The sequence below is a fragment of the Agelaius tricolor genome, unplaced genomic scaffold (assembly GCF_023055355.1).
Source record: "Agelaius tricolor isolate 1412-34295 unplaced genomic scaffold, bAgeTri1.0.p SCAF_21, whole genome shotgun sequence".
NCBI classification, from domain to species: Eukaryota; Metazoa; Chordata; class Aves; order Passeriformes; family Icteridae; genus Agelaius; species Agelaius tricolor.
Window position 1 is genome coordinate 13,036,826 of NW_027269281.1, and position 72,089 is coordinate 13,108,914.

General features: G+C 43.4%; 1 protein-coding gene across 1 annotated transcript; it reads left to right on the top strand.

Moving 5' to 3' along the window:
* The first annotated feature begins 24,799 nt into the window (after positions 1-24,799).
* Positions 24,800-51,341, top strand: LOC139599005 (transmembrane protein 161B-like). Its single transcript, XM_071445934.1, has 7 exons — positions 24,800-24,851; positions 27,520-27,580; positions 37,564-37,704; positions 43,257-43,370; positions 44,795-44,969; positions 49,846-49,942; positions 51,160-51,341. The coding sequence occupies exons 1-7, from the start codon at positions 24,800-24,802 to the stop codon at positions 51,339-51,341; spliced, it is 822 nt and encodes a 273-aa protein (XP_071302035.1).
* The last annotated feature ends 20,748 nt before the right edge of the window (positions 51,342-72,089 follow it).

The following is a 72,089-nucleotide window of genomic DNA, read 5'->3' on the forward strand; positions in this document are numbered from 1 at the left end:
AAGACTATTTAGTAGAACTAGAAAAGACTAACAATGATGACTAGAAATAAGGCTTCCGCTTAAGGAGAAGTAGGCTAAAATTTACTAGTCCAGGAACTGACTGAGAGACAGTTTTGCTAGAAGTATGTATCCACTTTGCAAGGTGGATAGGGAGTAATAAACTTACCACTCTGTTATATACAAGCAGATGTGGAATTAAATTAAGAGTAGGTTTAAGCACTTTTTAATTGGGGACACAAATTGTGGAACATGCTGCTACAAGATACTTTGAAGGCCAACAGATTTCAGACTGATTTAGAAAGGTATTCAACAAATTCATGTCACTTATTAAAAATGATGGTTTCAGGGTTTGGAATCCCTGGCTCAGGTAGTTCTCAAGTTGCTTAATGCTGGAAGCTAGGCAGGGTTTAGCGGTGTGAGGCTCAACCTTTGCTTGTCTTATTCTTTCCCCTTGTATAAGCAAATAGCAGCACCTAGCCTGATAGGAGTAAATGGATCTTTGTGTGATTCTTTATGAAGCTTCTGTATACTGCTGTCATGCTGTGAAGGAGTGGTTAAAACCTGGAACAAAGCTTTGAACCCTGACTCTGTATCACAGTGTATTTTGTTGCTTTGCCCAAATAGAGCATGCAGGGTTATTACTTTTAAAATTGTAATTTAAATTATAACTAATGCAGTGATACATTTTTGGGCTTATTTTCATAAGCAGGATATGAATTGAAACAAGTTTCCTTTTAGATTAGAAAACTACCTTAGATTTGTCTTTGCCTGATGGCTAGTAGGACAGATCTTTCAAGGATCTAGGTTAGTCCAGCTCAGGTGACACACTTGCTAAGTACCCTATTGTGACAAAAGGACCCAATGCTATTTTGAAAATTTTATATTTTTTGTTTTCTGAACAACTTTTATTATCTTCTGAGATCAATTATTTCTTGTTATTCCTAGTGAATTGTCAATAAATTAACACTCTCAGGTATGTCTGACTCATTTACTTACTTTCAATCCAAAGACTTCAACACTGCTGTCTTTTAGTCAACTGGCCTAGACCTCAACTGAAAAATTCTCAAATTAGCTTTGATTTTCTCTAGTGTATTTCTATGGCAGGGTGGATGTGAAAAACACCAATCACTTGGTTTTAAAATTTTAAAAGTTTAATAGTAATAAAATGGTTATAAAAATAGTAATACAACTAGAGTAATAAAAATTTGGACAATTAGAATTAAGACAATACGAGACAATAAAAATAGTTATAGGCAGTCCAGGTACCTCTTTCTGGGCAAAATAAGCCCGAAAAAGGACACCCGTTAACAAAGGATTAACCCTTAAAAACAGTAGCCTGTTGCATATTCATACACCTCATACATGATGCATAAATTCCATTCAAACAAAGGATTCAGTCTGGTCAGTGTCAACTTCTTCCTCTGAATCCTGACGGCATCTGAGCGAGGCAGGAAGAAGTTAGTTTCTTCTGATAAGGGAACAAAAAATTATTTTTCTCTGAACGATTTAGGTGTCCTGTGGCTGCTATCTCGGTGAAAGTACCTCATTCCTCTCTTAAAAAATATCCCACATACATAGTTTCTATTTTAACTACAAAAGCTACATTTTAACTACAAAACTCCATTTACCATAGTGTTAAAATGTTAATACAGCACTACTAATCTTCACAACATAATACCTATAGTAAATATCTGCGTAGAGCCATATAATATGCACTTTTCACAGTGGATATGTTCTGCATTGTACCTGTAGCCATATCAATAAACTGTTAAGGCTGGGGAACCAATTGGAACACTTGTCACAAATATTCCTTAACTGGCCCATGCCAACTGAGGAGAGAGGCTAGGATGCAAAGTATAGTATTATAAGAGTAAATATTTATTCATGCACATGAAGTGTCCTGGCCAAATTGGGGCACCCTAAATGTGGTTTTACATGGGGTTCTTAGACCTTTCAAGCATTCAGGTAGAACACAATTTGACTAATCACTAACACCCACACTACTGATTACTGATCATAGGCAAACTTTGCAAGGCAACTATATTTCTGCAGGGTTCTTGCTGCTTGTCTATTGATCCAGAGATCCCTGGAGTCAGTCTTGCTATAGTTACTTATCTATGTTGCCAGACGACTGCAAGGGTTTCAAAGACACGTCAGAGGGACTAGGATGCACTGATGCTATCTCAGTTGTCCAGGGATATCCTTTATCCTTCACAAGACAGCTCTGAGCTTCCAAGAAGTAAAGTCCTTATTTCCAGGGCTGGGCTGTCCTTCAGTTTGTTTTACTTAAGCATGAACAATACCAAAGTCTCCAGTAAAATTCCACTACCTTATTACATCTGTCCTGGTTTAGGGCAAATCTGGGAGGAAACCTCTGAAGGAGTGCCTCTAGAAAGCAAATTTGAGCGGCCCCTCTCCCCACCAGTTCGGGAGACATAAATCTCCTTTGAGAGAAGTGGAAAAAACTGTTTATTTAACAAGCAAAGTACTCACAAACATGAAAAAATGAATAATATTAAACAATGAAACCTCTCGTTGTTCTGAAGAGATGGCAAATTTACAAAGTCCTTCTGTGGATCAGAGAGAAAGAGAGAGTCCTTTTCGTGGGTGTGGCCTTGGCTTTCTCTCAGTCTCTCCGGGGCTCGAGTCTCTCTCCTGGGCTTGGGTCCAGTGTTCCAGCCACAGTGCAGCTTGGGGGGCCCCTGGACAATAGTCCTGGTGTTCCCAGACTGAACAATAGCTGAACAGTTCCAAAAAACTTCTGGCCTCAGCTAACTAAAAAACTAATTAAAAGCAAAGGAGAGCTCTCTCCTGCTGTCCGTGCTGCAGACAACACAGTCCATGAGAGGGAATATGGGGGCGCAAGTGCAGTTTCTGCAAACAAACTGTGTGCTTCTGCTTCCCCCCCTCACTCTCGGAACCAGTCTTAAAGGTGCAGAACTCAATATTCAGCATAAACAGAACAGATGATTTGGGTTACAATCATCATAAAGTCACCCTAGGACATCATCACAGTGTATAATGTGATCTAATATATATATATTAACAAAATTAATGTACTTTCATACTATAAAGACTGATTGATATAATAGGAAAGGGAATTTTGTAACACACACTTATTGCTTCCTTCCTCTCTGAACAGCGAATCTTGCTTTCAGAGGAAACTGGTATGTTGGAGTAGATGGTGCCCACCAGATTCTGTCCTAATACATACTCAGGATAGAACATATAGATGACATTTAGACCTATATGTATAATCACAGTAGTATTTAAGAGACTTGCAAAGTAAAGATAATTATTGACATACCTGGTTGTTTCTCAAGATATGTGCTTACTTGAACTGGAATTAATGCTTTTACTTAGGTAGATGAAAACGTCTGTACATGGGGGAAAAATGGTCTGCATACTACTTAAATTTGAAATGTTATTATATAATGAACAAGTTAGTTTTGTTTTATCTGTGTGTGCTTTATTTATTGTTTGTTTGGGTTTTTTTTAACAGAAAATATAATGGTCATATTGAAAACAAGCCCATAACTATTCCAAAAGTTATTGATCTTCATCTGGAAACAAAGTCTGTGACTGAAAGGGACACTATAGGTAAGAATAAGTGGATACAAACAACAGCATATTATATCAAATATATCCTGATGTTGTTTTCTATCAAGTGTTTATTTGCAATAAATTCTGGGAATATTTTTTCAATAGATAATGAAAGAATAACAGTACAACTGATTATAAAGAATGTGAGAAAGAAAAATTTAGGCCTAAATCTCTTTTGTTGTTCCATGGGTGACATCTTAATAGCAGTATTAGAAAAATTATAAGTAGGTGAAATCCAGCATAAAGCACATCTACTGCTGCAATAGGCATCCCTAGCAATATGAGACAACACAAGGATCACATCACTCAGTGTCTTTGAAACAGATGTAAAAATAGCTTTCTACAAGAAAATGGTAACTGGCAGATATTGAAACATACTTTCTGCTCTTCTAAAATAGGAAATACACTGTAGCACTGAAACCTAGTTCTTTCACCCACATCTCTGAAATTTTGAAGTATAATATTTAGAAACCAAAAACACTGCAGAAATGCATAGCATTTGTTTGAAAGTTGAAGCTTTTTTAGAAATGGTGATTTTTGACTCCTTAAACACAACCAATTTTTCTGTTCGTAGTGGGCTGACCTTGGCTGGATGCCAGCTACCCACTAAAACTGGTCTATTGCTCCCCTCCTCAGCTGGACAGGGGAGACAAAGTATAACAAAAGGCTCATGGGTCAAGATAAGAACAGGGAAAGATTACTCACCAATTACCATTATGGGCAAAACAGACTCGACTTGGAGAAATTATTTGGATTTGTTACCAATCAAATCAGAGTAGGATAATGAGAAATAAAATCAAATCTTAAAAACACCTTCCCCCTATGCCTCCCTTCCTCCTGGGCTTAACTTTATTCCCGATTATTTCCCTCCTCCCTCCCAGCTGCATGGGGAGACGGGGAATGGGGGTTACGGTCAGTTCGTTACACATTGTTTCTGCTGCTGCTTCCTCCTCAGGAGGAGGAATCCTCATGCTCTTCTGCTCCAGTGTGGGGTCCTTTCCACAGGAGAAAGTCCTCCATGAACTTCTCCAGTGTGGGTCCCTTCCATAGGGTGCGGTCATTGAGGAACAGACTGCTCCAGCATAGGTACCCTGTGGGGTCACAATTGCAATGCTCCAGTGGGAATTCCTCTTTCCACGGGTCAACAGGTCCTGCCACAAACCTGCTTCAGCATGGACTACCCATGGAGTCAGCCTCCTCTCAGACATTCACCTCCTCTGGTGTGGGTCTCCTCCACAAGCTGCAGGTGGATCTCTGCTCCCCTGTTGACCTCCATGGGCTGCAGGGGCACAGCTGCCTCACCATGGTCTTCACCATGAACTACAGGGGAATCTCAGCTCTGGTGCCTCAAACACCTCCTGCCCCTCCTTCTTCACTGACCTTGGTGTCTGCAGAGTTGTTCCTCTCACGTATTCTCACTCTTCTCTGGCTGCAATGTTTCTGTGCAATAGTTATTATTCCTTCTTAAATATGTTATCAAAGAAGTGTTACTGCCATCACTGATTGTCTTGGCCTTTGTCAGTGGTGAGTCCATCTTGGAGCTGGCTGACATTGGCTCTATTTGTATCGTGGTGCATCCTGCCTGTAGCCCCCTCACTACCAAAACCTGGCCACAAAAACCCAATAGAACATGTAATACATATTCTCTTCCTAGCCACATTTTTATAGGCATGCATTGTGTGCATAAATATATAGAGAGAGACAGAAAGCAAGCAAGCATAGTGCTGAGCAGATGTTGCAGCTTAAATTATCCAGGACAGTGATGAAAAGACCTGTAACAGAAATGCACAGCTTTTTAAAACTGGCATGTAAGCAAAGCATTCAAAATTCTTAATTAGTGTTATTTGCTTCAAGCAATATTTATGCACCTCCCCAAGAATAAAACTAGCATCAGTTTATAGATACTGATATAGTGTAGGTTTTATTTATCATTAAAAGGTTATATATGCAAATATATGTTAACTCTAACCAAATAGGTATTTCAAACTAAATATTAGACTTTCATTGAAATACGTGAGTTCAACCAATTTCACGTTTTTGCCAACAGATACCTTGTAGTCAAAAGACAGATGCTCAGTAATATTCTGTGACTTTTTAACCTCATTGATGTATAATGGTGTTTGAGGTGTGGTGGGCTGACCTTCACTAGCCCCAGGTGCCCACCAAGCCACTCTGTCACTCCCCTCCTCAGCTTGTCACCAAAAACCAGGAAATAAACTCTCCAACCAGTCTGTTGGGTTAGAAAGTCAACATTACTTTATTTAGCACTGAGGTACATGCAGATTGCTCCACCTATCATGTACATGAGTTATTAAAACTTTTAACTATTTATACATTTTAGCAAACAAAGGAATTAGTGTCCAATTGTTACAAGTTACATACTTCTCTTATTAATTAGTATTCTCTCTTCTATTGGTTAATGATTTAGCACTTCTGATGCTTATTAGTCCACATTTTCAGTCTTTTTATTATCTTTTTCCCAGATAGAGAGTTTCTGTACAATTGCTGAATTGTCTTTTTTAGTTTCTTCTTTGTCTCTGGTTTCTGCAAAATGTCCTTGTAGTCTATAATCTGCATTCCTGGTGTTCAGTTCTCAGCAATCTCTCTCTCTCTCTCCTAGGCTTTGTTAACTTTCTCCCCCAGGTCTGAGAGCACTGAAGTATGTCAAGCTCTAAACTTTAATTTGTTTTTCAAACACATGGACATCACCCAGAGCTTGCCTGTCAGCTGCTGTGTTTCACAGATTAAATCTCTCCTCTTGTTGATTTGGTCCCAACATTTTCCTCCACTGCTGCATAGACTCCTTTTTAAAGCAATATAACTTGTTCGGTAACAAGCTGAACAGGGGAGAGAAAAAAAACTAATGAAAGGCTTATGGGTCAAGATAACGACAGGGAGAGATCACTCAGCAATTACCATCATGGGCAAAACAGACTTGACTTGTGAAAATTAATTGGATTTATTGCCAATCAAATCAGAGTAGGATAATGAGAAATAAACCCAAATTTTAAAACATCTTCCCCCCACTCCTTCCCTTCTTCCTGGGCTCAGTTTTGTCTCTTGGAGCTGGCTAGCCCTGGTTCTGTCAAACATGTGGGAATCATCTAGCAGCTTCTCAGGGAAGCCACCCCTGTAGCTCCCCCCATAGCAAATCCTTGTCATGTAAACCCAGTGCAGAGGAGCAGACTGCACTTCATTGTCAATAATTGTTCTTTGCAGTTCCTAGCATCTATGGGAGAAAAGTAAGCTCTCTCTTTTTAAATCACCCAACCTGCATGGAACATAGCATGTTCCCCAGAATGTTTAGGATGGTGTTTACACAATGAGTTACTGGTATACAAGAGATGTTATCAAAATCGGGAAGAACAAACCATCAGTGTTTTAAGTTTGGTTTTTTAAAAGAAAAATAGGAAGCAATTATATGTAGTACATTATATGATTGTCAATGAGCTTTTAGTCTTAAACAGACAATCAAACTTATCTACATTTGTATCTAGACTTCAGTGGATAACTATTTTTTTAATCTTGATTTTGAGATCTAAATTAGCCATGATTTTTTAAGTTAGCCGGTTAATGCACAAAAGCTGAGATGAAAAAAATACTAAAACCCTGTAACCTTTTAAATTGCTGAGTGGTAATCCAGTATCAACTAACAGAGGTGAAGAGTGAAGTTCAGGTTAAAACAAGAGGTTGCTGAGTGAAAAAAAAAGTGTCTCTTAACCTGTATAATCTGGATCTAGACTGAATCTAGGCCTCAATTATTTGAAAATAATCTTTAATTGTCATCCCTTTTTGTATATGTTGGTAATTGCCTTTAAAATATAATTGTAATTTTAAAGATTTGCAAACTTGTATTTTTCAGCATTGCATTATTTTCCTGAATATCAGTGACTGGTGGATTTCACTGTTGCAGCTACAGTTGTGTATGTGGTGACTGAAGCCTATTGCAGTATCATGAAGCCCTCACAAGAAATGAATATCAGTGTAGTATGGTGTCTGCTTGTCTTGGCCTTTGCAATGTATCCTTTACCTGTTTTTAAAAATCATTCTATCTGTTCCAAATAGCTTTCATCTTTCTTCAATTCATATAAATCTTTGTATTGTTGGTTTTCAGGATAAATAAATATGTATTTACCATTGCCTTTGCCTTAGTCTTTACTAGGAAGACCAGCCTTTGGAAATACCAGGCACAAGAGACCAGAAGGAAAGCCTGGAGCAAGGAAGCTCTACCTTTGGTGGAAAAGGATTAGGTCAGGGAATACTTAAGCAAACTGGACATAGCTAAGTCCATGGACCCTGATGGGATGCATCCATGACTGCTGAGGGAGCTGGTAGTTTGTCGGGTCCGGCTGTCTGTCTCTGCCCCGACACGGGTAGAGTGGTTCTTGGGTGGCATGCGATGCAAAGGACGAGTCTGGACTCTTCAGCTTTTCGGTCTTCAGGTTGTTTATTATTTCTTATCTACAAAATTTTCTGTCTGCCCAACAGAGGTCTGATCTGCAAGCAGTCACAGGCACTCTCTGACCACCCACGGGGCGGTCATGTCTTTTTATACTAAAATCTACGTACACAATATTTACCTTTATTTCCCAATGCTTTTCGCCCATGTTAGCAAGTGCACCTTCACCATAAACCAATCCCCAAGTGCCAACATTACCACAGGAGATGGAAGACAAGAAGAAGAAAGAAGGACGAGACACGCCCTGATCCCTCCATCTTGTCTCCATAACCCCCCTGTACCAAAAACCTTAAAGTTTATATTTCACCCTATAAATGTACCCCAAATCTTGGTATGATTTCTTTAAGCATGATTTTTACCATTTCTCTAGCTTTACTGGTGTGACAGGGAAAGGCTTCTGACCATTGGGGAAAAGTGTCTACCAATACCAAAAGATACCTATACCAGTATTGTCTGGGTAATTCAGAGAAATCTATTTGCCAATAATCTCCAGGTGAATTTCCCTGTTTAATTGTTCCAGGAGGTGGCCTCGTCCTATATATGGGATTGTTTTTTAAACAAATTGGACATTTCACTAGGATTGATTTTGCTATTTCAATCATCCCTACCCTGATTACAGAGTTTTGGAGACTAGATATCATGGACTCAATTCCCCAATGGGTTTTGTTGTGTTCTTTTTTCATTATTTTCCTCATTACAGAAGTGGAACTATAACCTGTTGGCTGTCTGTTACCCACCATCCTTCCTGATTCTTAGTGGCTTTTAATGTGTTTGCTAAGCACTGATCTTGTCATAATTAGGCTTCAATTCAGATATGTCAATTTGTCTTTGTGGTACTAACGCTAGGATGCCTTTTTCAGCTACTCAAGCTGCTTTATCTGCTAATTGGTTTCCCACTATAACATTAGTTTGCCCAGGTTGATGTGCTTTGCAATGCATCGCTGCCACCTTCTTTGTATTGCAGCCGGAATAGCTGCTAATAAAGTCCAGGGTAAGGAAGCAAAAAGGGCCTTTGCATAATATCCACAGATGTTTAATTCAGCCGCATGGTAAGATGTTCAGGGTTCCAGGGCATCAGGGGAGTCCAGATTTTTCTGTCCCCAGAGGTCGGGGCTCCACAGTGGTCTCAGGGCAGTTCCAAGATGAGGGCCAGTTGGGGAATAGGGAGGGAGTGGCTCAGGGACATAGGAACAAGGGGAGGAGCCAATGGGGTCCCAAAAGCCCCTGAGGGAAGCCTCCTGTGCCTTTGGTTTTTGAATTTCTTCCAAAAGTTGTAATATTTCTTCTTTGTGTTTAATAGCTGATCCTTGAGCTGATAGGAGTCCCCTTTCCTTACATATAGCTTCGTGGGCATGAAATACACCAAATGCATACCTAGAATCAGTCCAAATATTCACCCTTTTCCCCACTGCCAAATTCAATGCCTGTTTTAATGCTATTATTTCTGTCTTTTGTGCTGACGTCTTAACTGGTAAAGATGGAGCTTCCAGTACTTCACTAGTAGTTACCACTGCATATCCTGCCATCTGTTTTCCATCCTTCATGAAACTGCTGCCATCTGTGAATAATTCTAACTCAGGATTCTCTACTGGATCATCTCACAAATCACTTCTGCTGGAATATATCTGATCAATAGTTTGGAGACAATCATGTGCCGAGGCTCCCTTATCCACTGCCTTTGGATCAAGGAACACAGCTTGATTCGTGGCTGCTGTCATCTTCAATTCCACATCAACCTCTTCCAAAAGCACAACTTGGTATTTCAGCATCCTGCTGGGGGATTGCCATTGTTCCCCATTTTGCTCTAATATGGATATCACCATGGGAGGGACCAAACCAGTTATATGCTGTCCATTAATGAACTTCCTGGCTTCTTGGATCAGTAGAACAGTTGCAGCAACTGCTCACAAGCATCCCAGGCGTCCTTTGCTCACATTGTCCAGCTGTTTGGAGAAATAGCCCACAGGTCTCCTTTAGGTTCCCAGCTTCTATGTCAGGACCCCCGGGCTAAATGTTGCCTCTCATGTACAAACAGTTCAAAGGGCTTGGTAAAGTCAGGAAGCCCTAATGCAGGTGTGTCGCAGACATCTTTTTATGAAAATCCTTTCCTTAGGATTTTTTCCTCCTGAGAAGCTGACAGGCCTCAGGAACAAAATGTAAACATTGATTATCTGCTGCTGTGGAATGCAACAGGTGCATCTGTGATTGGCCCATCTTGGATGTTTATGATTAATGGCCAATCACAGTCCAGCTAGCTTGGCTCTCTGTCCGAGCCACAGACCTTTGTTATTCATTCCTTTCTATTCTTAGCTTAGCTAGCCTTCTGAGGAGAACCTTTTCTTCTATTCTTTTAGTAGAGTTTTAATGTAATATATATATCATAAAATAATAAATCAAGCCTTCTGAAATATGGAGTCAGATCTTCGTCTCTTCCCTCATCCTAAGACCCCTGTGACCACCGTCACACAGGTGCTGTGATTAATGCCTTTTTCAGTTCTCAGAAGCCAGTTCAGCACTCAGGAGTTCACACCAATTGTCCTTCCTTTGTTTCTTCTAACGTTTCATAGACAGGCTTCACTAAAAGTCCATAGTTTGATATCCACAACTGGCACCACCTAACCACTTCCAGAAAGCCTCATAATTCTCAGATTTTCCATGGTTCTGGAGTTTGGCGGATTGCTTCCTTTCTGTCAAAGCCAAGAATTCTCTGCCTTTAAATGATCTTGAAGCCCAAATAAATCACAGCTGCCTTTCCTATTTGAGCTTTTCTTTTAGTTACTCTGTAACCATTCTGTCCCAGTAAGTTCAACAGATTTATGGTCATTTGTAGGCATTGGTTTTGGGTCCCCACTGCCAGCAGAATGTCATCCATATACTGCAAAACTGCTCCTTTGGTGTTATTTTTCTTCCATTGTTCTAATTCTTTTCCTAGTTGATTTCCAAATATTGTTGGACTATTTTTAAATTCCTGCAGCAGGATGGTCCAGGTTAACTGAACTTTGCATCCAGAGGTGTGACTTTCTGTCCTGGTTTAGGGCAAATGTGGGAGAAAACCTCCAAAGGGGGCCCCTCCAGAAAGCAAACCCACATGGCCCCTCCCTCCAACCGGTTCGGGAAGGATTCCTCAGAGACAAGTGGAAAGACCCTGTTTATTTAACAGGCAAAGCACCCCCCAGCACACAAAATGAACAATACTGGATGACAACACTCTTTCACCGCTCTGAAAAAGATGACAAATTCAGAAAGTCTCTCCTGGGAGTGGTCGCTCTGTTATCTGTCCCTCTGGTGCTGGGAATAGCTGCTGCAGGCCACAAGGTGCAAACTCATGGTGTTTCCCAGGTCCCAGTCTGGAGCAGGCTCGAGTGGTTCCAAGAAAGGGAAAGGAAAAACAGTCCAGGGAAAATTTGGACTGCCTAGCTAAACTAACTAACAAGCAGAAGCAAAAGCAAGAGCAAAGCAGGAGCAAAGCAGGAGCAAGAGCAAAGCAAAAGCAAGAGCCAAAAGCAAAAGCAGCACTATGTACTGCCCCCATCTCTCTGTCCCGCCAACCATTGGGGGAGTGAACAGGCTGATAACAAAACAAAACAAAACTTCGCTCTTCAGAGCCAGTCTTGAAGGCACAGAACATAATATCCAGCATAAACAGAACACACGACTGGGGATACAAGCATCACCCTAGGACACTTTCCCATTCAAAATCAAATTATTGCTTGACTATTTTCCTCCAAGGGTATGCAGAAAAAGGCATCCTTAAGACCAATCACTGTAAAACATTTATAGTCCTGTTTTAGTGCTGTCAAAAGTGTGTAGGGATTAGCTACTACTGGATTATAATCTGGTGCTATTTTATTAATGGCCCTTAAATCTTGCACTAACCTATATTCCCCATTTTGCTTTTTAATTGGTAATAATGGTGTGTCACACTCCTTCAATAACCCATAGTCTAAAAATTTTTCTATGAGCTTTTCCAGCCCTTTCCTTGTTTTCCAATTAATAGGATATTAGTTTTGCCTTACCAGTTTAGCTTCAGGTTTTAGAATAATCTTCACTGGTTTGGCCGCTTTTGATCGTCCAGGCATTTCAGGTGCCCATACCAATGGGGTAACAGTGTTCTCTACCTCCTCTGGGATTTCTTCCAATTCATTTGAGTCCTTGTCATGGTTTTGTAGCATAAAAATCTTTGCCTCGATGGCTTTCAATTCTGGTATTTGCATTTGTATTTCCCTATCCTGAAAAATTATTTGAGCATGCAGTTTTCCCAATAAATCTCTCCCCAGGAAGGGGACTGGGAATTTGGGCATATAAAGAAACTGGTGAGTAATCCAATTCTTTCCTAATTTAAATTTCATGGGTTGTAAAAAGGACCGATTTTCACTTTTTGGTATAGCTACCAAACGTAGAGACGAAGTCCTTTGGTCCAGTCCGGTTGAGGATCCGCCTGTTACGTCGGGGAGATCTCGAAATCTCTAGCTAACTCAGAGGTTTTTATTATGATAACTCTATTGGAAATTGTGAGGGTGGGGAAACAGATACAATAAGGAATAGATGTAACAGGTAGTCCATGTTCGCAGCAGTAAACAAGAGCCATTGTCTTCTTGGTCCAGTGGTCACAACCTGAAGGCAAACATCTTGGTTTAGTTAGCTTGCCTCCCCCACACACCTCCCCTGGGTTAGGGGTTTCAGTCCCAGTCCTTGGAAGGAGGAGAGGGGCCTTTTCACATAGGGGTTTCATGTCTCAGTCCTTGATGGAGAGGCTTCTTCCATCTCAGTTTGTCTGTCACAGTAGTTGCAAACGAGTGAGAGGGGTCTTCTGCAGGGGACCACCCAGAACTCAGGAGAAGTCCAGCCAGGCCAAGAGGTAGGATAGCTTCCAAGGCTATTGTTGCAAAAAGGGCACAGTGCCCCCTTCTTCTTCTCATTGGGCTCAGTGTAGGATATAGTAAATGCACCTGTGAAAACAGTAACTTAGCAATGCTCTCAGGTCTCAGGGCCTCATTGGCATGTGACTTTCTGCTATGGAGCCAGGAATTTTAGACGAGGGGGGTCTTTACTTCAGTGGTCCCCCAAATGACGATTCTGAGACATATGAGGGAAAATTCAGACAGACTCTCACAGCATTCTCGCTTCCAATGCCCATTTTCTTTGCAGATTGCATAATGGTGTTGCCCTAACTGTTGTTGGGGAAATGGTGGAAGCCTCCTGCCTCCCCTTCCCCTTGTTCCTCCCTCCTGACCTCCCCTATTGGCTGGTCCCTTAGTACCCTCCACAGGTTCCCTAGCCACCCCCAAAGTCACAAGCAGTTTGTCATGTCGCTTGTTTTCACTTCTAGTCCTGCCATAGTTCCTTTTCCCTATCCTTGTTTTGATATGCTTTCCACGCTTCATCTAACAACTTTCCTAAGTCACGTGATGTCGCAGACATCTTTTCACTAAAAATCCTTACTTTAGGATTTTTCTTTCTGAGAAGCTAAGAGGCCTCAGAGACAGAATGTAAACAATGGTTATCTGCTGCTGTGGAATGCAACAGGTCCACCTGTGATTGGCCCATCTTGGATGTTAATAATTAATGGCCAATCAAGACGGAGCTATCTCGGACAGAGTCCGAGAGAGCTGCCTTTTGCTATCATTCTTTTCTTTTCTTTTCTTTTCTTTTCTTTTCTTTTCTTTTCTTTTCTTTTCTTTTCTATTCTTAGCTAGCTTGCTGAGGAAACCTTTCCCTTCTTTTTCTTTTTAGTATAGTTATAATGCAATATATATATCATAAAATAATAAATCAAGCCTTCTGAACATGGAGTCAACATTCTCGTCTCTTGCCTCATCCAAGAACCCCTGTGAACACAGTAACTGTTGGCGACCCCGAGTGACCGAAGAGGAAAATCATCACTTGGTGAGACACCAGAGGAGCATTGCTACATTTGGGTAAACCCCCGGGAATGTGGCGTTGATGGTTGAGATGAGGGATTACATTTTGTTTGTCACGAAAAAGAGACCAGTGTGTTACAAGAGTTGTCTGCTGACTATTTCTGTACTACTTCATGAGATATGAGCTACAAGGATACCAGGGAAGGGGTTGCAGGAGCCCACACATAGTCCCACCCAGCAAATGGTACAAACAGATAACTCACAGAAATAACGACCAGGGAAAGGCTGGGGAAAGGGCAGGGGCAGATTAACACCCAGCAGGGAAACCTTTCCCGCTGACAAATGGTACAAGCAGATAACTCACAGAGATAACGACCAGGGAAAAGCTGGGGAAGGGGCAGGGGCAGATAAACAGTCTGCAAGGCAGGATATTTGCTTGCTTAAGCTTGATAGGGCACAGTTTGCAAGGCAGGACATTTGCTTGCTTAAGCTTGATAGGGCACATATTGCGTTAATCATAAGATTTTGGTAATTTTCCACGGAGAAGTCACCAAATAAAGACATAGGGTGAAGAAGACGCAGCTGAGGAAGACTCCGCAGCCTTTTATCACCGACCACCAGGAGACAGAAGGATGACCCTCTAGCAACAACCAGCGCAGGCGCAGAGAACTCCGAGATAACATGGACTCCTGAAGGATGGAGAGGATAAAAGGACTGAATCAGAAACTAGTTGGCGCGGCAGTAGGTGGAGCTGAGACTCCCCTGTCGCCCAGCGCTGAGCCTTTGCTTACGTAGTATAACTGCTTCAATAATTAATAAATTCTTTGATTGGAAATTACTCGTTTTGAGTCAATTTTATAACAATGGTCACCTCACAAGTGACAACAGAAGTGGATTCTAGCCAGGAGCTGAAGAACTGAACATCCTGATTTGGACAGAGTTCACAGCAAGGCTGACCACAGAGAGAACCTTCTGAAAAGCCTCCAGGAAGATGTCCGTAAAGCTCAGCAGCACCATGCAGCTGGCCAGAGAGTGCTGGACACTGTCACAAGGTACTGTTAGCTTTTCCCCTCCTGAAAATGCTGCCCTTCGCGGATTGTGGCTGCTCATGTGGAGGACCCCTCCCACAGAGGCAGAGGTTCCTTTCTCCTCTTCAGAGGAGAGACTTATTGCCCTCTGGCAAAAATGGGGTGAAGAGGACAGAATTCTCCTGTTGGAGAGATATTTCTATGAGGTTTCTTGATGGGCAAAGCTCTTTGGGTTTTTTACGAATGTACTCTATGCCCTTGATATGTTCGTGTGGGAGTGCATGGAATCCATTTTCCAAGTCGTTTTGAACAGTGGATTCGGGTACCCCCGGATTTACCCGGTGTTCAGCGCACTGTTTCCGGTTTTGAAACAGAGAGCAGCTGTTTTACCCTGGATTGCTAACTGCACAAGGCAAGCCCCATTCCCCCCAATTCCCATGGGAGAAGACCCTTTGGAGGGGGACGATCTGCTGCTTCCCATGCCCCCATAATTGCAGCAGGGGGGCAAAGTTTCGCCCGCAACTGAAGAAGTTTTTTCCCCTGCGTTTTCGGAGCATGCTCAGACGGAGCCGTCTTTTTCCCCCCCCCTCGTCTCTCTCCAGGGGATGATGAGTGGGCGGTGCCGCCCCTGGCAGCCCTGCAGGCCCCGCCCCAGCCGGGCCCCTGGACCCCGCCCCGCTCAGAGCTGGGGGCGGCATCGGTGCCCGAGGTCCCGCCTCCGGGGCCCGCGGGGCCACCTCCCATGCCTGGGGGGCCACTCCAGCTCTCCCCGCGGCCGCCTCTCTGGGCAGCTTCACCGGCTTCTGCGCCTGCGCGGCTGACCTCCGAAACACAGCTTCCTGCGGCTGCGCCATTGTTGCTAGGCAACGGAGATCCGGCGTTGCTTCCGCCGCTTCCCACGGCTGCGCCGGTGTTGCTAGGCGATGACGATGCGGCTGCTGTTTCCGGCCCAGCAGGGGGTGCATTCTCTTCAGCCTCGTCGCCCCCGCCGGCCCCCCGGCAGCTTTTCCGCCTTCTGCCAAACCAGTCCCAGTTCAGGATGCTGCTGAAAACGACGCCGAGCCCGCGGGACCCTCGGAGCTGCCCACGGTCCTGCCACCCCCGGCAGCAGCTGCTGCAGCGGCTCCTGCACCCAGCGTGACTTCCCCCCGAGTTTTTCGGGCTGTCCCGGGGCTGCCCCTGCGGGGGGAGCTGGGACAGGGGAAGAGGGCATCAGCCTCTCCTTCTGTGGAGAAGACATGGCCCGACAGCTGAGTGCGCGTGCAGCCCGGCTGCCTGCTTTCAAGCTCAGCGTTCTTCGCAGGTTGGGGGGTGTTTGGTCGGTTGTTCCTCCCTGGGGGTTCCAGAAATCCCTGCCGCCCCTCGAGCACCCCAGCGGTGAGGGGGTGGTGGGTCCCAAAAGTTCTGCCTTTGGACCCCAGCCCAGAGGGGGTGGGGGTGGTACCGGGAGGCAGATGGGAGGAACACCTTTTGCATTTGCATTGCAGAGGCAGAGGGAACAGCGGAAAACCATCATGGCTTGTTTGCTGTGGGGAACAAACATTCCCAGACCCGAGACAAAGATCCTCAGGGCAGTTTCAATTCCCCCACTGCCGGCATGCATCGGTGATTTTGGGGAGAAGAAGCGTTTGGTCACCCGTTCTGCCATTGTACTGGCAGCAGGGTGCAGGTCTGTGACAATGCAGAGCCTGCCTTGTGGGCTGGACCAGGGCCACCTCCCTCCTGGCCTCCTGCTGGGTTTGGGGGCTTTGCTTCCCCCTTCAGGTCCTGGGCCACCGTTTTGTGGGCCAGGTCTGGGGAAAAAAAAAAAAAAAAAAAAAAAAAAAAAAGAAGAAAAGAAAAGAAATTTTTGAATTAAATAAAAAGAGTTGAAATAGCTGGCAGCAGCTCAGAAGCCCTGAAGGGCCAAAAATTAGCTTCAGCCCAAGTTGTTCAATAAAGGGCTGTGGCAAGACATTCCAGAAATTTTCTCAGAATTGTTTGAAATTGTCTGATGACTGTCAATGGATTTTTGATAACTATTGATGGATTTTTCTGTAGCAAGCCTGTTTCAGGACCAAAAGGAACTTTCAGAGAGGGCAAAGAGGAACATCTTCAGTCCATTGACTTTTCCTGAAACTCAGCTGCTTGGACTTGAACTTTCTTTGCATTGTTTTTGCATTTTTTTATATTGTAAGATTGTTTTGGTGATATGATAGAATTTTATGTTTTACAGGTGAAGAAATGCCCTGTTCATTCCACAGGGGCACTTGAGTGAAGTTTGATTGGCAACAGATAACCTGTCAAGTGTTTGTCCTTTCCTCTGCATGAGCCCAGCAGAGAGAATTACAAACACTTTTCTTTTTAATTTAACTAAATAAAAAAAGGTGACATGTCACAGACATCTTTTCACTAAAAATCCTTACTTTAGGATTTTTCTTTCTGAGAAGCTAAGAGGCCTCAGAGACAGAATGTAAACAATGGTTATCTGCTGCTGTGGAATGCAACAGGTCCACCTGTGATTGGCCCATCTTGGATGTTAATAATTAATGGCCAATCAAGACGGAGCTATCTCGGACAGAGTCCGAGAGAGCTGCCTTTTGCTATCATTTTTTTCTTTTCTTTTCTATTCTTAGCTAGCTTGCTGAGGAAACCTTTCCCTTCTTTTTCTTTTTAGTATAGTTATAATGCAATATATATATCATAAAATAATAAATCAAGCCTTCTGAACATGGAGTCAACATTCTCGTCTCTTGCCTCATCCAAGAACCCCTGTGAACACAGTCACAACGTGACTCCACTCCTTCCAGTTTCTAGTTTCCTTCTAATATCCAGGGCCGACTGCCCTATAAAGAGAGTTGCTAACTGTACAGCCTCCTCTGGATTCTCAGAATCCAGATTAGTATATTTTCTGGCAGTCACCTTCACTTGTTCTATGAAAGCCATGGGGGGTTCAGTACTATCCTTCTTTACTTCATACAGTTTTGACTGTTGTCATTACATTACAAAGGTTCTATTGTCATTATATTGCAAAGGTTCCATATTGCTAGAGTTTCGTACCTCCTTGATGTTTCTCATAGGCACCTCCTCTAAGCACTGACTCTTCCTTCTTCTCGCAGTAGCCAACTGACTCTAGTTTCCCTTAACCAACCTGTCCTGGTTTAGGGCAAATTTGGTAGAGAATCTCCAAAGGGGGGCCCCTCCAGTAAGCACCCCACATGGCCCCTCCCCCCAACCGGTTCGGGAAGAATTCCTCAGAGAGAAGTGGAAAGAACCTGTTTATTTAACAGGCAAAACACCCCCAAGCACACAAAATGAACAATACCGGATGACACCACTCTGAAAAAGATGACAAATTCAGAAAGTCTCTCTTGGGGGTGGTCGCTCTGTTCTCAGTCCCTCCGCTGCTGGGGCAGCTGCTGCAGGCCACAAAGTGCAAACTCTCGGTGTTTCCAGGTCCCAGTCCAGAGCAGGTTCAAGTTGGTTCAAAAAAAGGAAAGGAGAAACAGTCCAGGAAGAAATTTGGACTGTTTAGCTAAACTAGCTAATGAGTGGAAGCAAGAGCAAGCAGAAGAAAAGCAGAAGCAAGAGCGAGAGAGCAAAGCGAAAAGCAAAAAAGCAAAAGCAGCACTATGTACTGCCCTGTCTCTGAGTGCTGCTAGGCTGATAAGAAAACCCAAACAAAACTTTCACTCTTCAGAGCCAGTCTTGAAGGCACAGAACATAATGTCCAGCATAAACAAAACACATGAATGGGGATACAAGCATCATAACATCACCCTAGGACACAACCAATCCACTCTTTTATAACACTCTTCTTATTGGCTACAGCTGTGGCCTGTTAAAGTCAGGCCTGTTCCCAATCTCTAATAATTGTCTCAGCTGCAACTCCTTAAGGGGTAAGATTATTTTCTATACTACCTTTATTTTCTTATATTGTATCCCCCTACATTTGACCAGTTCATGGCTTTCAGTACAGCATGCTTTCCATCAAAAAATATCCATCTCTGATATCTTGTTAAATGATCTCAGGGCCCCAGTAAATTAGGGTTCCACCTTGGATGTGTTGAAGGAAAATTCTGATCTACAGTTCTTTCTAAGTGTCCATGAGCATGTGCCCCTTCCACCTGCTTTCTGGCCATGGTCAACACCATCCTTTCTTCTGTGCTATCCAACAACATATCTAACATCACTTGTATATCATTCCAGTCAGTGTCCTGAGTCCTAATTATGGTTTAAAATACTTAATCCACTCTATCTGGATCCTCTCTATAAACTCCCGCTGCCTTTCTCCATGACATTAAAACCACAAATGAAAATAGGGTCTTTACTGTTACTGGACCATGATTCCAGATCGCCTGCTGGAGGGGAGCCATCTGAATATCCCCTGCATTCCTGTTATGAATAGAGACAAGAGCTTAGACAAGTCCTGCCTTTTACTCAGATTTCTGGCAGTAGCTCTGTTTGGAGTGGCCTGCACCCCAGATTGCTCTCGTTCGCAAGTTCTTAAGAACGGCCGATTAGGTCTATTACAAAATGAATTATTTATTGAAAAGACACAAAATTAACAGACATAAGACTTTAAACAGACTACTTACTACACAGGATAAAAATAACTACTAGTGGATAAAAAATACAGTGCATTATATAAAGGTACCTATATTACAGCTAGCAAAGAAACAGTATAGATTAGGATTCAGTGTGACTTACCACCAGATTGATGATGGAATACACATACAATTCCTTCACTCAGTTCCTGGGAAAGTATCCACATAATTTGCATCCAAACTCCAGGGAGAAGTCCTACACATTTTCAGGGTGTGTGTAGGAGACTTGTGCCTCCATGAAAGTTTGTGTAGCTTTTATAGTTTGTAAAGTAAAGTGTCTCTCAGTCAGGAATTCCAGCTTATCTCCCCACATCTTGTTCTCAAGGCAAGTTGTTTATTGGGAATTCCACTCCTGGTACCAGAGAGAGAAATAACTCACTAGCCAGCAATGACTCACTAGTCAGACAAGCTGACCTGGGTTATCTCATCAATTCATGTGAGGGGGAGAATGTCCAGAGCAATCTCACCACCTCATGGACAGAACAGATATGCTCTTCTGTGGTAGGGGGATGTCCTGCCACAATTCCCCCCAACACCTTCTTGCCACCTTCTAGTGTGTCCTGGAATCAGGCTAAAATCCTCTGATCCCCTAAAGCATTCTCTCTGTTTCAGTCCACTCTCCCATGACCTACTTATGTGTCTAGCCGCATTCATCATTCACCCCACCTGCTCTTTGCCATGGAGCAACTATCAGCTCTAAATCATCTTCATCTTGTCTTCCACACTTTAAGTACCTCTGTCCCATGCTGCATGCAGAACACCACCTTTTCGACCCTTTGCTTTTCTTTTCCTTTTCAAGTGCTAAAATTAATGGGTCTTGCAGGGTCTCCCACATTCCTTTTGCCAGTCTGGATGATTTCTTAGGGTGAAAAACAAGTCAGCATAAGGAACTTCATCCACTTATTTTCCCTTCCACCACAACATTAATTGCAATATGGGGTTATACTGTAAGATTCCATCCTTAGGCCACTTCTCTTGATCTTACAGTGTGTAAAGTGGCCACCATTGATTACAAAATTTTATACATTTTTTACATGTGAAGGGATCACCCCCAAGTTTTTTCCAGTGTTTCAAGATACATCCCAATGGTGACACCTGTGATACCCCTTTTGAGGTTTTGTTTTCCATTATAATGAATTACTGTTTAGGAGCTCCTTAGAAGGGACTCTAACCCTTCCCTTTTCCCACCTTAGGTATCTTTAAACCAAACCCTGTGTAGCTTTTGCTGTGTCTTACAGGTAGGTAAACAGTTAACACCTTTAGAGTAAAGTAAAGAATGCCTTTATCTTACCTGAGGTCTTGCTCCAATTTCCTTTGGACCAGGGATTGAAGGTTCTCCCCGAGAATCCCTTGGTGCCACCTGGAGGTCCTGCGATCCCTTGGATCCATTGAAATTCAGGAGTTTGTTCCATCTGGGTTGCCAAAATTGTTACCAAAAATTTGGTAAAATAAAAAACTCAACACCAATGTAGCATTAAGAAGCAGGCATTTTATTCGGCCGGATACATGGGGGCGGGGAATAGCTCCTCCCAAAGCTGTGCATACTAGGTACAGGAAAGTTTGTTTATATACTGTAGAGTGCACTCTATCACTTTGTCTATGTCATTAATGAAGATATTAAACAGCACTGATCCCAATACAGACTCCCGAGGGACACCACTTGTCACTGATGTCCACTGGGTCTCTGAGCCATTGACCACTACCTTTTGGATGCGACTGTCTGATCAATTCCTTATCCACTGAACAGTCCACTCATTGCATCCATCTCTCTCTGATTTAGAGAGAAGGATGTTGTGGCAGACCATGTCAAAGGCTTTACAGAAGTCCAGATGACATCTGTAGCTCTTCCCTTGTCCACTGATGTAGTCACTCCATCATAGAAGGCCACTAGGTTGGTCAGGAACGACTTGCCCTTGGCAAAGCTGTACTGATTGTCCCAAATTGCATCCCTGTCCTCCATGTGCCTTAGCATAGCTTCTAGGAGAATCTGTTCTGGGATCTTCCCAGGCACAGAGGTGAGGCTGACAGGTCAGTAGTTCCCAGGGTCCTCCATTCTACCCTTTTTAAAAACGGGTACAATGTTTCTCTTTTTCCAGTCACCTGGGACTTCCCCTGACTGGCATGACTTTTCAAATATCATGGAGACTGGCTTGGCAGCTACATCAGACAATTCCCTCAGGACTCTGGGATGCATCTCATCAGGTCCCATAGACTTATGTACGTTCAGGTTCCTCAGGTGGTCATAAACTTGATATTTACTTATAGTGGGAAGGACTTTGCTCCCCCAGTCCGTCTTGCAGTCCATCCACTCAAGACATGTGCGAAGAGAGGTTTCCAGTGAAGACTGAGGCAAAAAAATTTGTTGAGTACCACAGCCTTCTCATCATCCATTGCTACCAGCTTTCCAGCATTGCTTATCTGTAGAGAGCTTTTTGGATAATTGGTTAGCTGAGAAAGGACATTTCGATGTGATACTGATGGATAAGGATAGGGGAAACAAGCTGGGGATTATGTAACCGGTGTCCAATCACTGACAAAGGTCATAGTGACCTTCGCTGAAACGGGAAGACGGGGAGAAAAATCGCTTGCCAGAAAATGTAGCTATCCTAGGTAGAGAAGCTAGAAGAATGCAAACATAGAAACAAAATAATTGTTAGAGCATAGAAGTAGGTGTGGTTGATCTAAGTGTGCTTTAACCAATAATGAGCTCAGCTTTTGCAATATGTATAAGCTTCATTAACACCAATATAAATATGTGTGAGCTTTCAATAAACTTGGGGATTTGCCATTCACGCATATTGTGTGCTGCAATTCCTCCGCCGTTCACGACACTTATCTAGGTATTCCTTCTTTGACCTTCCTTTTTTGTTTGACATTCCTGTAGAAACGCTTCCTGTTATTCTTTGCATCCTTTGCCAAATTCAGTTCCAGCTTTGCCTTGGCCTTTCTCACCCCATCCCTACATGGTCATACTTCTTCTCTATACTCTTCCCAGGTCACCTGTCCTTGTTTCCACTGCCTGTGCATTTGCTTCTTTAGTTTGACAAGCAAGTTCTGACTCAGCCATGCCGGTCTCTTGCTTTCCTTGCCCAATTTCTTGCTCCTGGGGATCGTTAGCTCTTGTGGTCTATGGAAGACTTCCTTAAAGATCTACCAGCTCAGTTCCACTCCCTTGTCTCCAAGGGCAGTTTCCCAGGGGATCCTATTGACTAGCTCCTGGAAGAGCTGGAAGTTTGCTTTCCTTACATTCAGGGGCCTTACTTTACTCCTTACCTATGTCCCTCCCGATGGCAAACTCCACCAGTGCATGATCACTGCAGTCCAGGCTGCCTCCAATCTTGATGACCCCAATAGAGTTCGCTTATGCTGGTGACCATCAGATCCAGTATCTCATACTCTCTGGTAGGGCTGTCTATTACCTGCCTCAAGAAGCCCACAGAGTTTCAGTAATGGCAACAAGGTCGTAATTTTCTAGCAGCTCAGTGTCTTCAAATTCCTCCTGTTTGTTGCCCATGCTGGGTGCATTGGTGTAAAGGCACCTCAGCTGGACTGTTGGCTGTGTCACCTTCCTAGAGGAACACCCCTTAATTCTTTTGAGATATTTCCCTGGTGTTTTCCTCTAGATATAAGTGAAAAAATAGCTTACTAGCATGTGAAACAGCCACAAACAAAAAATAACAGTAAATAATCACTAGATACAAAATTGCTAAATCTCACAAACCCCACAGGAACAAAGAGACACCCAAAATGGCTGGGTATAGCTCCCTTCCAAGATAGTGGCCCCCACTGCTGATCACATGTAGGGAGTCAAAGGGAAAATGGTGTCAGGACAATCCCATTATTCATAGAAGTGCTTCTTGGGGCATCCCATTCCCTGCTGTTGTATGCATACCCTGTGTTTTCTGGTCTCCCACACCAAATCCAGCACAAAGTTACTTAATCTGATGCTTGAATATTTTTAGGCGTCAGAGAAAATATTTTGGTGTTTTTAGAGAAAAAATCAATTTTGTCTTTTCTGACAACTTTTATATATATGTAGATTCTTACAGCTTCTCTGCTCTTATGTGAAGAGTTACGTTTTTGTTCCTTCCATTAATCACGATGTCCTGAAAATTAAGAAAAGGAAATCTAATTGAAAGGGTACAGATTTTGTAGAGCTACCTGGAAACTTTTGTAAGTTTACTTAGGAAAGCTCAACAGACATTTGAGAGAACAGCTTTTGCATTAAATGCTTATTGTGTGGGCTTTTTTGTTTCTAAAGGACAACAAATCTGCCCTTACTTAATGTCTTCTAAAACATCTTGACTTTCATCAAGGAGAGAATAGAAAAATCAGTGTCTGTGTTTTTCTTCAGAAAAAAAAAAGAGAGAATTATGTGAGGAGGAGCACCTTTTCTACCTTTTCAACATTCTTTGCCCCAAAAGAACAAAAAGCCATTAATGTTATATACACTGTATACATATCTATGCACTATATATATCTCTGTATATGTATTTGTGTGTATGGATGTATGCATGTGTACAAACATGCATTCACATATAGTTAAGACAAGACTGAGGAAATATTTTAACCAAGATTATTTCAGCAGCAAACATAAAGTGACTTGAAACGTGCTATATTTCTGCCTTTGAACTCTGTATTTTTGTAGTGAAGAATCTTGAATACACCCACTTGGGGTTGTGCATTCTAACAGAACATATATAACTTCACTTCTGCATTTGCTGCTGTGTAGTTTGATGGAATATTTTTCATCTATCTTGATAATTTACATTGAAGATACAGTTGTTTTATATTTGGTTTGATATAACTTCTGTAAACTCTTAAAAGTATGTAAAATTTACATTTAAACCTTGGTTTAATTATTCTCAGTTGATAATGAATACCATTGCATTTGGCTATCAGTAAGCCTAAATGAAAACAAAATTGTATTCCAGAATAGTGTATTCCTAGCTACCCATTATGTGATTGTGTGCCTTTGTTTATTCAGCTCCTACAATACTGTAAAGCATAATTCACCTCATAATTGGCCAAACACTTACTACTTTTTAAAGCATTTGCACATCTTAAAACAGTCTTCGTGTAGATGACCAAAATACAGGTTTATAATTCATAAATATAGTTATTTTGCAAACTTGATTTTCCTTGACATTTTTCTTGACTAGTAAGATACTGTTTTCATTGACCACCCATTATTTCATAGTAAAGGATGGAGGTGAAAGATCAGTCTGTGTCACCTTTAGCTTCTTCTTTTTTGTGAAAGCAATGGCAATCCTGATTGTGACAGAAAGCTATCTAGAGTTTGGACTCGAATCAGGTGACTCCTTTCTTCAGGGTTTGCAATAGCTGTAGTGATTACATTTCATGAAAAGTTAATTTTAAGCAGCTTAGATAGTCTTGAGAATAGCTATATTCAAATAAATTCTATATGTAATACACTTGTAGGAAATATTGCTTTGGAATACCAGTTCTGAAGGATAGCCTGTATATTTTCCTTGTTTTGTTTTAAATGATGTCATCTTTACCTGGGTTGTTTGCTTTGCTAATTATATTTACTTTCTAGTTTTATCTTTAATCCATTTTTCCTTTGTCATGGGTTGACACTGGTGGGATGCCAGGCACCCACCCATGCCGTTCACTCACTCCCCTCTGCAGCTGGACAGAGGAAAGAAAATTTAACAAAGGTTGAGATAAGGACCAGGAGAGATTGCTCGTCAAATACCATCACAGGCAAAACAGACTCAACTTAGAGATATGAAGTAAATTTATTACTAACAAAATCTGACCGGGATAATGAGAAGTAAAATAAAACCCTTATAAACACCTTCCCCCCACCCCTCCCTCCTTCCAGCTCTGCCCTCTACCCCAGTGGCACAAGGAGACAGGGAATGGGGGTTATGGTCAGTTCATCACCCATGGCTTCTCCCGCTGCTCAGGGAGAGGAGTCGTTCCCCTGCTGCACTGTGGGGTCCCTCCCACAGGAGACAGTTCTCTATGAACTTCTCCAACACGAGCCCAGCTCATGAGCAATAATTCTCTGCAAACTGCTGCAACGCAAGTCCATCCCACAAGCAACAGTACCCCACAAACTGCTACAGCATGGGACACTCTTCCATGGGGTGCAGTCCTTCAATGTTGTTCTTCTATTATTTCTAGAGTCCCATATTGTTGTTATTAGATTTCTAAAGTCCATACCTCTTTGGCGTATTCTCATGGCTGCAGATCTTCACTGACTCCTTCTGCTGCATGCTGTTCTCTCTCAGGTCAGGGCTCCTCCAAGGCTCTCTCTGACTGGCTAACCCGCCCCCTTTTATCCCAGTCATCTTCATTGGTTACAGCTGCAGCCCATCAAGGGCAACCAGGACCTCTGGGGCAAAGCCTCTATACAGATATTTAAATACATTTCCTCTACTATATTTCCCCCTTTTCTTTTACATAAGTTAACAGTTGTACAGATGTTTAAATACAATTCATACATTTTTTCATGACTCACAGGCCATGTACAACTCACATAGCTCTTTGCTCAAAGGCCATACTCTTTCACAGCTCTCTGACTCAAAGGCTATGTTCTGTCACAGCTCTTGGCCACTACAGCTCTCAGCTGTCTTATCTTGTCGCAGCTCTTGGCCGTCTTATCTTCTGCTAGCTACCACCGCAGCTCTTGGCTGTTCTGTCGCAGCTCTTGGCCGTCTTATCTTCTGCTAGCTACCACCGCAGCTCTTGGCTGTTCTGTCGCAGCTCTTGGCCGTCTTATCTTCTGCTAGCTACCACCGCAGCTCTCGCCTGTCTTATCTTCTGTTAACTATCACGTCGGGGTCATCAATTGTTATCCTTCTGTTGTTCTTCTATTATTTCTAGAGTCCCATATTGTTGTTATTAGATTTCTAAAGTCCATACCTCTTTGGTGGGTTCTCATGGCTGCAGCTCTTCACTGACTCTTTCTTCTGTATACTGTTCTCTCTCAGGTCAGAGCTCCTCCAAGGCTTTCCCTGACTGGCTAACCCACCCTCTTTTATCCCGGTCATCTTCATTGGTTACAGCTGCAGCCCAATTAAGGACATCGCAGCTGCAGCTCATCAAGGGCAACCGGGACCTCTGGGGCAAAGCCTCTATACAGATATTTAAATACATTTCCTCTACTATACTTCAAGGACAGGCTGTTCCAGCATGGGAGTAGGGTCTCTCTCTCCACAGATCTCCCATGGGCTCACAGCCACCTCCAGGCATCCACCTGTTCCAGTGTGGGGCTCCTCCACAGGCTGCAGGTGGATCTCTGCATCCCTGTGGCCCTCCATGGGCTGCAGGAGAACAGCCTGCTTCACCATGATCTTCACCATGGCCTGCAGAGGAATCTCAGCTCTGGCACCTGGAGTACCTCCTCCCCCTCCTTCACTGACCTTGGTGTCTGCATAGTTGTTCTTCTCACATGTTCTCACTCTGCTCTTCTCTGGCCAAAACAAAAACTGCACAACAACCTTTTATTGTTTATATTTCTTCTTAAATATGTTATCACAGAGGCATTACCACCATTTCTTATTGGCCTAGCCTTGACCAGCAGCACATCTGTCTTTGAAGCTGCCAAGGATTTGCTCTGCTGGAAATGGAAGAAGCTTCTAGCAGCTTCTCACAGAAACCACCCCTGTAGCCCCCCTCCACTACCAAAAACCAGGCCATGCAAAATCAATACACATTGCATAGTAAAGTCAAGTTCCTCTACTGAAAAGTTACTTACCTTCTTAAAAATGAGTGTTCTATTCAGATTTATGAAATGTACAAATATCAGAAATGTTTTCAAAGACCCTTAATAACTGAGTTTTATTGCATTGTGACATGCCAGTTAGCACATGAAAAAGCTAGAAATAATTTGTTGTTAATAATAATGCTTGTAAAAAATTTTAACAATATGTCCTGTTACCTATAATTTTTTAAAAAAGAGATTTTATATTTGTACTTTGATATTATACATATGATTTATGTCTCTGCAGGATTCTCAAATTTTTCAGAAAGTGCTATGCAGTTTCTTGAAAACCAGGGTTTGGAATCCCAGTAAGTTTCTGGAAATACACTGGTCTTCATTATGTTGCATTTATAACTGAACCACTTGGATTTTTTTAGCAAGCATTTGTCTTGCATGCTTTGCTCTTATACACAGTTATAAACTCTGTATTAATGTGAAGAGGTGGATTAATGAAAATAATCCATAAATATTTACCAAATAACTTGTTGCATTTGTGTATTTCCTTTTTATTCCAAAATTACTCCAGTCCATAAAACACAATTAAAAACTATAAAGTATTTCTCATTCTGCTTCTTAAACAATCACTTCAGATTTGAAAAGATTGCTTAAAACAAGAGAAAAGTATATTTTGCAGTTACTGTGGTATGAAGGAGGATGAGAGTGCAAAAGCTACCATAAAAATGGAATTAGGAGTAAATTTTTCCTTTTTACTTTCAGTCATGTTTTCAGGCTATATTAGTAATTTCCTCTTGGCAAGCACATCTGCCTGCTACAGTGCATTCAAGTTTTGTATAGACTGACATAGCTTATGATATTGCTTATATATACAATCACTGTCATAGACAGCCTCTATGTTTTGTAAACGGGATTCTGTTACAATCCTTGCCTTAAGGACATGACCTAAAATGCTTGTATATGGTATGTTATCGCTGTGGGAATACAAATTTGAATTTCTTCTTTGGAAATTTTCAAGTATTGTATAAGAATTGTATTTTCTTTATTTGTGAGAAACAGAAGTTTAAAATATATACTTAGATTAATATGCAATTTATAGATATGGATATTTAATGAGAAAGAAACCTTCATCTGAATCTTATGTGTTTCTTAACTATGGAATATTAATCCCAATATTACCGGATTGGACGTGCCTGGGCTCGTCTGACCCTTGCTGCTGGGTCAAAGGCAGCAGCTGTGGTGTTTCACCTCAGAGATACCTTTGGCCAGCTGGATGCTGCAGCTGGGCACTTGGAACAAATCCAGGCATAGTAGAAACTCAGATTACCTCTGGTGGAAAAGGTTCAGGCGACGGTGAAGAGAAACAGGAGACGATTCTATCATAGAGTTTTAATCCAGAGTTTTATTCCAGGATGAGAGACCTGAATCTTGTAACAGCTCCCAACAGAAATCAGACCGCATGGTCCCATCTCCTTTTAAGCCCGGGGACAGGGGGAGGGGAAGGGACGGGTGAGGCACCAACCAGGTGGGAGGAGAGGAAGGCTCAAGGGATAAAGACACTTGGACAGGCCAATGAGCCCGGACCTGAGGGGCATCTTTTGAACTTCTGCCAACCACACGACGACCCTGCTGGAATGTTAAGATTGATGGACAGCTCTCAGCAGGAGGGCAAAGGGGGAGGGGAAAGGAGAGGTTGGCACACCTGGGGGGTTGGGATAGGTGAAACAGGAAATGGTGTCACACTGCAACATCTCCCCCTAGTTTTGTTTAAAAAGAAGAGGACTGGGTTTGTGGTGCAGAATGCTTGCCAAACCATGGTTGGTAAATTGGTTGCTCCTCTACAGGAGGTTCAGTGCTTTCCACTGAGGCTTCCATGTCATTCATTGGAGCACTAAGGGCTTCCAAATGGTAAACTTCAGGAGGGGGAGATGAGCTTGAAATCAACTTGAGAACCATGCGTTTGACTAGTCTAAAAACAATGCTAACAACTACAACAACAATAACTAATATAAACAGTACTAAAAACACAGTTTTCAGAATAGATCCCACCCAGCCCGAGAGTCCCCAGCCTTTGAACAGTCCACTTAGCCAGTCGTCAGTTTCTCTCTTGATGTCCGAGGGCTTTTGCCAAGGTAGTCCATATGTGCTTTGGGCTGAGGGACTATCCAGGAGATTGCTGGTGGAATGATCGCGAGTAGGACGAGGAGCAGGCTTGGTCTCATGGTGTCTCAAAACTACACACAAACCGTGGGATCAAAACTGGTACATGGAACTTAAGACAAACATATATTACAAACTATTCCAGATAGGAGGCTTAAATGGAATTTCCTCCAGAGAATGCGTGCGGCGTTTCCTTCTCCAGGCAGCATTGGCAACCTGGGGCGCTTCTGTCGATTTCTCTGAGACCTTGGGAACATAGGGCCTTACCCTTTTGGAAGGAACCCACTTTAACCCAGAGGGGGTGGACACACAGGCTTATCCACGTCCCCAAGTAACCAATTTGTAAGGTCCCACAGTCTTCCAAGTCTCAGGGTCCTTTACTAAAACCGGAGGCTTTTCTCTCAACATCGTATGACTGCTCCCCCCAAAGTGGCGTAGGATGGGCGGATTCAGGCTGTCAAAGGAACAGTTCAGAAAATTGATTGTGAACAGCGCCCTGGACAACCGGATGTGGGGAGGTTCCACCTTCAGAACCTGTTGTTGCTGGTCCAGGACTCTTTTAATATTGCAGTGAGTCCTTTCTACAATGGCTTGACCTATAGGGGAGTAGGGGATGCCAGTTTTGTGCTCTACTCCCCATTGCTGCAGGAAGCTCCCCAATTCCTTGGATTTGTAGGCAGGGCCATTATCAGTTTTCAACTCCTTGGGGATGCCCATGAAAGAAAAAGCCTGTAAGAGGTGCTTAATGGCATTGATAGATGATTCTCCTGTGTGGGCAGAAGCATAGACCGCTCCAGAAAAGGTATCTACACTAACCTGAACTTATTTCTGCCGTCCAAATGACTGTATGTGTGTAACATCTGTTTGCCACAGTTCACAACTGTTCAACCCCCTAGGGTTTGCTCCTGTACTCGCTGTAGGGAGTGCATGTTGTTGGCAATTTGGGCATGTGTCCACAATCGCTTTGGCCTGTTCTCGAGTGATGTGAAACTGACGAACTAGGCCAGGTGCATTTTGGTGGAAAAGCTGGTGGCTGATTTTTGCCTGTTCAAAAACGTTTGGGAGAGTGGCCATCACTGCAGGTGCAGCAAGAGCATCTGCCCTTCTGTTGCCTTCAGCGATAAACCCTGGCAAGTCAGTGTGTGAACTGACATGCATCACATAAAATGGTTGCTCCCGGCAAGTGACTAACTTTACAAGTTTTGAGAGCAATTTGAAAAGTGTGATGTTAGACACTTCTTGCAGTATTGCTTGATCTGCCCTGGATACTACTCCTGCCACATATGCAGAATCCGTTATCAGATTGAATGGTTCTGAGAACCTTTCAAAAGCCCTAAAAACAGCAGCCAATTCAGCAACCTGAGGTGAACCTTCCACCTCAGCAATGTCCGTCTCCCACTGCTGGGTTTGAGGATCCTTCCAAGTCATGACGGACTTGTGGGACCTCCCGGACGCATCTGTAAAGACAGTCAGAGCCTTTTTTAAAAGTCTCCTACTCAGAGCACTTCTCAATTTCAGAGTAAATTGAACATCTTGTTTGAAAATTTTGTGGGCAGGCCGCTCTACAGAAATTTGTCCTGAGTAGGAATCCAGAGCAAACTGCAACACTTCATTTTCTCGAAACAATTGTTCCAATATTTGCATAGTATTTTGACCCAATTTTAACTCAATTGGAATGTGAATGCACCTAAAGTCACATCCTGCTAACTCCCTGATCCAGGTCCTTGCTTTCCGGATCAGTTCTGCTACCAGCTCCTGAGGCTTTGTCATTCTCTTGGACCTTTTGTGACTGAGGAAAACCCATTCTATGATCAAGAGAGGGTCCCTCTGGTCCTGGCCCTTTTTAGGTGTGTCCTTTGCCTTAGGAGTTTGTTTTTCCTCCCACTGGAAAATGATTCCATGGAGGTGTGGCAACTTACCTAAGGTGATAAATTTGAATGGCAGGTCAGGCCGACATCGGTTGGCCTGTCTTGTGGACATTGCAATCTGAACCTTTTCTAGAGCTTTCCGTGCCTCTGGGGTAATAGACCTAGGAGCACCCGGGTCCTCTCCCCCTTTCAATAAATTGAAAAGAGGGGCAAGGTCTTCGTTAGTCAGACCAAGCCATGGCCTTACCCAATTTAAAGACCCACACAACTTGTGGACATCCGCAAGGGTCTTGATCCTTGGATTGATTTCTAGTTTTTGAGGAACAATGGTCCTATTTCCAATTTCTAAGCCCAAATATTTCTAAGGTGGCATCTTTTGAATTTTCTTTTCCTGGAGCTCTAACCCTGCAACAATCAATGCATCGATCGTTAGGTCAAGCGCATGTGTGAGTAAATCATCATTGGGGGCACACACAAGGATATCATCCATATAATGATAGATGATGGCTTTTTCTGCGGCTGCACGCACTGGGGAAAGCAGGGAAGAGACATACCACTGGCAGATTGCTGGCGAGACCTTTAGTCCCTGAGGAAGAACTGTCCAATGGTACCTTTTCATAGGGGCTTCCATGTTGATGGTGGGGACCGAGAATGCGAAACACGGTGCATCGTCAGGGTGGAGGGGAATATGGAAAACCAATCTTTTATATCAATAACAGCTAATTTCCAATCCTGGGGAAGCATTGTTGGGGATGGCATACCAGGTTGGGGAGAGCCCATATCTTCAATGACATTATTAATTTGTCAGAGGTCGTGGAGGAGCCGCCATCTCTTTTTGTCAGCTTTCTGAATGACAAACACTGGAGAGTTCCATGGGGACGTGGTCTCCACAATGTGACCCTTTTTCAGTTGCTCTTCCACTAGCTCCTCAAGCACCTTTACTGAGCGGCCACTGTTTCACCTCAACTGGTTTGTCTGTTTTCCACTTCAATTTTTGGGTGGGGCGCTGTTGTTCAATGACCGCTGTACAAAAATCCTGTGGAGAGTCTGGAATATCAATTGTGACACCCCACTGGGCCATTAAATCTCTCCCTAACAAAGGTTCCGAATATTCTAACACAAATGGACGGATATTTGCCAATTGTCCGTTTGGTCCCTCGATTTGGATGATGCTTTTGGATTGTCTCGCCAATTGCAGGCCTCCTACACCTTGAACGTGACCAGCAACGTTTTGCAAAGGCCAATGTGCTGGCCAGTCTTGTACTGGGATCACTGTGCAGTCTGCACCTGTGTCTACAAGCATCTCAATGCGTTTTGACTCCCCATCCCCACTGACATTACACCATAATTTGGGTTTGTCTTTCCCAATAACTTGGACCCGGGCAACTGTGGGCCCTTGTTTTTTGGTGCCTTCAGGCAAAAATGGCACAGGGATAGCTTGTGCAACAATTTGTCCTTTGGGAAGAAACAGGGGTGGGTGGAAACAGTGCAGCCCGAGAATGAATTGCTCAGGATCTGATGTTGTCATTCCTGGAGCAATTTCAATCTCATGTGGTGTGTGTTTGGTGTCCCCAGTGACGATGTACTTACAATGAATACGGTGCCAAGTGCCCTTCTGTTCTGGGTTGACAGAGACAAAATGCCAGTCAGTGTCTTTCAGGTGGAGTGATTCTGTCAGCTGCAACCTGTAAGGCTCATTGACAGAAGACATGGTTAACATAGGCTCACCTAAATCATAACATAGGTTATTTTGTTTCACTTTCAACAGTGGACCAGCAGACGTGGTCTTTGAAGCATCTGCTTCACTTACAGAAATAGTAATATTACCGCGTGCTTGGTTTGTTTTGCTTCCCTTATTCCCTTGGCCTGCTCTTTTTGTGTCTGCACGCCTGGCAGGCCGGCGCTCCCCATTCAGTTTTTTTGTTGTTGTTGACCCCCTGGGAGTGCTTGTAATTTTCCTCCCGTGACATTTCTACATTCATCAAATTGCCTTTTCAGGGGGCACTGGTTACTCCAATGTCCAAGGTTTTCACAAAGCAGGCATGGCTTTGTGGGGTCAACCATTGGTGGTCGTCACTGCTGCCCAGGGTACTGCTGTGCTGAGGGAATGGGCGCAGGGCTCACAACGGCGACACGCTGTGGTGGTCTTGGCAGCAGCCTTGGTCTGGTGTCTTCAGCAACACTCATCAGAGGCACTTTCCTGTTACAGACTAGCAGCATATCTTTTAGTGTGGGGGGGGTTCGAGAGGAAGGCTCAAAATTGCCGCTCAACACTGTTCATTTGCATTTGTAAATGCCATTTCCTCTAAAACCTCTTCCCTTGCATTCTCTTTTTTTAACTTGGATTTCAATGGCTCTAGTTAACCTTTCTACAAATTTCAGAAAAGGCTCCGATGGTAGCTGCTTAATCATACTATAGGGATCAAAAGGCCCCTCAGGTTGGAGGGAAAAGAATGCTTTTTCAGCTGCTTCCTTTACTTTCTTGAGTGTTTCTACAGGAATTGCAGTAGCTTGGATTGAGGGTGAAGACCATTGCCCTTCACCGGAGAGATGCTCAATGGTAATTGGCATGCCATTAGCATCTTTCGCTGTGTTTAGATCAGCATGCAAGCCTGGGAGAGCCTCTTTTAGCAGTTGTTTCCATGCTAATTCCCATAATTTGAATTCTGTAGAGGACATGAGGCATGAGAAAAGCTGTTTTAAATCATGTGGGACTACTACAGTCCTACTCAATTCAGAATTTAAAAGGCCACATAAATATGGACTGTGTGGGCCATACTCCCGGTGAGATTTACAGACCTCTTTAATCAATTGTCGTCCAAAAGAGCTCCAATTAGCAGTTGGGGCTGCTCCTCCTTGTGCTGCAGGCTGATATGAAACAGGAGCGAATGACAAAGTGGGACCCTGTATTGGGTTTGCAGCTTCTTGCCCTGTATCCTTTTAATTGGAAGTAATGGGATCACAGATGCAGCTGTGAGGAAGTGCAGTGGGCATGCCCCCACTGTGGGAACCCGGGGAGGGGGTGGGGATGCAATGGGAACAGGGGGCGGGGACAGGGGGCTGGCAAGGGGCAGGGATACCGTGGGAACAGGGGGCGGGGACACCTGGTGATGTCACATTGGCAGACGCCCCCTGGGAGGAGTAGAGGGGCAGAGCTGAGGGTACTGCAGGAAAGGGGGGGAAGGAAGGTGTCACGAGGAACAGGAGGAGAGGGGGGATGGGGAAGGAATTTTGGGATGCTTAAGGGGATCTTGGGAAGAAGATGACCAGGTTTGGGATGGTGCCACGTGGCATTGTCCATCTTGTGTACCCCCTAGGGACTGGGGGCCATTTTGGGCATCACTGCTCTCTGAAAAGCTAACACATGCTCTGGGTTTCAGAGCAGGGGACACAGGGTTTCGGGAAAGTTTCCACGCAGTCTGGCCAGGTCCTTGTGGACAAGGAAAGTCAGGCATTTTAAAGAGCTCAGGGAGTCAGCTTCCCAGAGAATGGGCAGAGTGTGCTCTCTTTAAAATACCAAGTTTTGGGGTAAGAGGTTTAGAGCTGGGAGAGCGAGAAACAGGGAGAGCAGAGGTACATGGCTTGATATTTGGCTTTTTCTCCAATTCCCTTTGTTTGAGCAAGGCTGTTCGAACTTGTAAGCTCCAGAACACAAATTTAGCTGAAGATATATTCCCAGACTGTCCCAAGGTTATCAATTCATGCCCTACTTTTTCCCAAAATTGAATATTGTGGACTTCCTCAGGAGAAGTTTGTGGGAAGTGTAGAAAAAGCCACCTTATAAACTGTTTCAATTTTCCTTTAGAGAACTTTACATTTGCACTGACTAAAATTCCAACAATATGATAATACACTCCTTTTTGTGCTGTGCTTAACTTTGAGCCCATTTTAGATGTAAATGGCACAGAACAAAGTCCCGCCGACCGAATGCAAAGCCAAAATCAGCTACCGATTTCTAAAAAGACCACCGTTAAAAAGCAATAACGATCAGACGAAAGCTTTTACAATGCAGCTGTATATACTGCTTTTAAAACTGCCGCAGCAGCAGCAGCAGGGAATCGGGACCTGCGCCGCCGCGTGGAGAGACAGACAAAGCCTCCCCCGCCCGAGAATGCAGCCCCCCCCGCACCACGTGTAGAGAGCAGCCCCCGGGCACCGCGTGGCAAGCCGAAACTGGGGCCGCCCCACGCCGCGTGTAGGGAGCACCCCCCGCCCCCGCACCGAGAGCCAAGCACGCTGTGCTGCCAAGGCGGGAGGAGAGGCAGGCAGAGCTGTCCCGCTCCTCCAAGCTGGCGCCGCCAAATCTAAAAATGGCAAAAACATGCTGCAGTGGGATAAAGCTTAACAGGGTATTGCTTTCGCTCCGCAGGGCTGCACAGTCTAAATGCAAGAGCAAAAAGGAACAAGTCTCACGGCAGAGACGGAATTTGAGCTTCTACTCCCCCAAGGAGCAGACATACTCACTGAAATCGAAGCTGTTGCTGGCAAAGTCAGGCGGGCTGGTCTCTTCACTGGAATAGTGTAGAGAGCTTTTTGGATAATTAGTTAGCTGAGAAAAGACATTCCGATGTGATACCGATAGATAAGGGTAAGAGAAACAAGCTGAGAACTGAGCAACCGGTGCCTAATTACTGACAAAGGTCACAGTGACCTTCTCTAAAACGGGAAGACGGGGGAGAAAATTGCTTGCCAGAAAATGTAGCTATCCCAAAGTAGAGAAATTAGAAGAATGTACACATAAAAGCAAAATAATTGTTAAGAAATAGAAGTAAGTGTGTTTGATCTAAGTGTGCTTTAACCAATAATGAGCTCAGCTTTTGCAATATGTATAAGCTTCATTAACACTAATATAAATATGTGTAGAGTTTCAATAAACTTCAAGATTTGCTATTCATCGCATATAGTGTGTCGCATTTCTCCCGCCGTATCACGACAAATAGGACCCCACGGGCAGGAGGGGCTCCCCTATTCTCCCCTGGAAAATTCGCTCACCAGAAAGGAGCTGCACTTTCCAGAGGCGGAGAGGATTCCACGAAACTTCTTGTGGGATGAGTCCCAAAGTCTCTCTGGAGAGCTATGCATCCACAGCTCTGCCAGTGGACGCTAAACTGCCTTAACGCTTTTCCAAGGTTCTGCGATTCCTTCTGGGGCTGCAGGTTCGTGCAGCCACACGTTTGGGAGCCAATAGATGGAATATTAGTCCAAATATTACCGGGTGGGACGTGCCTGGGCTCGTCTGACCCTTGCTGCTGGGTCAAAGGCAGCAGCTGTGGTGTTTCACCTCAGAGATACCTTTGGCCAGCTGGATGCTGCAGCTGGGCACTTGGAACAAATCCAGGCATAGTAGAAACTCAGATTACCTCTGGTGGAAAAGGTTCAGGCGACGGTGAAGAGAAACAGGAGACGATTCTATCATAGAGTTTTAATCCAGAGTTTTATTCCAGGATGAGAGACCTCTGAATCTTGTAACAGCTCCCAACAGAAATCAGACCGCATGGTCCCATCTCCTTTTAAGCCCGGGGACAGGGGGAGGGGAAGGGACGGGTGAGGCACCAACCAGGTGGGAGGAGAGGAAGGCTCAAGGGATAAAGACACTTGGACAGGCCAATGAGCCCGGACCTGAGGGGCATCTTTTGAACTTCTGCCAACCACACGACGACCCTGCTGGAATGTTAAGATTGATGGACAGCTCTCAGCAGGAGGGCAAAGGGGGAGGGGAAAGGAGAGGTTGGCACACCTGGGGGGTTGGGATAGGTGAAACAGGAAATGGTGTCACACTGCAACACTTAACCTTTCTTTTCTCTCTTTTTAATAAACTATTCTGAATGTACTAATTTCTGTATTAATTTTTCTGTTTGTGTCCATTTCCTTTTAGACATTCACAATGCTTTTGCTGTTTACAGCAGTGGTTGAATTGATGATGGTGTCTCTTGACAGTTTGAATAGCATAACTTAAAAATAAAAATTTGCCTTTGACCAGTTAAACTTAAAATGTATGTGTTCTTCTATTAAAATTATAAAAATTGAGTTCATTCCACTCTTTATTTTTATTGCATAAATTGTAAATCACAATATAAAATTAGTATTTTGGGGTTTTTTTTTCTCTGATAACAAATTTAATATCTTGTAGGAAAGAGCTTAGGTTTTCGTTTTCTTATACTGAAGAGATTTCTATTCTTTTAGTAAATAAAGAGGTGGCTTGCTTGATTTTTATTTCAATTTGATTAACTGCTAGATACTGTTGAATTGAATGAAGTTTCTGATATCCATCACCCCCCCCCCCCCCCTTCTTATTTCTTTTCTTTTCGGGGTCCTGTGTCTAAACTAACATTCAAATTGTTCCTGGCTGTTCTTTGTTCACTTATTGGTGCTTTTTTGACATTCCCTGGCTTGCGACTGACTCAAATGCATCTTGATGCTCTGAATTTAGCAACAGAAAAAATAACACAGTAAGAGATATATATACATATATATATATACAATATATATGTTACTCAATCTTAAATCTCAGTTTAATGTCTGAAAATGAAAAATCCAAACTATTAAGAAGGTAGTGACTGACTAAGAATTCTGTTGCTGCCTGCTTTTCATATCTCCAGATCTGTGACATGCCACTGTGCTCAACCTGCCCTCTGCCAATCTATTACATTCTTTGCCTCAAAAGTGGAATATGAGTTATTCCTTTTCTTTCCTTGAGTGAGAGATCCACCATGAATGTTATACTTCCTGTTTCCTTTCCCCCCTATCTTTTTGGAAATTTAAATAACTGTCTGGAAGAAGAGGGGCAGCCACAGATTTTTTTTTCTTCTAGATGGGTCTTTGTTAATAAAATTAGGTTAAGATGCAAAGAAAAAACCAGAAAGTGAAGAAATAGCTTCAGAAAGGCAGTCAAGTTGAAACACATTAAAAGGAAACCTCAGTAATCTAAAACTCAGTAAAAACTTCCGTTAATAAATATTGAATTTAGATTAAGATATAAAAAAGCATTCAATTATTAAAGTGTTAAAATAAAAAGTAAATTAAAATTGTCCTTTAAAGTATTTCAGTATTTCTTACATTATGATGACCCAGAATATATATCACAAAGGTTAGTTCAAGTTAAAGGAACATTTTCATTTTCAGCTGTTGTTGAATTTTGAAGTAAAATGTTCTCTTGTATTTAACTATTTATCTTCAGCATTATCTGGTTGAGGAAACAACTCTAAATGTCTTTCATAGATCATAAACTCTGAATATTAAATGGAGAATAATGCCAAATTCTGCAGTATAGGCCATTGTGATCATTTAGGTTGGCCACTTTCATAAGAGAACCATTAGATTTTCTCATATGTAAATTATTTCTCCCCAAACTGAAGTGTATTTTTGCTAAAAAATGCCCTGTTTAAAAAATTTAACTATGTTTGAAATGGACCCTTTACTCTTGGTAAATTGTTATCTAATTACTTTATATTAGATTTGGACTCTCATTCTAGATGAATACATCCAATTACAAGTGCAAGCTATTGACTGTTGTATCTGCTATTAAGCTTCAGTCTGTGTAGATTATCAAGTCACCTCTTAAACACCTGATTTTTTTATTTTTATGATTTTCAGTATTTTAGAATTTCTTGTGCCTTTTCTGTAACTATCCTCTAATTTTCCAACATCTGTCTTGATCTGGGCACATGAGATCTCAGGCAGAAATATCAAATATTTAATATGTTAATAATTAAAGGCAGTGCCCAAATAACATTGGACCATTAAAGGATGAAGTTGGTCATCTCACAAACAGGGACATGGACAAGGCTGAGATCTTTAATGCTTTCTTCGCTTTGGTCTTCAACATTGATGATGGGCTCTGGGACCCCCAGAGCACTGAGCTGGAGGACCATGACTGTGAAAATGATCAACTCCCAGTTGACTCTTGTGTGGGATCTGCTGCTCTTATTTTCTTAAGAAAAAGAGAGGAAAAAAATAACAAAGAGAGAGAAAAATAAAACCCAAGAAAGACAATCCTCAAAGACCCGGCCGATGTTATCAAAAAGCCTCTCTTGATCATTTTTGAGAGGTCTTGGAAATCCAGAGAGGTCTCAGCTGACTGGAAGCTGGGGAATATTGTCCCTATTTTCCAGAAGGAGCCCCCCAGAAATTGCGGGCCTATCAGTCTCACTTCAGTGCCTAGTAAAATCGTGGAAAAGATTATTCTGGGAAGTATTGAAATCACATGGAGGACAACGCAGTCATCAGTCATAGCCAGCACAACTTCATGGTGGGAAAGTCCTGCTTGTAAAACCTGATTTCCTTTTATGACAGGGTAACCCACTTAGTTGATCTAGGAAAGCCAGTAGATGAAATCGTTTTGGACTTGAGGAAAACTTTTGCTGCTGTCTCTCACAGGATGCTTCTGGACAAAATGTCCAGCACACAGCTGAATAACTGTATAACACAATGGGTCAGCAAAAAGAGTTATAGCAAGTGGGGTTACATCAGGCTGGCCCCAGTCACTAGTGGGGTTCTGCAGGGCTCCATCTTCGGCCCAGTTCTTTTCAATATCTTCATCAATGACTTGGTGTCATGATCCGTCCTTACGAACGGGTTTCGTGATGGTTCGTGGATTGATCTCAGAGTGCAAAAAACCGACATGGCACAGGGGATTTGCAGTAATAATCGAAACAAATGCACCTTTATTGAATGACCACAGCAAAATGCGATAGAGGGATTAAGGGAGAGAAAAAGATAGAGAAAAGAGAGAGAGAGAAAGAGGGGGATATAGCTACCAAACATAGAGACGAAGTCCTTTGGCCCAGTCCAGTCGAGGATCCTCCTGTTACGTCAGGGAGATCTCAGAGCTGCAGTCCATCTGGACTCTAATTATACTCTTTTTTGATAGGGGAAGGGGAATAGATCTTGAAACCGAATTAAAGGTAGTCTATTGTATCTTCAGGGGAAAGAATGGTATTTGGAAAGGGTACACACAGTCTATGTTCTCAGTGGTGGGCGAGAGCCATTGTCTTTGTGGTCCAATGCTCACACCTGCAACATCCATCTTCCTTTGGTCAGCTTGCCTCCCCCTGCACACCTCCCCCGGGTTGGGGGTTTCAGTCCCAGTCCTTGGAAAGTATGAGACAGAGCCTTCTCACATAGGGGTTTCATGTCTCGTTTTTTCTCTGTAGAAGAGGCTTCTTACATCTCAGTTTGTCCGTCACGGTGATTGCAAATGAGCGAGAGGGGTCTTCTTTGAAGGACCACCCAAAACTCAGGAGAAGTCCAGCCAGGCCAAGAGGTGAGACAACTTCCAAGGCTATTGTTGCAAAAAGGGCACAGTGCCCCCTTCTTCTTCTCATTAGGCTCAGTGTAGCATACTGCAAACACACCTGTGTACAATAGCTTAGCAATGCTCTCAGGTCTCGGAGCCCTTGGCATGTAACTTTGTCCTACAGAGCCAGAGATTTTAGACAGGGGGGTCTTTTCTTCAGTCGTCCCCAATGACGATCGTGAGGCAGATGAGGGATATTTCGGACAGACTCTCACACTTGGACACAGGACTTGAAAGAATACTAAGTAAGTTTGCTGATGACACTAAACTGGGAGGAGTTGTCGACTCCCTTGAGGGCACAGAAGCCTTGCAGAGAGACCTCAACAAATTAGAGGACTGGGCAATCACCAACTGTATGAATTTTAACAAAAGAAAGTGCCAGAAACTGCACCTGAGATGGGGCAACCCTGGATATGTGTATAGACTGTGGAACAAGACACTGGAGAGCAGCTGCAGAAAGGGACCTGAGGGTCCTGGTTGATGGCAAGTTGAATATAAGTCAGTAGCGTCCTAGCAGCCAGGAGGGCCAACCGTGTCTTGTCCTGGGGTGCATCAAGCACAGCATCACCAGCTGGTCAAGGGAGGTGATTGTCCTGCTCTGCTCTGCACTGGTGTGGTCTTACCTTGAGTCCTGTGTGCAGTTTTGGTCATCACAATATATGAAAGACATTAAGATATTAAGGAGCATCCAAAGGAGGGCCATGAGGGTGGTGAAGGGTCTGTAGGGGAAGTCATATGAGGAGTGGCTGAGCTTCACTTAGTTTGTTCACCCTGGAGGGACTGAGGGGAGACCTCATTGCGGTCTTCAACAACCTCATGAGGGGAAGTGGAGGGGCAGGTGCCAATCTCTTCACTCTCATGACCAGTGACAGGACTCAAGGGAATGGCATGAAGCTGAGTCGAGGACGTTTAGGTTGGCTATTGGAAAAAAATTCTTCACCCAGAGGGTGGTTGAGCACTGGAACAGGGTTCCCAGCAAAGTGGTCACAGCACCAAGCCTGCCAGAGTTCAAGAAGCATTTGGACAATGCTCTCAGGCACATGGTTGGATTCTTGGGGGTGTCCTGTGAAGGGCCAGAAGTTGGACTTGAGAATCCTGATGGGTCCCTTCCAACTCCGCATATTCTATGATTCTATAATTACAGAATGGGAGACTTATAGGGACCAGTGACTTAAAATAATTTGAGATTAGGCAAATGATGAATTGTCACCTCAGTAACATGGTCAAAATTACTAACATGAATCTTGCATATATAAATAGGGAATAAAATTTTGGGTAAAATAGAATTAAGATATTCTAATGTCAATTTTAATTTTGACTGCCTGTTTGGTTTTCCTTTAGCAGCATCCTTTTACATATATATTTTTGAATCCTCTTAATTAATTCATACAATTTTCCTACACATTCACTCAATTTCCAGATCCTGCTTCAAGAATCTTTCAGTCTTTCTACCTTTACTCAAATAAACATCAAGTGGTTCTTGCCACTCTTTGGCACATTCCAGTCTCTTGGGTTGGCTGTAGATATTTGCTGCCCCGAGATGCGCAGGATGTCTCTGCTTCAGCCCGTGCAACGGAAGAACGAGTCTGGACTCCTCACTTTTCAGTCTTGAGGTTGTTTATTAATTCTTATCTATAAAATTCTCTTTCTGCCCAGCCGAGATCTGTTCAGGAAGGCAGCCACAAGCACTCTGACCGCCCCCGAGGCGGTATCGTCTTTTTATACTACAAACTACGTATATCATATTTACTCTTAATTCCCAATACCTATCACCTATGTTAGACAGTGCACTTCTACTCTAAACCAATCCCAAAGTGCCAACATCACAGCAGAAAATGGAGAACAAGAAGAAGAAAGAAGGACTAGACAGACCCTGATTCCTCCATCTTGTCCCCATAACCCCCATACCAAAAATCCTAAAATCTACATTTTCACCCTGTGAATATTTTATTATTACACCATTCAAACCTGTGTGAATTTCACGTCCTCATACAAAGCTGGTAACTTGCTCCGAGGGTCAAAATCAAATCCCCAGGTGTTCTGGGCAGCATGCCAGGGTCTCCGAGCCCCCTGACGGGGTCCTCAGCAACTCTGGACATCCAGAGGGATGTACTGAGTTCCGACACCAGTCCACTAATGCAATAGGCTGTCTTAAATAAGTAGAAGTTTATTTCACAAGTTACTGAAATGCTTCGGATTGCTCCTTAAGCTTCCTAAGTAAAAGTCTTCATTAAACTGGATGATCTGACCTGGGAAAAGTGTTTCTTCTAGTCTGTTTAGATAATTGAAAATAATCTCAGTGCATTTTTAATAAAGCAAAAAAAAGTCACATTATAGCAACATATTTTCCATAATTATCCATCTAAGATACCTACTCAAGACTAAAACAGTAATGGCCTCTGCAGTTCTGTATTATGCCATTGTATGGAAATTTTCAACAACTATCTTTTACTATAGTGTGGTAAAATGCATGTAGTTCCTTTGGTTACTTTGCTTGAATATCTAAAAACCACAACCAGTGTGATTTCGCAGTATGTAATATTACTGTTTTGTTGAGACTTAAGCCATACTTTTAAAAAATGAAGTAATTCTCTTAATTACCTTTTCTCCCCTATTGTAAAACTTGTATTACTCTTCTGTACCACCAGTTTCAACAGTATGGTAACTGTATTTAATAACTCACTTCCTTTTTTTTCCCTCTTCCAGAACATTGCTGCATATAAACTTCTTGTCTCCTTTACTTATGGTTCTACTGTGGGTAAAACCAATCACTAAGGACTATATTATGAACCCACCTTTTGGCAAAGAGAGCGTACCTTTGTAAGATTCTCTTTAAAAATTCTTTCTGGGGTATTGAGGATAAAACCTTAAGTCAAAGTAGTGCCCTGTAAAAGTCATAGCAACATGGAAAACTTAAAACTGTGGCTGTGACTAGCATCTCTCATGAAAGGTATTGTAGAAGTTCCAACTGAGCTGTAAAGGGCTTCTGTTGTTTAGGAAGAATGAGAATTAGTTGCAGAGTATTGAATCCAATGAAGAATGGTAAGGCAGTGGTTTCCAAAGAGCTGCTGTCTTCTGGCATGTCTGTGTCAGAGTTCTGCATTGTTCTTCCTAGGGACAGAACATCATGTCATTGACAGCTTCTAATACCTTGTGTCTTACTTATTGGTCTAAGACAGAAGTAATTTCACTGAAGAGGATTGAGATACATTGGTATGAGAACTGACCTAAGGTCCTTAGTAGTATGAAACTTGTCTTAAAATATGTGTGAAGATGAAGTGCATATGGCATTCACTAGCTAAAATATTTTAAAGAATAAAAATGGAAATAATTTTCAGGAATAATTGTATCTGAAATCAATATTGTGTAAGTAGCATAGGTAATTGTCATTGTCATTTTATTAACATAATTCAAAGTAGTACTCAAATTGAGCTGAAACTGATATAGTTTACTGTCACTTGTATTGCTTTCTAGACTTAAAAGATGCTTCTAAGATAACTGATCACTGAAGTATTGCATAAAACATTGCAAATATATAAATGTTGTTTCCATTTTACTCTTCAGTTAATGAAAGTTGTGCTTTAGCAATGTATCTAAGGCAGTTGGAGATGTTATATAGAACTATATATCACAAAACTTGAAATTATCTGTAAGAGCCTGCTTTTTAGTGTCCTCTTTTTGTTACTCAAAATTCAAGCATTTAAGAGTTGCTTGCAAACAAATGGGTTCTAATTTGGATCTAATGCTGTAATAGGGCTCACCAAGCTGCTCTATCACCCCCTCCTCAACTAGACAGGGGCAGAAAAATATGATGAAAGACTCGTGGGTTGAGATAAGGACAGGGAGATCACTCAGCAATTACCATCATGGGCAAAACAGATTCGACTCAGGGAAATTAATTTAATTTATTGACAATTAAAGAGTAGTATAATGAGATATAAGAATGAATCTAAAACCACCTTCCCTCTGCTGCTCCCTTCTTCTTGGGCTCAACTTCCCTCCCAAAGTCTCTACCTCCTTTCCCAGGAAAGACAGAGGGACATGGAATGAGGGTTGCAGTCAGTTCATAACACTTCCTCTCTACCACTTCTTCCTCCTCACACTCTTCCTCAGCTTCACCGTGGGATACAACACACAGAGACAATCCTTCACAACCTTCTCATTTTCCTTGCAGATGATGCAAACAAATAACTCTGTAGGGGTAGGGGACCTTTAGAAAAAAACATTACCTTTTTTATCCACAGAATGTCAGAAGATACATTTGACACCATGCGGTTGTGGATTATAATCCTTTTGTGTGCTTTAAAGTTGGTTATGATATGCAGTCACTTACAGGCCCATCTGAATTTAGTCCAGAAATGCATGGATCAGATGAAAAAGGAAGCCGGTAGAATAAGTACAATTGATTTACAAAAAATGGTAAGTATAACTGCACTAAGGTTATATATGTTTGAGTGCTCTGTGCAAATGCTCTTCATAGAAAAACATAAATGTCTGGTTTGTTGTCTTCCTTGTTACCAGAACTAAAATTTGAATGAAGCTTCCTAAACTATATCCTTTATAAAAATAGTACCATTACAAAAAAATTCTGCAATGCAAAATATGCAAAGATACATCATCCATATTATTCAGATGCTTTGTCTTAAGTTGTTTCTCCTTTGTTCTAAGAGATCCCACCATGAGGAATTCTTTACAAATATCTTGGCAAGTCTTATGTTTGTCTTGATGAGTGTTTCTGTCCAGCATGAATTGAGTTTGAATTTGTCAGAAGGATGATCCAAGAAACTACAGGCCTGTCAGCCTAAGCTTGATTCCGGGCAAGGTTATGGAAGAGATCATCCTGAGTTCCATTGCATGGCATATGCTGGACAACCAGGGGATCAGACCCAGCCAACATGGATTTATGAAAGGAAGGTCCTGCATGACCAACCTGATCTCCTTCTAGGACAAAGTGACCAGCTTAGTAGGTGAGGGAAAGGCTGTGGATGTTGTCTATCTGTGTCGTGAACGGCGGGAGAAATGCGACACACCATATGCGTGAATAGCAAATCCCGAAGTTTATTGAAAACTCACACATATTTATATTGGTGTTAATGAAGCTTATACATATTGCAAAAGCTGAGCTCATTATTGGTTAAAGCACACTTGGATCAACCACACTTACTTCTATCTTCTAATAATTATTTTGCTTCTATGTTTGCATTCTTCTAGCTTCTCTACCTAAGATATCTACATTTTCTGGCAAGCGATTTTCTCCCCCGTCTTCCCGTTTCAGCGAAGGTCACTATGACCTTTGTCAGTGATTGGACACTGGTTGCTTAGTTCCCAGCTTGTTTCCCCTATCCTTATCCATCAGTATCACATCGAAATGTCCTTTCTCAGCTAACCAATTATCCAAAAAGCTCTCTACATATCTGGACTTCAGTAAAGCATTTGACACCATCTCCCACAGCATCCTCCTAGAAAAACTGTCTGCTTGCATCTTGGATGGGTAGACTTTTTGATGGGTAAAAAACTGGCTGTATGGCTAGGCCCAGAGAGTTGTGGTGAATGGAGCTAAATCTAGTAGTTAGGGCCAATAGCTAGCAATGTTCCCCAGGGCTCAGTTTTGGGGCCAGTCCTATTTAACATCTTTATTGATCATCTGGATGTGGGGATTGAGTGCAGTAAATTTGCAGATGACACCAAGTTAGGTGGGAGTGTTGATCTGCTTGAGGGTAAGACAGACTCAGTCAATGGGCTAAGGGCAACTGCATGAGGTTCAATAAGGCCAAGTGCCAGGTCCTGTACTTGGGTAACAGCAAACCCATGCAGCAGTACAGGCAGGGGGAGAAGTGGTTTGAAGGCTGTTGGGTAGAAAGGGTCTTGGGAATGCTGGTTGACAGCCAGCTCACTATGAGCCAGTGTGTGCCCAGGTGGCCAAGAAAGTCAATGGCATCTTGACCTCTGTAAAGAATAGTGTAGCCAGCAGGACCAGGGAAGTGACTGCCCCCTTGTTCTCGGCACTAGTGAGGCCACAACTTGAGTACTGCACTCAGTTTTGGGCTCCTCGCTTCATAAAGGACATTGAGGTGCTGGGGTCTGTCCAGAGAAGGGCAACAAGGCTTGGGAAGGGTCTAGAAAACGTCTTATGAGGAACAGTGGCTGAGGGAGCTGGGTTTGTTTAGAAAAGGTTCAGGCAGGACCTCATTGCTCTCTACAACTACCTGAAAGGAGGTTGTAGTGAGGTGGGGGCTGGTGTCTTCTACTGTGCCTACAGTGAGAGAACAAGGGGAAATGGCCTTAAGCTGAGACAGGGGAGAGTCAGATTTGACATTAGAAAAAAAATTTCACTGTTAGCATGGTCAGGCATTGGTTGCCCAGGGAGGTGGTGGAGTCACCATCCCTGGAGGTGTTCAAGAGCCATCTGGATCTGGCACTGGGTGATGTGGTTTAGTGGTTTAAGGGTTATAGTGGCAGTGCTGGATGGACAGTTGGACTTGATCTTGAAGGTCTCTTCCAACCTTGATAATTCTATGATTCTATGAAACTTAGGAGTGTATAGGATAAATGGTGCTTTCTTAGCCACAGCATGGAAAAGGAAGTAAAATTTAGAAGGGCAAAGTGTTGTTACCTAATCTAACTGTAATTGCTAAATTTGGGCAAAATTTAAGATACAATAGTTATATGTTGGGATAAAATAAGACATGTTTAGTTCTGAGAGACCACTCTCAAATGCATTAGACTAGATCTGAAACCATCTGCTCATCTTGTTACTGTAGCAAGCGATAAAAGGGAAAGACTTACTTGAGGGGCTTTTTTTAAAGCAAAGTAATAAAGTCAGCAAACAGAGGAAATTGATAGATAGAAAATAGTAAGCTTGATATGGAGTCAAGATGCATTTCCTGCAAAATAAACTTATTTCTAGTGTTGCATGATAGCAGTGCCTGATAATCTTTCTGTGTCAGGGTGTATTCCAGAAGGAATATTGCAGTATGCCATAGGACAAAGCTTCCTCTCGGTTTTTAGATCATCACTACTGTAATCTTATCTTTGTTGTTATGAGTAAAAAAGTTGTCCATATTTTTTAAAGTTGCAAAGTTCACAAGTTAAACCGATTGCTGCCAAGTTGGAGTTCTAACTATTTATTGTTAATAATTTCATGTTGTAATCTCCTGTTGTTAATAGTTTCCTTTTTAGTTGCCCCGAGCCAGCCCACCGCTGTCTTCCCGGCCCCGCGCTGCGGGCGGGGCGGCCCTGGAGTGTCCCAAGAGTGCGGACCCGCCCCGGGAGCGGCGGGGCGTCCCCCCGCTCAGCACGGGTCCCGGCCGTGCCGGGAGAGCCTCTCGGGGACCGGCCAGGATCGCCGTGTCCCGCAGGGGCAGCCGCTGGCCGGCTCCGTTTGCCGGGCGTCGCCCTGCTGCTTCCTGGAAGATGGCACCCGGACGGTGAAGAGGAGGGGACATCGGAGTGGCATGCAAATGACCTTTGAGCCAGCATGCAACGGGAGAAGCCCCTCACCAAACCTAGCAAAAAACCTCTAAAAACAACAAGCCAACACAAAATTGACGGATCGAAGTGATGTCTAGACGTAAGCAACAAAATCCAATATCCACTAAGACCCTTTTTACCCCTCACCCTAACCAGAGGACCTTGAATGTCAAACCGGAAAACCGGGAATCTCCTAATGCCCGCGTGAGGACGGAAGCCCCAGCTCTGCCTGCAAGACCAGTGTACAAAGCTGCACTCTTCCTCCTCCTCCGTGTCATTCCTGGGAGCAGTGGCAGACCCGTCGGTTCTCCCCACCCAAGCTGATCACTTTTAGTAAAGGCATTAAAAAGGAGAAAGATCTCCTGCCCTATTTATTTCATTTGTTATTTCATATATGTAGTAACCTACCAAGTGACTGGCATTGGACTTCAAAAAAAGTTAGGAAGTACAACTATCAGTAATTGTTTATGAGAGAACTGCTCTAGTAGTTGTGAATGCATAGTTTTAGTTTTGGGAGTTTTCATCTCATTGATTAAATGTATGTGTTGTTTCCTAAATCCATTTATCCAGTACTTTGAAAAACTTTAAGAAGCTCAGGGCCACTAAATATAATCTTAGCTGGTTTTACTAGCCACGCCTGCTTTCTTTACTTCTGGTACTTTTGCCAGTAAAGTCTTTCCTACCTGTTTTCCTACAATGATCATTACTTTTTAAAAATTTGCTCTTTTCATCATACACCACCAATTATCTTTGAATATTTTGTCTCATACTTTTTCTTCTGTCGATGTTTTACTGCTTTTTTTTTTGCATTTCAATTTTCTGATGCTTGATCATCTCAAAGCCTTTTGAGGCTTCAAAGCTATTTAAAAAAATTTCAGGTGTGCCTGCATCTTTTTTTGCCACCTTGTATTCTGTTATTTTCTAAAGCCCAGTGAACTTTTACTGCTTGTTTGCTATTTGCTATTTATTTGGGATATGGTTTAGTGGTGAGCACAGTGGTATTGAGTTAACAGTTGGATTCAATGACCTTAGAGGTCTTTTCCAATCTTAATGATTCTATTATTCCATTGATTTAGTTACTTTTTTACCTTCTTAATTTCATCTAGCCTTTTAGGTCAACAGCTTATGTAAAACACATAATGTAGCAATCTTGAGAAAGCTGGAACAGATTGGGAACAGGGAGGGATAAATCTGAGTGGTTCTCAATGAACCTGAAATAAAGATCATTTAAATGCTTTGTTATTGATTAATGCTAATGAAAATTCCTCTTGTCATTGTTTTTAAAGCACTGGTTTTATTCATTTAGAGATCTTGCAAATATCTCACTTTGAAAAGGGACTACAATATTAGCCAAAGTTTCATTTACCTTTGATCAGGCTTTGGACTGTTTCTACAGTCACAGTACTTCATTTTTGAAATGGTATTTAGTTTGTAAATAACTTAGCATAATCATATATTTAGCTTTGAGATGGCTCACAAAATTCTAGTGTATTCAAATATTAATATTTGAATTATAACATTCATTTTGGATAAGCAAAATTGCTCAGGTTTGTGTTAATAGAACCACAACTTTTAATTATTTTCTTTCAGCATTTCCTTTTGGGATTGTGTCCTGAAAATAGAATTCATTATAGGGACCTTCATTAGGTCTTTTGAAGACAGTATATCACATACTAAAACATGCTATAAAACATGTAAAATAGGGGGGAGGTTTGCATAAGAACTGGGTTTTTTTTTAATAAATTCCTTGTTTTTCCTGAACAGATGCATAAATGTTTGTTTTGATGACCCAAAACTTATGGATTACTCTTTTCTATTTTCCCAGGTGGCTCGGGTATTCTGTTATCTTTGTGTAATTGCACTGCAGTATATTTCACCATTGGTAATGGTACTTCATTCAACTCTGCTTTTGAAAACACTAGGTAGGCAACGTTTGATGAACAAAACTGAGTTCTTTTCAATATAGGACATTTATATTTTCAGTCTCCTGAAGAAAATTAGAATCTAGTCTAACCCTCCTGCTCAAGCAGAGTTAGCTACAGGGGGTTGTCCAAGACTGTGTCCAGTTGGGTTTTGAGTATCTCCAAGGAGGGAGAATCTACAACCTCTCTGAGCAACCTGTTCCAGTGTTTGACCACACTCACAGTAAAAAAAGTGTTTTCTTGTGTTCTCATGGAATATCCTATGCTTTAATTTGTGCCTATTGCCTCTTGTCCTGTCAATGGGCAGTAGAAGAGCCTGGTTCCCTCTTCTTCATTCCCTCCCATCAGGTGTTTATATGGTATAAGATTCCCCCCCCCCCCCCCAGAGCCTTCTCTCCTCCAGGCTCAACAGTCCCAGCTCTCTCAACCTCTCCTCATATGAAAGATGCTCCAGTCCCTTCATTATCTTTTTGGCCCTGAGATGGACTGTCTGCAGTATGTCAATGTACTGGGAAACCCAGAACTGGACACAGGATTCCAGGTATGGCCTCACCAGTGCTGAATACACAGGAAGGCTCACCTTGACCTCTTGGCAAACAGCTGATAAACAGCTTTTAAGCTGTGCTCTTCTCTTGCTACTTTTGACATCTTTCAACAATGAGCTGTATAAAGCATTGTTTATTTAACTTTATGGATATCTGAAATTTTTTTTTTCAATACTTCAAACTTTTGTGAACTTTTTGGACAGAATTTGTAAGGTGTGGGGTTTATTTCATTATTGGGAGATCTGATGTCACTGTTTTTTTCTTTCTTTTGAGGGATGTCTTTTACAGCCTACCATGCAATACCAGCATTCATTTTGCCAAATGAGAACAGAAAGACATAAGCATTATTAGTCTGTGATTCATTCCATCATAAAATAGACATCTACATCTGGTGAGATGAGTCACATCCAGCACTGATAAGGTCCCAAGGTAACTAATTCACATGTAAAAATTAAGATGTTAAAAGATAAGGTGATTCCTACCCTGATAGCTTACTAGTATTATCAGGAAGCTATGTGGATGGACACAATTAGTATTTACTAATTTATAAGTAAAATTGTGGCATTTTTTTGTTTGACAAATATATATAAACTAATTATTGAGTTGCTAGAAATAATAGAACTTAAAATCTAATTCAACAAGTTTCTTATATGTTACTCTGTTTTTTAACAGGTAATTATTCTTGGGGCATCTCCCCAGAATCTAATTCTGACACTGCAGTTGAAAACAATCTGCTTCCCAGTTCAATTTTTTCTGAGTCTCCATCTGTTGATGGAAAGACAAAAATAACTGTAGTGCCAGTAACAATGGCTTTGGGAAGCCTAAAGAATATTTTCACTCATCTCCTATTCTGAGGACTCTTGTCTTTCCTCACCTGGTGGATTGCTGCTTGTCTCTTTTCCACAAGCGTCTTTGGGCTTTTCTATTACCAGTACCTGACTGTCGCATAAACTGATCAACTGACACACGAAGTATGAAATCAAATTCTAGATAGAAACCCAAGTATCCAAGAGGAGATGAAGAAAAAACTGTATATTAAGAAAAAACATATCAGCATTTATTCTTAAACACTTATTCTATGTTTTCTGGGTGAATATTGTTTATGTTTAAAATCACAACTAAATTTGTTACTTTTTGTTACTGAAATGGTAGATAACTAATTGAATTATGGTACAGGGATTGACTGACATTATTGTGTGGTGGGTATTAATGGACATGTTGAAAAGATAGCATTTCAGAGTATATTTTCCATAAACAGCAATCCACCCTCAAAATTTTGCATTTTAAGAATCAAGAGTTGGTGATTGAACTATGTCAGTAGGGTACCATATATGCTAATGGTGGCTGCCTAGTAAGCAAATTCATGAAACAGCCATACAGTGAAACACTGGGGTTTTTTTTAAAAAAAAAGTTAGATAGCTCTTAATCACCTTTCTCCATAAAAAATGGAATAATCCAAAAGGACAAGGGAGATACTGTAAATTACAGTAACAAAAGCCGTATAAAATTTAAATTTAACACAGGAATAAAAGTGTGAACCTGGCAGGTATTGCTGCCTAAATGTGTGCATTAATGCCTGTGCAGTAAGAAGGGTGTTATAAATATTATTTCAGTCCCAGCAGTCGTTTTGAAGAAATGGCCATGTGGGACATCTGGGTCTTTTAAATTTCTTCTTTTCAGGTAATGGATAAATTCCATTGAAATAACAAAATAATTGAAGTAGATTAGTGACACCAGTCAATTATTTCAAAATAAAATGGTTTAATGCTGCTGATTGATGTATCTGCATAATGTACATTCAAATATATATTATATATTAAATCTATTAAATATTGAATCTTTATTTTAAATTGCTGAATGTATGTTACAAGGTGGTGGGTCAGGGATATATGAGTATCTAGTAATTTCAACATCCCTTTTAAATTTTTTTGACGATTCATTTCAAAGGGCTATTTCATTTTGATGCCTCTATAAAAGTACTTACCTATATTAAAAAACCTGTTAACCTTGATGTTTCTGCTTTTTCGCATCATCATCTTTTGTCAGCCTAATCTGCGTTAACTTGGCTTTATAGTAATAATTAATAACTTTTGACTTCAGAAATAGATTTTCTGTATAATAAAGCAAATTTAGTAAGGAGGAGTAAAGCATTAACTTTACAAATTTTGTTTAGTTGGAAGGATCGATCTTAAACAAGAATGACATTTTTTCACAATTCATATAATCAGAAAAGAGGAATGTTTTTTCCTATCCACAGCTTTTTGCCTAAGTTAAGAACGAATGTGTTTAAAACTGATCCAGCTAAATTAGTTCAGGCTTAGGGACGGTGGGGGGGGGGTGGGGGGGTGGGATGTAGGGGGGGTATTCACTGATTTGGTTTAAATTCATTTGCCTTTGAATGATTAGTTCCTTTAAATAACTTAGAATTCCAGCTGAAATTTGAACAAACTTGGTATTGGTTGTTTAAGAATTGCACTTTTATTATAGAGGTCTCTTCAGACAAAATATTAGGATAGTGATAAATCTGAGTATTACAGCACAATTCAAGGAAGTCCAAATATATTCCAACTAACTTCAAAGGAAAAATTTAAAATTTTGCACTTTGTCACAATAACTGCAGCTAACTGGTAATAGAGGTCTTGGATTTAATACATAGAAAATATAAAAGTATCAAATTCTGAAACCTATTTAAGTTTCATAGAAATGTTGGAAAGCTCTACAAGATAGGCCTTATAACTATCCATTCTCCAAGCCCCATTTTCCATTTGAACATTAGCTCGTTTTTTCTGATAAGTTTTTGAACCGTTTAGAAATGCTATCCTTCATGTTTTGGCATATGATGCAATTTGTGCATTTATTTGTTTTCCAGAGAAACTGAAATTTAACCTCCAGTTTATTTTGTCCCTATGAATTTACTAGAATGTTCTGCCTGAGATTGAAGAATTAAGTGCACAGTGAAAACAGAAAATGTTGTATGGAAATGAGGCCCCAGAAACTGTGTGCTCTGTTGGGGAAATTTTTCTATTATGGCTGAATGAAATCTTAATAGCAGAAGGCAACAGCAGGTTGCTTATATCCTAAATCAAATATTAAAGTTGAATGCTTGTAGCAGCGTGTGGCCACAGTGATGATCGTGTCCAGGGAGGAGGCCACAACCTGATGGCAGGGGAAACAGACAAGACAAGTCTCTTTGTTGTTAAGCACGAGAGTCCATTTTATTACACACACACACCCGTGCTGGGGGGAGGAGGAGGCGGAGGCCTGGGAGCCCGAGCAAAGCCCAGAGAGCACAGAGCACAGACCCAGGGCCGTGGGGTTTTATCAGGTGTCCCATGGGAGGAGTCCTAAGATCAGATTACAGTCTCCTCAGAAGGGAAGGCTCCACAAATGCTTACCATAATGAGTAAGACTCTTATTTTCAGCATCTGCAGCCTAAATCTTAAATCCCAAATGATAAATTAAATGCAATATTTGGACCTTACTGATTGTGGTGGATTTAAATACTCAGCGGGGAAATTAAAACAACTCAAACTACCCCCTTTCGATAGCATTGGGGAAATACATTAAAAAAAACCCTCAGAGTGATTATATGTTAGAGTCACAATTTACTAAAGAAAATAGCAGTAAACACAACGCTAAAAAGAAAATTGCACAAAAGAGAGAAATGGTTTAACAAACATGTCATGAATAAGTGTGTGACGGTGTTCACAGGGGTCTTATGTTGAGGGAAGAGATGGGGATTTGACTCCGTGTTTCAGAAGGCTTGATTTATTATTTTATGATATATATTACATTAAAACTATACTAAAAGAATAGAAGAAAAGGTTCTCCTCAGAAGGCTAGCTAAGCTAAGAATAGAAAGGAATGAATAACAAAGGTTTGTGGCTTGGACAGAGGGCTGAGCTAGCTGGGCTGTGATTGGCCATTAATTTCAAACATCCTCATGAGACCAATCACAGATGCACCTGTTGCATTCCACAGCAGCAGACAATCATTGTTTACATTTTGTCCCTAAGGCCTCTCAGCTTCTCAGGAGGAAAAAATCCTAAGGAAAGGATTTTCATAAAAAGATGTCTGCGACATAAGTGTTTTAAGATCACTTAAAGAATCACCAGCAAAGATATCAGTAAAAACAGGTTTAATATAAAAGTGACAACAGGACAGAGTTCATTGGAAAGGTTCACTCGGCTACTTACTAGATGGTTAAAGCACCCAGAGGAAAAGCAACAAACAAAAATACAGAGTCAATCAATCCAAATAAAAATAAACCCAAAACTATCGGGGGATGGGGGGGAGGGGAGGGGGACAGAAGGATAGAAAGGGTAAGGATAAAAGGAAATATGGCCTAAAGGAGCAACAACACTTAACAACACTTTACAACACTTTACCACAACTTTAAAGCATTTAAACTTGAGAATTCACTGGCTCTAAAACACTCCACTCAGAGAGGTTGTTGGTTGCAGCCCGCTGTGGTTTAGGAGAGCTCAAAGGGTCTCACTTTGGACTGCTGTTTATAGGGCCACAAGAGAGTGGGCTTTAGTCATAACAGTATTTCATCCTGGTCACACTTCGGTTCACAAACTTTCTTTGAAAGTTTGAGAAGAAAATTATTATCCCACTTGAGTTGTTATTAAGGGGAAAAATGTTTCTAAGGCTGTTCATTAAAAAAAGAGCAGGTGCTCATTAGCCAGCACTAGTTCCTGGGAGCAGACTGTTTCTGATAAGCTCAAGAGGAGCTTAGTCCAGGTGCTGTTAATCAAGCCCAAAGCCTAATGTGCATTTCTGAGCTCAGAGTGTGGCCTAGGTAGGGGAAGGAATGCACCAACAAAGGTAAGATGACGCCTGCTCCCCCCTAGGGCAAAAACAAGTTGGCAAAGGACCCTGGCACTGGACCACGTGAGCTGAGAGAACAAAGAGAAACAATATGACAAATTAATTCCTGTGGTTTAATGCCCTCCCCTGACCAGACAAACCATGGAAAACAGGGGCAAAGCAAAAACTTGGAAGGTTATTTTGTTTGAATCAGGAACTGCACTGCTGGTATGCTGGCTGGTCGTGTTGGGCGGGTGCCAGCATCAGCAGTGGTGTGGGTATTGCAAAATCACTCCTGTGAAAAACACATTTACTCTCTTGTGAAAATTTTAAAAGTTTAATAAAGGACAGTAGGAGACAAGGACCATAGAGCAAAGGTTATTATGGCTGGGTGCATCTTGGCACTCAGCCAAGACTACACATCTTCGGGCATACTCCTTAAATACTTTTTTTTCATTACATCAGCTTGTTGCATATTCATAGACCCGTATGCATAGTAAACTTTTTCCCTAAACTAGTTTACATTTTCCAAGAATTGTTTAGCATGGCTCCTCCTTGGGTCCGCCTTTTTAGAGCATGCATATTTGGTCTACACTGTCTCCAGATGGTGAGTGCTGATAGTTGGCATATCTGTAGCAGGTGTCCTCATCCTATGTTCATTGGATGTTATCCCATCCAAGCAGGCATTTTAATACAAGCATAGCTATTTCACTACTATGTCAAAGCTTAATTAACAACAGAAATAAAAATTATATCCTTATAACAAAGTTACTTTAACATCACACATACAGAATCCATTTTAATATTTGCAAAAAGCCAATATTATAATATATATCTATAACAATCCCCCTCTTATTCTTTATAAATCATTTGGCTTGAGCAATATTTCTTGTCCACTTGCATTCTTTGGACTACACTGGTAATTAGCTGAATAAAACAGGATTAAACAAGGAAGAAAAATTAAACTAGGTGTAGTACATAAAAGGAAGAAGCTTAATTTCTTCTACTATTCTATCTCTAATACATTACCTTACCAGCTCATTTTTAACATTGTTTTTTAATTTTTAGATTAGTACTTGGGTTATTTTTCTGATATCTTTTGCTTTTTCTAGGATGACATCTCTGTTGTCACTTATTTTTAACAATCTGATATATTAAACTTTCTACAAACACTCTTTAGCTAATAAATAGTTTAAAGCTAACTTCTTCTGATACACTATGGTTTTTGTTTTGTTTTGGTGACTTGATATTAATTCTAATCCCCGAGTAGCTTTGTTTGTTATTATCTTTATAACTGTTTGGAGTCTTATAATACAATTCACCATCTAATTTGGGGCTAATACAGAATTAGATTGTTGTGCTGGTTTTACTTTTTTATTAATTGTTATTTTATTGAATTTTGGACTATATCTTCAAGGTCAAGTGTGAAACAAATCTATCTCTCTCCTTTTGGACATTTACTTCTTAGTCTTCTATCACTTTTTCTTAAGTTTTTTGCAATCCAATCTTTTTCTTTGTTTTGCTTACAGGGACTTAATTTGGATGGGTTATAGCAGTGACTGTTGACATGGGTATGTGTAATAAAAAAGGAACTTTGGTTTCTTTCCATGTAATGCTTTCGGTAGCATTTGTGACATGATTTTGGCAGTATCTCGAAAGGGAAAAGACAACAAATGAGTGACAGAAAAAGGAATAACGGGTCTGGTATGGCTTATACCCCCACCTTCCCTGCCTATGAGGTTGCAACCCATAGCAGATGTATATGATCTTCTCAGTGGCAAGTAGAGTGGTTAACTTAGGCTTGCTCTCTTCTTTCCTTGACACTTCTTTTTTACTAATTTCCAGGCAAATAATTTTGGACACTCTTTAACTGTGGTTTCCTACTGTTCTTCAGGTATCTCTTATTTAACAGGCAATAATAATTTCTATCTACAAAGTAAAGTTACTATTTCAGTTGTTTTGACTTCTATCTGGATAGGGGATAGGTTTGGGACTTGACACCTTGCAATGAGAGCATCGATTTTGTGAACTACAATACTAATTTTTCCCACAATTTAAACATTTACATATAACCCAGCTAGCGTGTCTAGTATAGGGATGAATAAAACAGAGTATACAGTATGGCACTGATGGAAATTGTAATTCCCCCTCTTCTTTGTATAAGTTACAGGCTAAGGCTAGAACAAAAGAATTTTCTGACTGAAAGATCTTGTTTGAAGTGGAAGTATTCTTCTCTAAGGAGGTGTCGGAGGTGTCTTAGGACTTGTCTAGGCAGTACTTGAAACTACTGATGTAAGCTTGGCTTTATTTCTTAATTAGGTGTGATTGTTTGTACATTCTTTAGATTATTTGGATCTTCTCAAACTATTACCATGCAGTCCCCACTTAAAAGTCAATTTGGTATCACCCGGTTTAGATGTGATAGTTTATTCTTTAGGTTCTTTCACAAGTCCTTTGATTTTGCTGGTATGAATTTACTCTCTTTCCCTGGTTTGGATTGCTGTTTCAGTAGTACTTGAAAAGGACTTCTTAATAGCACAGGGACAGTGACAAAAGGAAGACAATACTACATCAGCATTCCCCAAAACTTTCTGTGTTTAGCAAAAAGCTTTTTTCTACAGCTGTCTCTTCTTCTTGTATCTAGCTGTGCTGACAGTTGCAGACGCAAATTCTTCTTTTTGTGAGCTACAATTAGTTAAACAAGAAAGGCCAGGCTGATTTTAACACAAGATGAATCATATATATTGCTTTTTACCCTCTGGGCAATATTAGCTTCACAGACCCATTCTTTTAACAGTTTCTCAGAACAAAAACCGCCCCCTCCTAACAGCACAAAAAAAAAAAAAAAAAAAAAAAAAAAAAAAAAAAAAAGGAAATAAATAGAAAGCAAAAAAGGAAAATAAACAACTTTGCAAGGTTTGGAGAACTAGTGAGAGATTAAGGCTATCTCTGCTTTGCTCTTATCGCCTATTGCTCGAATCGGCCCCCCTCTCTTTCTCTACCCCCTGCTGTCACCACTGCACCGCAGCGGCCCTGGCAAGGGCTGACCCTGCCCTAGGGGCTCGCTCCAAGAGCAGGCAGGACTTGCAGACAGCCACTTGCACAGGGGACCCTGGGGGCGTGCCTCGCCTCTCTCACTTTTGCTCTCTCTCTCTCCTTCGACTCACTGGGGCAGAAGCTGTCGCCCCGGACTCGGGAACCCTGGCAGGTTGGGAGGCACCCCCAGAAGCTCCGCCACTGAGCCAACTGGCTCCTTAGCAACAAACCTGCACTATCTGTACTTAGCACTACTGCTGGGCCGGCAAGCCCATCTGACAGCTTCACACTTTTTGGGACCCTGGCATAACCAAGCCAGCTCCCAACCCCCAGCGGCACCCCACGCAAACCGTGCTTCACGCTGCCTCTACCAGGTGGGCGAACACTGGAAGTTGCCATGCCAGGTCACCCCCATAAATCAGCCCCTGCCGTAGCCCCCTGAGACTTTGCCACTCGCTTGAGAGCGGTCAAATGCTTCTTAAACTTGACAACTTTTAACCAGGTGCCTCCAGGTGTTCTGGACATTTTTTTTCTTTTGTAAGCATTTGGATAAACTATTAACATATTTTCTTTTCAAGGAGGGCTTGTTCTGTTACATCTTCCCAAACCCCAGTTTGGCACTGAATAAGTTCTAAACAACTATGTGTTAAGGCACCTCCCTGCTGTTATAGATACATATTATAATATTGGCTTTTCGCAAATATTAAAATGGATTTTATATGTGTGATGTTAAAGTAACTTCGTTATAAAGATATCGCTTTTATTTCTGCTGTTAATTAAGCTTTGACATAGTAGTGAAATAGCTATGCTTGTGTTAAAATGCCTGCTTGGATGGGATAACATGCAATGAACATAGGATGAGGACACCTGCTACAGATATGCCAACTATCAGCACTGACCGTCTGAAGAAAGTATGGCCCAAGGCCCAGACAGGAAGTGATAAACAGAAGGAGACAAAACCACAGCCAAGAAACACGCATGCTCTAAAAAGGTGGACCGAAGGAGGGGCCAGGTAAAATAGTTTCTGCAATATGTAAACTAGTTTAGGATATGCATACGGGTCTATGAATATGCAACAAGCTGATATAATAGAAAAGGTATTTAAGGGGTATCCCCAAAGATAAAAGTGTAGTCTTGGCTGAGTGCCAAGATGCACCTGGCTGTAATAACCTTTGCTCTATGGTCCTTGTCTCTTATTGTCCTTTATTAAACTTTTAAAAATTTCACAGGAGAGTGAACGTGTTTTTCACACTGCCCTTCATACAGATATTGTATTCAAATTCTTGTCTTCTTCTAGTACTAAGTTATCATTATTCTATATTCTAACACCGTAGAGTCTGTTAACCACCCTTCTTCTTTTTCAGCCTCTTTTCTTCTTCTTTTTTATTATGCTTTTTTCCTCTTTTTCCTGTTTTATTTTTTTCTGATTTAACACACTTTGGACCGCATGAGGTGTACACCTGTAATATGTGATTTAAAGTAATTTATGCTTGGGTGGAAAATGTATAAAATAAAAATTGTAAAATAAGTTAATCATGTAACGAAAATCTAACAAGCCTCTGACCATGGACAGCTCTGAGACAGATTACCACACCGAAGTTGCGAAACTCCTGGTAGCAGCAGGAAAGAATGCCTCGTTAACAAGAAAAAGACACGGCTGGTGTGGAGATGGGCTTCTCCCTGAACTACACTTAAGGACGATCATCACTTGATAAGTATCATCAATCAAGATAACCGAAGTCATCAAGAACATACATCTGAATACCCAACTTCTCTAGACATGATCAGCGCCCGCCACCACCCAAGAAACAGCAATTGTCCAGCCCTGTACAGTGAAAAGAAACTTCATGCATATGCTGAATGACAAAAGAAATCAGGGCACCTCTGCCTCAGGCAGAAAAAACTGTATAAAACAGCCCCACCGGAATCGGCATTTGTGAACAGAGGGCAGTCCGATGCGATAGAAGTCAGATCTAGGTTCACCCAGCGCCGACCCTGGGCTCGACGCTGTCTCTTTGACTGTGGCTATCGAGGACCGTGTTTTCGGTTGTGAAAATAAAATCTTTCACATTTATTATTCATTTAGCTTTCTCGCTGATCATTTATAACACACCCCACTAGTTTATTTTTAAATGTATGTTCACAGCTCTCTCTTCTTCTGGTACAACCCTGTCACCCTGGGTTTTTAAGATTTTCTAAGCCTTCTGATGTTGACATTCTTGTAGTGAATTTTCTCACACACTTTCTGTAAATAACTTATTGTTTTGCATTCCTTGATGGAGGAGGAGAGAGTTGATGGACTGTTGGTTTAACCAGTGGCATTGGAGAGGTGCCACTGTCACCCTCCAATCCTCTGTCACTTTTGGAAAACTATAAATGTTGGAGTCAGAAAATAAACGGCCCTTTTTTCCTCTTTCACCGTGAGAACGGTGTGAGCGTGTGTTCTTTTGTGTCCTATAGCGACATTTGGTGACCCTGACGTGTGTATTGCAGCAGATTGCGGTGAGGTTTTCCCCCCCCTCTCTTTGGTGCTTTGCCTGCGGTTCTTGGGGTAATGGCGAGCGCTGTGGGTTTTGAGGAGGATCTCCTCCTTTTGGATCTTTGGAGGGGGGTCCTGGAGTGGAAACAGATTTCTGTTTCCTGGGATGACTTTGAGAGGTTGTTTCTGTGGGCCCGGGAGCGAGGGTTTCTTTCGGGTCCTGAGAGGGTGTTCTCCAGGGAGGAGTGGTCTCGTGTGGGGACCTGCCTCATGGAGGCCCTTTTTGACGATTGCACTCTAGATGCGGGACCGCTGCTGGTGCAGTGGAAGAGATGTGTGGAGCTTTGGGAGGGGTCTGGCTCTTGTACCCCTCGGAGTTCCCGGGGAAGCTCTTCTGCCTCGGACGTGGAGGAGGGGGAGTTTGAATTTTTGTCCGATGTGGAGTCCCCCTCCCCGCCTCCGGACGGTGTGCTGGGGGGCGGAGCCCCGTGGGTTTCTGGGGGCTCTGTGGATTCGGCGGGCCGTCCTCGTCCTGCTGCGCCCGGCGTGGGCGGTGGGGTGGGGGACGGGTTGCCTTTTCTTTGTGCCTTTCCGGTTCTTGAGGGCCAGCCTCCGCCTCGGCTTGAGTCTGGTTCGGTGACGACCTGGTGTCCGAATTGCGGGGTTTCCACGAAGTTCCCCCTGGCCACGGCGGGGGCGGGGTCGCCCACCTCCGGGCCGGGCTCATCGGCGGGGGGGGCGACTTCGCCCATCCCTGGTCCTGCGCAGCCTGCTGGGCATGCGCAGTCGGTGGAAGCACCCGGGGGCGGGATGTCACCTGCCCCTGGGCCGGCGCAGCCCGCTGAGCGTGTGCAGTCGGTGGACGCAGCCGGGGGCGGGGCGTCGGTCGGTGTTCTGTCCGGTCCCGCTCCGGTGGGCGGGCAGCCCACCCCTCTCTGCTCGGTGGGGGCGGTACCGGCTGGGCAGTCTTGTGGTTTGGGACGGACCCTCATAGGGGGCTTGCCGGGCTCCCTAGTGCCATCCCGCAGCGACGCAGCTGCGCGGACTGCGTCTCTCTCGGAGTCCCGTCCCTCCCCTGTGTCGGGGGCCGGGGGCCCCGCGCCGGTCTCGTCCCGGCCCGCGCCGGATTTGCGGGCCGGGACGGTACCTGCGTCCACTGGGGCGCCCCCTGCTGGAGCTGTAACACGACAGGGCACTGGGGTGTTTACCTTTAGCGCACCTGTTGACACGACCAGCGGGAGGCCGGTTGGTGCCTGGGGCCACGGCACTTCCTCGTCGAACTTGTGGACGCTTCCCGCCTGTCAGGTGACTGTGCGTCCCAGGCATCCCGAGCGTTTTTGGCGAGAGGCGAAAACCAAGACTGACGAGATGAATGAGCCTGTTTCCTTGCGGCACCTGCAGGGTCGCGGGGCGGGCTCCTTTGGCTCTGCCGGTGCTGCGGGGGGCCCAGGGCCGAGTGGTGTTGGCCTGGCTCCCAGGCGACTTTCGTCTTTTGCCCCTGTTGGGCCTGAGGACCAGGGAGCGTCAGGTGCGGTGGCTTTGCCAGGGGATCCTCAGGTTTTCCCTGTGCTCAGGGGTGTTGCTCATAACACCTATGAACCCCTTTCATATAAGCTGGAGAAGGAGCTCCGTGAGGCAGTTGCTCAGCATGGTTTGGGGTCCGCTGAGGTTATGCGGACTCTCCGGAGGGTTGATTCAGACAGGCTGACGCCTTACGATATCCGTCGTGTGGCACGTTCTCTTTTTGACCCTGTGCAGTATGGTGTCTTTGAAACCAAGTGGGCTCGGTTGGCGGCCCACGCGGTGTCGCGGAATGCTACACTGGGTCCGCAGGACCCCAGGCGTGGGGTTGTCGCTGACATGCTGCTGGGAACAGGGCTTTATGAGAATGTTCAAGGGCAGGTTGGATTTGATCCCCTTGTGCTTGAACAGTGCCACTCGCTGGGCATGGCTGCGATTGTTCAGACCCTGGAAATGGCTGCTCCAAGGCCGCCGTTCCCGACCATTGTCCAGGGGGATGACGAGCCTTTCATGACGTTTGCGGAAAGGCTGATTGCATCCGTGGAGAGGCAGGTGCCTGATCCTGTGGCAAGGAGCCTTACGATTACGAACCTTGTCAAGTGCAATTGCAATGCTGCTTGTAGGAAAGTCATAGTGGCTCTGCCTGGTGATCCTACTGTCTCTGAGATGGCGGAGGCCTGTGTGGACATCGTCCCCCAGGATCGGAAGTTGGCTGCCGTGGCTGCCGCTGTGCAGCCGGTTTGGACGGCGCCGCAGGGTAAGCGGCCGCAGCGGGGGATTGCACAGGCTGGCAAGAAGCAGGGGAAGAAAGTGCAGAAGGTGAAGTTCCCCATGTTCTTGTGTGGTCGGTGTGGTAGGCCGAATCATATGTCTGATGTGTGCAAGGCGACTGTTCATGCTAATGGCCAAGCTTTGCCAGGCTCGGGAAACGGCAAGCGGAGCGCGCAGGGGGGACGCGTGCGGACACAAGCTTCTCTCCAGACCCCGGTGCCGATGGAGGTCTCCTTTGCCGGCTTGCAGCCAGCACCCGTGGATCAGCAGGAGTGGATGTCTGCACCGCAGCAACAGTTGTGTTAGAGTCTTCTCAGATATGCAAGGTTCCCCTGGATGCCTTTGGTCCCTTGGGTGGGGGCATGAGTGCTCTCCTTATGGGGAGGTCTAGTGCCACCCTTCAGGGCATCATTGTGCACCTGGGGCTCATCGATGCGGATTTCACGGGGCAGATTTGTGCCATGGTCTCCACACCCACCCCCCCGTCACGATCCCGAAAGGGACGCGGCTTGCTCAACTTGTGCCTTTCAAGTCCTCTGTTTGCAGGTCAGCTGATCAGTCGCGTGGAGCTGGCGGTTTTGGCTCCACTGGGCCACCTCAAGTTCACTGGACTGCTGTCCTGACCAAGGACCGTCCCGAGATGCTGTGCACCCTGTCTGTTCCTGGTGCGATGCCACCAGAAGTCCGTGTTCGTGGGCTTCTCGACAGCGGTGCTGACGTCACGGTTCTCTCCCTTGTGACCTGGCCCTCAGAGTGGCCCTTGGATCCAGTGGGGACATCTGTCGCTGGCCTGGGAGGGACGGCGCAATGTTATGTGAGCCAACAGCCTGTGTTGGTCACGAACCCAGAGGGACAGGTGGCCTGGGTTAGGCCTCATGTTACTTCTACTCCTGCCAACCTTTGGGGGAGGGATGTTCTGTCTGCTTGGGGGGTGCGCATTGGGACGGATTTTTGATGGGGGCCACTGCAGTGAAGGGCGCAGAATATCCGACGCCTCCTATACGGTGGCTGGTTGACAAACCTGTATGGGAAAAGCAGTGGCCCCTCCCTGAAGAGAAGTTGAATGCCCTTCGGAATCTGGTGCAGGAGCAGTTGGACCAGGGTCATCTGGAGCCTTCCACCAGCCCCTGAAACACCCCTGTCTTCTGCATCAAAAAGAAGTCTGGGAAATGGAGGTTGTTGCAAGACCTCCGAAAGGTTAATGCCGTGATGGAAAGCATGGGAACATTGCAGGCGGGCATGCCATCGCCTACCATGCTTCCTGCAGACTGGCCAGTCCTCATTGTGGATCTGAAGGATTGTTTCTTTACAATTCCTTTGCATCCCGATGACAGACTGAAGTTTGCCTTCTCAGTGCCAGCAATTAACGAGGCTGAGCCTGCACAGAGGTATCAATGGAGGACATTGCCTCAGGGCATGCGCAATTCTCCGGCCATATGCCAGTGGTATGTGGCCCGTGCCTTGTCTGGAGTTCGCAGGCAGTTTCCTGATGCACGTCTGTATCATTATATGGACGACATTTTGGTGGCCACGTCCACCCAGGACGAGCTGCTGAGGATTCAGCCTCGGTTGCTTGATGCTTTGCATGCTCAGGGACTGCAGGTGGCTCCGGAGAAGGTCCAACAGCAACCACCTTGGAAGTATTTGGGGGTCAAAATTCTGGAACGGACGATCCATCACCAGGAGGTGCAATTTGTGCATCCTGTGAGGACACTGAATGATGTCCAGAAATTGGTGGGTGTCATCACTTGGTTGCGTCCTTATTTGGGAGTAACCGATGCGCAGCTGTCTCCTCTGTATGATTTGTTGAAAGGAGACGGTGATCTAGAATCACCTCGCACACTGACCCCTGAGGCGCATAAGGCGTTGGAGGTGGTTCAGCGAGCTGTTTCGGCTTGCCAAGTTTATCGCATTGATCCCTCCGTTGATGTCACTGTGTTCGTCACCACTCCAGATTCGTATCCCACGGGTATCATTGGCCAGTGGAGTGACAATTGGTCTGATTCCTTGCACATTTTGGAATGGGTTTTCCTGCCCCATCAGCCGCAGAAGACGGCAACTGCGTTGTTTGAATTGATCGCTCGCTTGATAATCAAATGCCGGCAATGGTGTTTGCAATTGATGGGTGCGGATCCCGCAAAGATCATACTCCCGGTGCAACGGGAGGATTTTGATTGGAGCTTTGCAAACAGTGTGTCCCTGCAGAGTGCTCTGGAAAATTTCTCCGGGCAGATCACTTATCATCTGCCCAGCCATAGGCTACTGCATATGGCAAAATCCACAAAAATCTCTTTGCGGCCCAAAAATAGCCAGGAACCCGTGCAAGGACCCACTGTCTTCACTGATGGTTCAGGGAGGACTGGGAAGGCCATTGTTACCTGGAGGGACGGATCTGAGTGGCAGGTTCTGGAAGGCCACGAGGATGGGTCAGCCCAGTTGGTTGAACTGAGGGCTGCTGTCATGGCATTTGAAAGATTCTCCCAGGAGCCTTTCAACTTGGTCACGGATTCCGCCTATGTGGCTGATATCGCACAGCGGTTGGGTCATTCGGTCTTGAAGGAGGTCAGTAATCCTGCCTTGTTTCAGTCACTGAAGACCTTGTGGTGTGCCATTCAGGCCCGGGTTCATCCATTCTATGTTCTGCATGTGAGGAGTCACACCACTTTGCCGGGCTTTATAGTGGAAGGTAACGCGAGGGCTGACAAGCTGGCTAACCCAGCGTGGGTAGCGCCTCAGCCTGATACACTCGTGCAGGCCAAGGCATCGCATGGGTTTTTCCACCAAAACGCACATACCCTGCAGAAGCAGTTTCAGCTGACGCCAACTGAGGCTCGTGACATTGTTGAGTCATGTGATGACTGCCATGCACTTGCCCCGCCTTTGCCGGCAGGGGTGAACCCCAGAGGCCTTAGGGCCTTGGAGCTTTGGCAGACCGATGTCACCCTGGTTGCCGAGTTTGGCCGGCTCAAGTATGTGCATGTCACTGTGGACACGTTGTCCTCTGCGATGTGGGCTTCTGCTCACACTGGGGAGAAGGCCCGCGATGTCCTTGCCCACTGGAGGCAGGCCTTTGCCGTTTTGGGCATACCTTCTGCGGTGAAAACCGACAATGGTCCTGCTTACGCATCGCAAAAGGTGCGGCAGTTCCTGCAGTTGTGGGGTGTTTCGCACAAGTTCAGGATCCCTCATTCCCTGACTGGTCAAGCTATTGTAGAACGCGCTCATGGTACTCTGAAGCGGGTTCTTCAAAAACAAAAACGGGGAATGCAGGGTGAAACCCCGCACAGTCGGTTGGCAAAAGCTTTGTACACAATCAATCATCTCACTGTGCCACAGAACTCAAATAACCCTGTCATTTTGAATCACCATCTCTCGTTGCAGGCTGCGGACGAGGCACATCAGCCTCGAGCGAAGGTTCGGGTGTGGAATTTAGTCACCAAACAGTGGGAAGGTCCCTACGACCTTATCGCTTCGGGGCGCGGGTATGCTTGTGTATCCACAGATACTGGGGTACGCTGGGTACCTTCAAAATGTGTTCGCCCTGACCTGCGACCGCAGAGGCAGAATCCAGCCGATGAGCAAGACGGAGACCGTGACCAACCTGAAAGGGATCAAGCGGGCGGATCATTGAGTGATGACTCAGATGCAGATGACAGGAGTGATCACTCTGATGATTCGTCCGCAAGTGCACACTGAGCATTGTTCATGTTTTCCTTTTTACATTGTTCATTTTCTTTTCTTTTTCTTTTTAAATGGAAAAAGGGTGAGATGTCACCCTGAGTTTTTAAGATTTTCTAAGCCTTCTGATGTTGACATTCTTGTAGTGAATTTTCTCACACACTTTCTGTAAATAACTTATTGTTTTGCATTCCTTGATGGAGGAGGAGAGAGTTGATGGACTGTTGGTTTAACCAGTGGCATTGGAGAGGTGCCACTGTCACCCTCCAATCCTCTGTCACTTTTGGAAAACTATAAATGTTGGAGTCAGAAAATAAATGGCCCTTTTTTCCTCTTTCACCTTGAGAACGGTGTGAGCGTGTGTTCCTTTGTGTCCTATAGCAACACAACCCCTATTTCTAGTTGCATCTGCAAGTGTCTCCCTAACAAGCTGATGCCCACTCCAGGAACTAACAAAACATCTCATATTCTTATTCTGGTCCCCCCCTTAATTACTTTATTTTGAATGATAGGGATTTTAAACTTTTCTCCTTCTGCCCCTGCCACTTCTACCCTGTCATCACCCATATCACATCTCTCTGGAATCTCTATTGCACAAGTTCTCTCTGCCCTAGAATTAACTACAAATTCTAATACTTCTTCTTGGGGGCTCGCTTCCCAAGTTATCAAAGACTCTAGACAGCATTGTTCCCCCAGAAAACAGAGCCTATGATCTTCCCACTCCTTCACAGGGCACTTCCCCTGAAGCACCTCCAAGTCTCCCTCTAGGTGAAGGTGCCCACCCCTGCTGCAGCAGAAACAGGCATTCCTAGTCTTTTCCCGTGACCCTGACTACACTGGGGCTCTGCATCCCCCTTGAACCCCTCTCATAGATACAGTGGGAGCTGAAATCAGAGGCAAGAGTGGGGATCGGCAGTGAGACTGGAACTAATAAAGGGACAGAGGTAGGAGTGGAAGTTAGCAGGAAAGCTGGAATCAACAAAGAATCAGAGGTAGGAGCAGAAGCAGGTGGCTCTTGAGTTACCGTGGGGATGGGAGTGGGCAGGGAGGGCTGAAACTCCTGACACAGGCAGGGAAGCTGATGCGGGTACGGAGACTGGAGCTCTTGGCATGAGTAAAGAAACTGGAGACAGGGAGAGGTAACATTTCCAGGGGGTCCCAGCCCCTTTCTCTGGTTCCCCGTCTCATTTCCCCAGGGCTCCACCCACTCATCTCTGTTACAATCTATTCCCCTGACAGTTTGAACACCTCCCACTCTTCTCCATGCAGGAAAATACAATCCACCTTCTTCCAGAAAAGTTAAACTTTAAATCAACAATCTATATTGCATATACTTTCATTCATTCACACTTACTTATATTTGTTTAATATCTCACCCATGCTCACCCACAACAAGACAACAAGGTACTTTTTACTTTTAAGTCACTTGTTAATATCTACCCACAGGTATTGTAAAGTCTCAAAATGTTGTTGGCTAACCCTGATTTTCTTGGGTATCCCTCAATCCAGCAGTGTTGTCCAACCCCAGATGCTCTTGGGCATATCCTCAAACTGGCAACTTAGTGGGGCACCCACTTTTTTCTCATTTTCTTAGTGGATTGTGCTAGGAAAACCCTCAACTCTCTTCCTCTGAGGAGTCTAACCCCACTCTGGGACCCCGTCCCAGTTGTCTCAGGGGTTTCTCTCACTCCTCTTATCTCTCACTTGGTCTCCTCGCTGGCTGTCTTTCTCATGAAAGATCGTAAACGCAGCCCTCAGAGACCCCTCACTCACTTCGCAGGTCTGGAATAACCAGCCCGCATCTCTTTCACACATATTCATCCCTCGCATTTGCCTCCCTAAAATAATACTTTACCAATTGTCTTTTCTTCTTCAGGTCTTCATGCACAAGAATTCTGGGGCTACCGCAGTTTTTAAGGAGCCTTTTCCTTTGCTTTATGTGTCTCCTCTTGTCCACCGGGTGTTCTACTTGCAACTGCTGATCACACCAGGAGAGACAGAGCAAGACTTCCTGAATTCTGGCAGGGTGCACCTCCCCCACTCAGGATCTCCCAGTGGTCTCGGAAGCGAGGTGTTAGATCCCAGATGAGTGCCCATTTGTGAAAAACACATTCACTCTCTTGAGAAAATTTTAAAAGTTTAATAAAGGACAATAGTAGACAAGGACCATAGAGCAAAAGTTATTACAGCTGGGTCCATCTTGGCATTCAGCCAAGACCACTCTGTTATCTTTGGGGATACCCCTTAAATATTTTTTCCATTACATCAGCCTGTTGCATATTCATAGATCCTTATGCATAGTAATTTTTTTCCCTAAACTAGTTTACATGTTCCAAGAACTGTTTAGCATGGCTCTTCCTTGGGTCTGCCTTTTTAAAGCATGCATATTCTTTGTTGGTGGTCTTAGTCTATTCTTATCCCCTCCAATTTTTGGGCCTTGGTCCACACGGTCTCCAGATGGTGAGTGCTGATAGTTGGCATATCTGTAGCAGGTGTCCTCATCCTATGTTCATTGCATGTTATCCCATCCAAGCAGGAATTTTAACACAAGCATAGCTATTTCACTACTATGTCAAAGCTTAATTACCAACAGAAATGAAAACTATATCCTTATAACAAAATTACTTTAACATCATACATATAAAATCCATTTTAATATTTGCAAAAAGTCAATATTATAATATGTATCTATAACACTTCGAATAAGGAACCTCATCCCTGCACGCACTCCTCTCTCCAACCCTAGCAAAAGACAGCCACAACCCTTCTGCTTCTGGTCCCCTCACCTTTCCTGCTGAAAACTCCCCTCTGGTGGTTACATGGTGGTAGTGAATATTCAACATTTAAGCTCCACTCCCCTTCCTTTTGTGATAGATGAGTAATGCGATGATTGAATCTCACAATTAACAGACAAATATCATGTATATATGTTAAGAGAAGTTTTATAGATCTATAGTTATGTTTTACCCCCCCTTGCATTTTTATCAGGGGATGGTCTGGGTTTGGGACATTTGGGAGGGTCGGCTTGTTACTATGGCGACATCTGACCTCCAATCAAGATTTATGGAAGTAAACTCTACCACTGGACAGCGAAGAAGGAGTCGATGGACAGAACTTTGGGAGGGGCAAAAGGGTTAAAAGGTAAAACCTCCATTGTGTGGGTGAGCACATGGTGGGAAAGATCCTCTGCTCCCGGTGCTGTAATATTTTCTCTATTCAGTCTTCTGTTGTATTTTTGATAAGGTTTTAATAAACTTTTTTAAATTTTTGGAAGTGAGTATCATCTCTCACACTTTGTAACCATAACGCTGATATTTAATTTAAAGAGCATATAGGCAACAAGGATTGTAGCGAAATGCTAGAACTAGTTAAGCAAGCTGATGTAGTCCATCTATACTTCACAGTGACATCTGAGCAACTTTTACATTAGATTGATATGCCGTGCTTTGTGACTTTGGCAATGCATGTACTGTAGTTGATGGCATACCTAATCTTCATTCCTCATATTTGACTGAAAACAATCTGGGACATGGAGGTGTGAATTTGATTCACAGAATCAGGAATAAAAGTGATGAGATGAGGCTTGTTCTGTGTAACCTGGTGTCTTGGTTTAAAAAGACAGGTATCTTCTAAGGAAGTCAGGAGCCTCCCTTGGAATGGAAAATGTAACCCCTTTCCCTCCAAATTATTATGATTTTGAAATTAGGGGCTTTCAGGCAAGGTTATGAGAATAGGAATAACAATTCTTTACTAGTATGTATAACAAGGCAAACAAACAACAACAACTATGGCAGCAACAACAAACAGAACCAGAAACCCAGTAATGATAACAGCCTTCTTGGCTGCACGCACTTTACCCTTTGGTGTAGTTACGGTCACAGCCAGCAGGGGCACTGGCAGGCTCCCAGTGGGCAGGTCAGGTGTGATGATTCCCCTGTAGCTGCAGGGGGCGCTCTGGTGTGAGTCCGGGGAGAAGGTGATAATGGTGGCTCGGCCAAGATGGGAAGGGATGGAAGAAAGGCTTGCTTCACAAACTTCCTGGGGCAGTCGACCCCAGTGCCCCAGCAGGACTCTCGGAAGCAGCAAGCTGGAACAGCAGGAATGAGCAAAAATCTCGGGGTGGTGGGCAAGATGTATTAGAAGCTCTGCAGCTGTAGCTGGAACCACGGAGCATCTCAGGAGGCAAGGGGGTACATGGCTACAGTGTAGCGAAAGCTCAGAGCAGTGCTGAAGAAGTGATGGGGGCAGGGCAGTGGCGACCCGGCTCCCAGCAGGGCAGGGAAAAGGCGGGCTCGGCATTCCGGGTTTTTTTTCCCTGAGGCACCCAAGCAGATAGTGAAAAAAGTCCCCGTGCAACTGTGAGAAATAGCTACTCACTTTTCATAAATTTAGAAAGGTTTATTAAACCTTATCAAAAATACAACAGAAGACTGAATAGAGAAAATATTATGGTGCCGGGAGCAAAGGATTTTTCCCACCATGTGCTCACCCAACAATGGAGGTTTTGCCTTTTAACCCTTTTGCCCCTCCCAAAGTTCTGTCCATCGACTCCTTCTTCGCTGTCCAGTGGTGGAGTTTATTTCCATAAATCCTGATTGGAGGTCCGATGTCGCCATAGTGACTAGCCGACTCTCCCAAATGTCCCAACCCTGCTGTCCCTTGATAACAACGCAAAGGGGGGTAAAACATAACTATAAATCTATAAAACTTTTCTTCACCTACATACATGATATTTGTCTGTTAATTGTGAGAGTCAATCATCGTATTACTCATCTATCACACAACGGATGCTCTTATGAGCAGAGCTCTACTCACAGTAGAAGAAAGGCATCAAGAGATGGAACCCCACAGTGGTGATAAAGTCTCTTCACAGCTCCGCAGCCACTCTCCCCTCCAAATGCCGAGAGCATGACACTAGCATCTGCACCCAACCCCGTTTTCTCAGTCCCAAATCTTGCGGTATCTGTGCCCTACATGGGGAAACCCCAGGTTAAGAGTGAGTAGCCAGCTGCACCCCTCTCCTGAGCTGACAACTTCTTTTGTCTCTATTAAGTATCCAGTCTTTATTGTCTCCCAGCAACACATATGGGGGCAAATTCCTTAAGAGGAAAAAAACAAAAGGAGAACTCCTAAAATCCCAACAGTTGGTGTTGTGATTTAATCCCAGCCAGCAGCAAAGCCCCACACAACCACTCACTCACTCCCCCATCAGCATGATCAGGGAGAGGCTCGGAAGGGTAAAAATTAGAAAACTATTGGTTTCAGAGAAAGACAGTTTAATAGGGAAAGCAAAAGCCGTGCACTC

What these genes read in the sequence shown, in the direction of transcription:
- LOC139599005 (XM_071445934.1), top strand. Translation starts at nt 24,800, where the DNA reads ATGGCAATCCTGATTGTGACAGAAAGCTATCTAGAGTTTGGACTCGAA. An exon ending in GGCAAAGAGAGCGTACCTTT is followed by an intron (nt 43,371 to 44,794) that starts GTAAGATTCTCT and finishes TTTTATCCACAG; the next exon opens with AATGTCAGAAGATACATTTG. An exon ending in CAATTGATTTACAAAAAATG is followed by an intron (nt 44,970 to 49,845) that starts GTAAGTATAACT and finishes CTATTTTCCCAG; the next exon opens with GTGGCTCGGGTATTCTGTTA.